The 72,089-nt window shown below is 34.4% G+C and overlaps 6 protein-coding genes across 7 annotated transcripts in view; 2 read left to right on the forward strand and 4 right to left on the reverse strand.

Annotated features, from left to right (window-relative positions):
• Positions 1 to 2,513: 2,513 nt before the first annotated feature.
• LOC138942501 (uncharacterized) lies at positions 2,514 to 21,243 on the reverse strand. The gene is made up of 6 exons (XM_070312741.1): positions 21,148 to 21,243; positions 7,550 to 7,856; positions 7,335 to 7,379; positions 4,426 to 4,721; positions 3,903 to 4,097; positions 2,514 to 3,512 (listed from the first exon to the last, which is right to left on the reverse strand). The coding sequence occupies exons 2-6, from the start codon at positions 7,851 to 7,853 to the stop codon at positions 3,474 to 3,476; spliced, it is 879 nt and encodes a 292-aa protein (XP_070168842.1). The 5' UTR covers positions 7,854 to 7,856; positions 21,148 to 21,243; the 3' UTR covers positions 2,514 to 3,473.
• Positions 21,244 to 40,806: 19,563 nt separating this feature from the next.
• On the reverse strand, positions 40,807 to 66,045 carry LOC138942506 (photoreceptor-specific nuclear receptor). 2 transcript variants are annotated; one of them, XM_070312763.1, is made up of 9 exons: positions 65,629 to 66,045; positions 64,874 to 65,037; positions 58,912 to 59,317; positions 54,507 to 54,610; positions 50,367 to 50,481; positions 44,087 to 44,205; positions 43,525 to 43,736; positions 42,446 to 42,734; positions 40,807 to 42,157 (listed from the first exon to the last, which is right to left on the reverse strand). In XM_070312763.1, the coding sequence occupies exons 2-9, from the start codon at positions 64,992 to 64,994 to the stop codon at positions 41,919 to 41,921; spliced, it is 1,605 nt and encodes a 534-aa protein (XP_070168864.1). In that variant the 5' UTR covers positions 64,995 to 65,037; positions 65,629 to 66,045; the 3' UTR covers positions 40,807 to 41,918. The 2 variants fall into 2 exon arrangements, with proteins under 2 accessions (XP_070168864.1, XP_070168855.1); XM_070312754.1 differs by having other exon boundaries at positions 50,367 to 50,496.
• LOC138942520 (centrosomal protein of 78 kDa) lies at positions 45,064 to 47,710 on the forward strand. Its single transcript, XM_070312773.1, has 2 exons — positions 45,064 to 45,269; positions 45,847 to 47,710. The coding sequence occupies exons 1-2, from the start codon at positions 45,064 to 45,066 to the stop codon at positions 47,708 to 47,710; spliced, it is 2,070 nt and encodes a 689-aa protein (XP_070168874.1).
• LOC138941361 (uncharacterized) lies at positions 65,849 to 66,368 on the reverse strand. The gene is made up of 2 exons (XM_070310947.1): positions 66,343 to 66,368; positions 65,849 to 66,215 (listed from the first exon to the last, which is right to left on the reverse strand). Exons 1-2 carry the CDS (start codon positions 66,366 to 66,368, stop codon positions 65,849 to 65,851), a joined length of 393 nt encoding a protein of 130 aa, XP_070167048.1.
• Positions 66,369 to 69,798: 3,430 nt separating this feature from the next.
• On the reverse strand, positions 69,799 to 70,857 carry LOC138941378 (adenylate kinase isoenzyme 1). The gene is made up of 2 exons (XM_070310973.1): positions 70,722 to 70,857; positions 69,799 to 70,355 (listed from the first exon to the last, which is right to left on the reverse strand). Exons 1-2 carry the CDS (start codon positions 70,855 to 70,857, stop codon positions 69,799 to 69,801), a joined length of 693 nt encoding a protein of 230 aa, XP_070167074.1.
• Positions 70,858 to 71,617: 760 nt separating this feature from the next.
• LOC138941147 (malate dehydrogenase-like) overlaps positions 71,618 to 72,089 on the forward strand; it is a 1,838-nt gene continuing 1,366 nt past the window's right edge. The window contains exon 1 of the mRNA XM_070310536.1: positions 71,618 to 72,019. Within this exon, the coding sequence (XP_070166637.1) occupies positions 71,618 to 72,019 (402 nt within the window). The remainder of the gene's footprint in view (positions 72,020 to 72,089) is intronic.

The raw sequence follows: 72,089 nt of genomic DNA on the forward strand, positions 1-72,089 counted from the left end.
TGACGAATAAGATGCCGATAGAAAAGGAGAATCAAGAATCCATATGTTTCTCAATTGAATAGTTTGTAATTTATTTAACAATTGTAAAATTATCCTCTACAGTCAAGTGAAAAATAAAGCTAAATCAATTGTTTTCGATCAAATTTTAATTTTTCATGTTGTATAAAAATTTTATTTATTATGGTTCATGTAATATAGAGAAATAAGAATTAGATTTCTAATTTTAACATTATTTTTTTAATTTTTAGTTGGAAAAATATTTCAAAGCAATTAGGGAAAATTGATATATTTAGTTTTTGACTTAACTGTATTATTTGTAATCTACTAGTATAGAATAATATATAAAATACTCCACAAAAAATATATAACAGTGAAAAGGGTTTACTCTGTAAAACAGAATCTGAAGCAAATTTTTTTACGTGAGAATATTATCTCTCTCTGATTAAAAATCTATATCTTTGAATAGTATATATCTCAATGAATATATTAAAAATTAAATTCTGAAAAAAGAAAAAATTCTTTTATACTTCATTTTATATTTCACAATTAATCAAATTTTATTTGAATATCACACATTAATAAATTATACTTTTGTCTCTCTCTCTCTCTCTCTCTCTCTCTCTCTCTATCCAAATTAATAACATTGTTAAATTTTTGGTAAGAAATAATGAAATATAAATTATACGCGAATGTATATTATAATAGATTATAAAGTCAATTACAGTCATTATAATGGATATAGTCATTAATATTTAGACATAACATTTTAATAATGTGATAGATAATAAAAATATTACTATTTTGTCGATTAATATTTATTAAAATTTATCAAAAATCTTAAGACAAGATCTGGAAATCAAACAGGAAATTATCAGATATATCTGTACACATGTGTTTGTGTTTGCGTACGTGTAAATGATAATATATTTTCATATATATAGATATGTGGTATTCAAATATATAAGTATAAAGTTTTCTCGATCAGAACGTTATTTAATATCAAATTATTATACGTATAATATACGTATATTTATACATCCAGTTTTTTTTTCATATTTATATTTTTTGTATGAACTACAAAAGCTGAGAGCTGATTATTTCTTCAGCATGAGCTACGGATAAGCCACACAAATAGTCGTTCTACGTGATTTCAATTTTTTTATAGAATTGCAAGAGAGAGAGAGAAACTTTTACATTTATTGTCATTAAAATGCACTCTTTAACCCTTAAGTGTTTGATCAGGATTTGTTATTGAAGTGCTACATTGTTACTTGAGAATGACAAAACTTTGCAAATTTAATAAATACTTTAATAGGCTTTCACAGGAATAAAATATTTAAAGATACACGATAAAATCACATTACTGATATTGCGTTTAAGATAGTGACAAGTGGTACATTTATAAGGATTTTCGTATGCATTATGTATATTACAATGAACATTTAAGGGTCAAGATGTAACATTGCTTGTACGTACAACTCTAGCAATATGATTTTCACAAAAGCTTTATTCCATCTTAATTTCGTCTTCTTTTTATAAGATATCGGAAATAATCTTCTCCTTTCTTTTCTTGTTTATTTTTTTTGTTTTTTCTGGTTTTTTTTTTTACCGCAATATAGGCGTATATTTTCATATTAAGAACACAGAAGTATTGTACGCACAAATTTTCTCTTAAGAGTAATTATTGTCTTTCATTTCTCCAATATAATACATACATTGGCACAGCGTAGTGCACTTTGATGGATTATCGAAGAATATACTAGAGTTTCCTACATTAAGTTAATGTACAATGTCAAAATTTGTTAGAGATATAAGTCTTATTAGTTTATTGTCCAAGTATTTAGTTTTTAAATATTGTGAAGGAAGCCAGGATGTGTGATATTTTCTATTTGGCATAACTGCAAACATTCACGTGCAAATATCTTCAAGAATATTTTGCTATATTTTAATCGAGTATCGAATCACACAGCGCGCAAATTTCTTTTTCAGGCAATGATGAATAATGAAACAGTAGTTTAAAGAAAAATAAAGCTACGATAAAATCAATTTCTTAAGTATCCTTTTTTTCTAGATATTTATGTAAATTATTTAACGATTCTCATTTTTTTTTTTCCAACATTTTGTAGTTTGTTATAATGGACAACATGGACACGATATTGAAAAATTAAATTAATAATTTAAACAGCAACATTGTAAAATATGTAACAGATTACTATATATTTAAACTGAATAAAGTGATTGTATCGTGTTTATAATTTTCATTTGATAATATTAAGCGCTGATATGATATTTAAGCGACGTTTTTTTTTCTCCGAAATAATATTAAAATTCTGCACGTGAAAGCTGCGATATATGACCCAAAATCCATACAACTGCATTGAATTGTATTTTTGCGAAGTATTTGACGGTATCTATAACATATTTTTGATAGAAAAATCCGATTTAATATTTTTAGAGATCTTTTTAATAAAAAAAAAGAAAGTTTTTTTTTTTTTTTTTTTTTTTTTTTTTTTAAGAGAAACAAATCCGGGAGAGAAATGTTCCATTTTTCTATGAAGTTAAATTTATTTAAATGAAATATTGTATTTTATATGACCGCGAAAAAAATGTATATTATTTTTAATTAATTTATTCGAAATTAAAAAAAATTACAGTTTTAAATATTATATCTGATTTAAAATTCGCAGTTCCTTCTTTAAATTATTACGAGACAAGAGAGAAAAGGAAGTTTGTTTTGTGTTCTTAAGTTTTTCTATAAGATCAAGCATTGTATATAAATTTAGGAAATCTGTTATCATTATTCTCTTTTTTTTTTACGTTTGATATTTTGCACAAGTTTCAAATGCAGAGAACTTTTAAAATCCATGAAAATGTGCATTATGTCAAATTATTCGTTTGAATGCCGTTGCAAAATATCGTACTGCACAATTATAGGAAGCATCGAAAAAATGCATGCATCTTTTCAATTAAAGTTCGATTCGATATGTAAATAAATTGTTTTATCTCATGCATATTTTTAATTCTATTTGCGTTAGCGATACGCGATATTCTGACACATTCAGGGAGAATAACTTTGGCGCTTTTAACCCAATAAATGCTGCTTAATCCGTATCAATATTTATTATTCTTTCCCCCAAAAAGATTGCTTGGATCGAAAATTCTTAGTATGTTGGAGAACCATGCTTTTCGCTGAAAAAGTTCCTCGATAAAGGTTGATATTGGGTTAAAATGCACTTTCGTCTTGCACTTACTTATTGTTGACACAAAGACTTAACAATTCGCGCAGATATCCAGATCTTCAGAACGTATGGGTACTTCGAAATGAGCGTTGTTTACTCTTGTAATTGCAGCTTCGCTGTGATAGCCACAATTGGCTGCAGTTGCGTCGTGTAGGTGTAGAGCAGTCACAAACATTAGTATGCATGCGGCAGTTTTCGGATTTGTACCGTTCCTTTGCAATAATTCGCAGCATACTAAGGTGACATATATTCTCGGGAGAGGGGCGCGCTCCTCTGCGAAAAAAATGTATACGATATATTGAATATATAAAATAATTTGACTGAAAATCCGTATTATTTTATATTCGCGAATTTGTGAATACACAAAGTAATTAAGTTTTGAAGGATACATAAAGAAAGTGTGTTAAAAATCATAAATATAAAGTAAAATATTGTGATATGCAATAGTTTTAGGTGTGTATATATAAGATACAAATTATTATATAAAGTATTATATAATATCAGAATTCGAAAAGGTTTGCACAATATGATCTCATAATTTGAAAATATAAATCAAAATTTTTGAAATAGCTATAATATAAGAAATTAGATTTAAGATAAGTTGAAAAGAAAATTGTGGAATCTGAAAAATTGTTATTGTTAATTTTTACGCAAGGGACTTACCGACCAAGCCCGACCAGTGTTAGGCGAGTAACGTTGCAAATTGTAATCGTCGTAATTGATCTTCGGTGTCATCATATCTAAGAATCGGTTGGGGAATTGTTTTCGTGATTGTTGTCTACTCGGTTCTTCGCTCATTCGGTCTCTTCCTTTGAAAGCGGCAACTTTTGCTTCCATCTCTTCGGTTATATGTTGTTCCTAAAGTAGGCATTATTTAAATGATTCTTGTAAAGACATTACATACTACAAAACTTAAAAAAATAGACTGCAAACACTTTTTAAGTATCAATATGATAATATAATCTCAGAAAAATGTAATATTGTTCTCTCTTTCCTCTTTTCTGATATTTTAAAAAATGAATTAACATAAACAGTCTTGTATCTAGAGTATCATACGAAATACAATAAATTAAACTAGTCAATGTTTATAAATTAACAATGCAAATTTTTATACTGTATTGTAATGATTATTCAAATTAATCTAAAAGATAAATTAATGAGTTTGCGCGAAATATGGAGAACCGACCTGTAACTCGCGTGCCCTTTCGGCCTTGATGAGATCTTTCAGCGCTTCGAAACTGCCTGTTTGAGGGACCTGTGTTTTTGCGGGCATACCGCCGCCGATGCGGAAGCTAGTGACACTCGGCGAATACGGTCCTGTATTCACGATTCCATAATTTCGCGCCAATTCCTCCATGGCTTTGCGCGAGGGTCCATGCATCCCGCTTCGCCATCTACTCCCTGCTGGGGCTTTATGCACCATCCTTCCATAAATCGGTGCGCCCCCGGCGGCTCGGCTGCGCGGTCGTCCGGAGTATCTCCCTGCGATTCATTAATTTCTTATTTAATTCATCCTTTAATCTTATTTTTTTATATTAATTTCTTTCTTGCGAATTCTTTGTAACACAAATACGAAAAAAATACTGGCCGCAAAAATATTGATCAATTTAACATCGTGAAGTAAAGGATTAATTGTCAATTAGGTGGAAAATATGTGTGGGAGGAGTGCTTCTATCTTTCTTTAATTATATGTTCTATTACATATAAATTTAATTCTATCAAAAAAAAATAGATAAGACTTATTAATAGAATGGAGAAAAATATATTTCCTAGTATCTCATAAATATTAGTTAAAAATTACCTGTGCTTTTAAATTGTGAATCTCTTTGTAATCCTCTTCTCTTTTCTATTTTTAGAAAGAAAAAGAGAGTTTAATCTCTCTAGTAATTAATGTTTATAGAATCTGTTTCTGCATAAAAAGAGAATTGATATATTTTAGAATAATTGTGCGTGATTGTATGTTATTATAATTTTATTTTAAATTAATAACTGACACAATTTTGGAATAACAATTGTGCGCGGGATAGCATATCGCGAGAGTTTGAAATAATCGGGATTACAGACTACGCTTTCTGCGTAGGCGGAAATGAGTGACATTAGGTCAAGAAGCGTGTGTATTACGCTTCAATGGTTGTAAAGGGTTTGAAAAGGGTTGCTGACATTACGCGCGGGTGAAGCTGTCGCAAATTTCGTGGCCGCGCTGTTGTGCCTAGATTAAGTCTTAACGAAATTACGATACCGAAGAAGTTCGATAATTGTTTTTGCGCTCGTATACGCATCTACGCATCATCAGTCAACGCTATTCGCTAACTATTCCCAATTATTGTACATTGTGAGATATGAGCTATATCGATATTTAAAAAACGATGATTAATTTATCTAACTACCAGAGTTGGGAAGTGTTACTTGTAATGCCGTTATCGTTATAGTTACTTTTTTTTTTGGCAATTGTAACAGTAACGGCGTTACAAATTTTGTTCGTGATGGAAAAAGTAACTTTGTTACATGTTTTGGTAACGAGTAACGAATTTAACAGTTACTTTTATCGTTAATTTTTTCGAATTTATATTTAATTTTCATACAAAGGAATGATAAGAGTGTCGGAATCCAGCATTATCAATAGCGATATCATTATCAAAATTATATTGTTTTTGTTACTTGTAATGTAAAATAATGTTTAAATATTTTTAGTGTTTAGTGTAAATTTTTAGAATTTAATTCGATCTTGTATTTAAAAAAATTGTATGTAAAGTTTGTATTATATATAAAAAAAGTAACGGAAATTGTAACGACTCATTACTTTTTGAGTAACGGTAATGGTAACGAGTTACTTTTTAGGGGGGAGGGGGGGGGAGGGGGAGGGGGAAACGATAACGAGTTACCTTTATAAAGTAACTTTCCCAACCTTTCTAGCTAGACATGCTCGATTAGATTTGAAAGTAAATGTAACGGCTACTAATACCATTGTATATTCAGCAATTCTTAAGCAATCGCGAGAAGTAAGCATTGTGAGTAACGCAAGAAGTTAAAGAGAATTAAAGAATGTTTATAAGAAAGTGAGTTTATTGCGTTAATGGCATCATGATGTGTATACAAACGCCAAGATAAATAATAAACTAATTTCATTTCAGCAATGTCAGTTAATTATAGTTTAATTAATTTTATTTTTCTTTAAAAATCATTACATCATCTATCTATTGTATATCTATAATCTATATTATATAAATTACAGACAAAAGTCTAATTAATAATTACAAATTTAGTTAACTACAATTAATCAAGAAATAGTAAATATCATCGCGTGTTGCGTCATTGCAAAATTAATAAATTAAAAAGAAAAATTTTTTATTTTGAAGAAAAAAGCTTGTCATGCAATATCGTGCCTGGAATAGAAGTTTCTCGAAAATTCGCGGGAGCAAAAGGATTAAATCGGTTTTCGTCTAATTAAGAATCGCGCGAAGGGGAAATTAAATAATTCGAATGTGCTGCCTGTTAATTGCACGTCCGCTCTGCGCGGTCGATCAAATTTAGATGCGGACAAAGTCCTTGATTCCGATTTGGAACCGCGCTTTACAAAGCGATAGATAGTCGACGTATCCCCGATAATTAGTCGGAATCATGTATACTCGTTAGCGTAAGTGCCGGCGCGTAAAGTGGTGCGTTTGACCCACATGTATCGCGTATTTGCAAGATGGTATTGCAACGTCTGCTTGTGCAGTGAACTTGTTTGTGCAGCGAACTCGTGAGCTGCGATACACTACTCGATAAAACGCATAAAATCGATAAAACGCTCATGTTCTTTCCGTTATCCCGTCTCTCCATCTACAATACGCCGAAGAAGATACATTGAGAGATAGAGAGAGAGAGAGAGAGAGAGAGAGAGAGAGAGAGAGTTCGTATATTATATTACTGTTTAAAAGAAAGACAAAATTCTTTTCCACTGAATGTCTACTATCAGACATTTAGTATTTTTGCAATAAAATTTTACAAGCGATAACTAAATTAAAAGTAAATTAAAATTTAATTTTAATTACATATTATTTTATTTTAAAATGACACGTAGTTGAAAAAAATTATATAAAATAGTTTGCTCACCTTCCAATTCTTCCCGGAATTTCAATCGTGTAGGTGCGACGACATCTGCGTAAGATCAATCAATTCTTTTTCATTTTTACGATTTTTGTAGTTTCTCGTGCGTTAAAGAAAAATTATATCTATCCATGTTGAGATGACAAAAGCGAATTTTTGAGCTTTTAGGAAGATTTCGTGAAAATACGTTGCGGTTTCGAAAGGCATAGGAAGAGTCTCACCTCGCATGTATCCGCTAGAATATATAGAGCGCTGGGGAAGCTTGGTACGCGGCCATATATTGGGATTGTACGGGTACACCGGGTATCTGTTGGTGGTTTTAGCGGCTCTGCTTTGTCTCTTCGTGTACCTCCACATGGCGCGCAGCTCGTCGCACGACGGTTCGGTTAGGTCCAGTCGTTTGTTGCCGATGTTGCCGACGTCGTCGTTATTTCCCGGTTGCGGATCGATGAATCGCATACCTGCGACAAGCGATCCGCTCGTGCACGTCAGGACGAAGGCGATGCACACGGCCGCGAAGCGCATTTTCTAAAATTATAAAAAAAATCAAAACCGATTGCAAGCCATCATGAATACTACAATATATTAAGATAGCTATATAAAGGGAGATGATATAAAAAAAAGCTTTTTCTCTATACTTTTTCAAAAGTTACTTTTGAATTTGATTTCATAAAAGAGAGAATTTTTTTTTAGCATATTGTAGAAATGACGGTTAGAATTAAATAACAAAAAGATTTGAAATCTCGACTTTAATATCTGATTTCGTATTTTCTCCGAGGGCGGAGTATAGATTTTATAGAAAATGAGTATAGATTTTATGATCACATAGAAAAGAGTCGTGAAGCAAGTTTCTAAAACCTTTATGTCTTCAGATCCAAGCGTAAATTTCAATCATAAAATATCGTGATTTTATATCAGCATGCGTGTGCATATTTCACTCTTCGAGTCTAAAAAATTGTGTAAAATCAACGTGATATTTTACAATCCGTTAGGATTAGGACCTAACCTAACGCGTTCGTAAGTAACGATATATTTACGACGTATTTACAAATAACAATAAAACCGGGCAATATGAAATTGTATAAAGTAATAATATGTTATAATATGTTGTTGGATTCTGGTGAACTATCGAAACGCTTTCTGCCGCAAGCTTGCCGAAATCAGATAGGCGTGCTCAACAAATAGAAAATCTCGAAACTTAGCAATATATCGTGCCAGATATACGATCCAATATATGTAAATATATAATATATATATATATATATATATATATATATATATATATATATATATATTAATATTTAATAGTTTCATACAATTTCTTAAAACCATTGAAATGCAGTTCTATTGATGCGCATTGCGAAGTCTCGAGCGATTATCGGCTTAGCTTTTCAATGAATTCGCATTAATCTAGTATACAAAATCTACATATAAAAATACAAAAAAGTTTACAATATATAAATTATTGTAAATAATATAGAATATATTATAATAGCTTTCCTCTATATAAATTTTTATTACATTAATATGATTCAGTTCTTTTGTGAACGATATTTTTATTAAAATAATATCTGGTTGAATTGACAAAAAATAATAAATATTGATTTTCGCTACAAAAAATACATATTATTGTTACAATAGTGTGAGAAACGTACTATTTATAGGGCCTATGAAGAATTAATTTTATATAATCTTAACACATTTTATCTCATACTCCTAACATTATTTCATATTGTTCTACTTTATATATGCGGATTGTGAATTTTACTGTGTTAAAAGAACGATTTATGTTTACGTTTCCGTAATTTTTATACAGAATTTTTGCAGTATAGTAAATTTAACCGCAAGATCGAATGAATTTATCGAGGATGCACAGGTTGATCGCGCGCGGAGCAACAAGCTGTTTGCGCCAAATCGTAATCTGCATTAATTAAGTACTAGCGCGTGTCGAGTGATAACCACCAGTTCGAGAAGGCTGAAGTATATTTTAATGATGCTTGTCGTCGAGAATTTGTACCCTATCGAATGCGATGAAATGTATTTAAATTGAATAGAGACTGCGGCGTACTGTCAATCTCCTGTTTTTTGAATGACATCGTCATTCACGATGAATCGTGTTAGAGGACCAAGTTTCCGATTCGATTGCATCTCCGGAATTTTTAGAGAACTTTTTCAGTTCTCTCGAATGTTTGTTGAACAAAGTGCTGTTAATTTTACGAATTACGGAAAATATCGAGGGCACTCGATGCAAAGAATACACGAGCAATTCTTGCAGGTTCGATCTTGAACCGATTAAATTCTTTAATCGGTACATTGCTCGAGTCTTGCTGGAACAATTCTTGCGAAAAAATATTATTTGCTCTGGGAAACTTTGACGTTGAAATGTGAATTGCCCTTTTCTTTCGCTTATTTTTCTTCAATCTGATATTATAGCACACGTATGATCGCCTGTGCGAATTCCTTAATATCGGAATGATTTTCCTCAAGTATTGGAAATTAATAATATATTTCCCTATATTTTACCTATAATTATATAATACAATTCTTATTGATTAATTAAACTGCAACAAAATAATAGCTTTTTGTTATTTGGTAAAATTGATAGAATAGTTTCGATATACGCGTGAATATTGAATGAAACATGCTTCCATTGTGTGAGTAGAAGCACGAGATCCAATTAGGAATAATTAGCTTTGCGATATGCACCTTCGTGGTATTTTAATCGCGCATCGTGTCATTGATTCGTTCGATTGGCCGGCTGATCGTAGGATGCAATTCGGAAAAGCATAGCGTGAAGCATAGAATGTGCATCGATGCGATGTAAATCATTGTTCCATTGCGAAGAGTTGGTATTTTGGATTACCGCGTCTCATAAAGCTTTCGTTATTTGCAGAGCAGAAATAATAATAACCTCCCTCTCATTTCTCGCGTTGGTATTGTGCCACTGAATAATCTGCGAATTGCAGAATAAATGATATCCTTTTGAACCTTCTCTATTGTGATTACGTAAATGTAGATTATAAAAAGAATATAAGGGATACGTAGAAATAACGTATTCTCTAGTTTTTCAGATCGAATAAACTTTTCTGAGATATTTGTTTATTTTTCTCTCTCTTCTCTTTTTTTTTTCTTTTACCCTGCGATACATATTATTTGTTAATTATTTATTAACTTTCTGTAATAAACCATTGGCGATTGTACATTTATGGGTATGTATAAATGTACGGATTATGATATACAAATATACTATATGATATATTGCAGTGAATTAGTGAGTATTTGTGTGCGAATCAGTCGATGTTGAACAAGTCTCGGAGAGAGCCATTCAAATTGGAATTCGGGTCGGTTTGTCAATTTTGTTTATACTTAGTTTGAAGTTTAATACAAAGTCGTAATAATCTCGTATTACAATGGCGCGTTTCGCACAATTAATGATCATTTTACAAGATGCTGGGAATAAACAAGATTTTTTTTTTTTTTTTTTAATATATATGTATATTTCACGTTTGAGCGCCGCATGAGCGCATACGCACATGCAGCGAGATTGAAATGCGTATTGGTCAGCGAATTACTGAATGTTATTGTACTTGTGCGGGGAGATCTTGTGTGTATGTATGCGCGTGCGTGCGCATTGTCCCGAATTTATATTCATAACATACAAAATGTATCTCTTTATTATCGATGATATTTCTCATTGATGAATGTGCAACAACGTACAATATATGTATAATGCTATGCATATTATCGGGTTTTATTAGGATTTGACGCTTTTTGTCAGAATGACACGTGCTTTCATTATCACTAAATCATATCGCGTTACCTTTATATACGGCTACACTTTTTATGACAATTGTAAAAGGTAAGATTAAAGTAATAATATCATTGCGCTTAATTATTAAAGAGTAATAATATCAAAATAATTACCGAGATAATATTAAAATAATTACATTAAAGATTTGCGGATACATGGATCTGGCAAACTACAGATATGAGCTTTTAATAATATATTATCACGAAACGGTTATATGAATGGGATGGAATATCGAATTAAATATATATAAATATATTAAATTGAGTTTTAAACATGTCCTTTTGCAAAAATATGGATGTTTTTGCGTTTTTAATATTGTATTATGCAGTGATCTCTCTCATTTATTTTATATATAAGAATAGTGGAAATTTTTAAAAATTAGAAATTTTATTTACTTTTTTTTTTTTTTTTTTTTTTAATGAATTGAAATTCCGTTATGTTAAACATGTGTTTAAGTGTTTTCGCGTTCCGCTAATATTTATAATCATTACGAGAACAATTGGTTTCTTTGATACGACATATATACATATAGTCGAGTTGTCGCGACAGAGATTTGACACTGTGATTTATTATTGAGCTGCCATAACCGACCGTGGTCGAGTCAAGCGCAACATGTGTTTTCATAAATATGTATATGTAGGATCAATATGTGTATGTGTATATCAGAGAACGGTCTATGAATGAATATTCAGGCTTTGCACCTGTATCGTTACAAATGTCGATTCATTCTACAATTTTATAGACGGTTGCTTTATCGAAGATTCATGAGAGAATCGATAAACTCGAGATCAATCGATAAAAACAATTTTTCGCGAGAGCTGCAATAAAATTGCAATAAAATAGCGAAACCGCGAAAAATTCTAGTATCTGGATTATTTTTGGAAACGCAACTGTTCGCGGAAAAAATCGATTCTTTGAGTAATAAAATGAAGTACTTCCGCAGTTTTCGATCTTGCGTGTTTCATGGAAATGGAAATCTCGCATATAAGCAAGAAATCGATATTATATTTTATAAAGTAGAATTATAAATTCATAGTATGATATCTCGCTCAATATCATTTGACATTTATTTTTATTATGAAATATTATGTATGACCTCTATAGTTCGTTTTACGTTATTAGCTTTCTTTAAATGTAATACATGGTTCTATTAAAATATAATAATTGAATGATAATATCACACGGAATTATATTAAAATAATTAAAGACGTAATTTGAAGATATTATGCTTGCTTTAAATTTTATAAAAATAAAATCTCTCTACTCGAGAGCAATTAATTTTGAATGGAAACAAGAGTTTCCGCATACGCATTCCCGTTGCGTGTAAAATTATATTTGTGCGGAAACGTACTGTTTGTGAAAAGTGATGTTGCCATGAATATAAAAATGCACTTCTCTGGAAAAATTCCGGATTTTGTACGATAAATGATATATATGTAAGCCGCTTTAATGCACTCCGCATCACTGTTCCCTCAATATGGCATGAACAAATATGCTCCGAGCCGGGTATGTACATAATTGAAGTGTAGCTGCGTAAATCCGCCCGTATGATATTCTCGATCTTATTTCTCGGTCGACAGCTGGATACAACATCTGCTCCGTTTAAATTAGGTCGCGAAAAAAGGAAAGGGCTAATTATATATAAATTTGTTCGTTCTTTGCGAGACCAAAAGTAACTAAAAGTCAGCTAAACTAACATTCTATTAATTCTTTCTAGTCTTTTGTTGATTAATTAATTTTTTAAAATTTGGAAATAGAGTTTTTCTTGTAAAAATTTCGCGATATTGTAAAGGTAGCGCCAGACTATGCGCGTATTCGCGATTCGTTTATAATTCGTGAATAGTGTGGATAGAAGATTCGTCGAATTCAACCAATCAGATTTCTATATACCGTTCATGAATCGCGAATTACGAATCACGAATCACGAATTGCGAATATATTCTGGAAATTGCGATATAGTCTGGCGCTAGCTTAAGATATATTCTTTGCTGCGGCCGAGTTAAAGCCGATCGATCGAAAAAATAGCAAAAAGATACGTTCATTTGCAATTACATAAATTTTGCGGTAGGTTTACAGGCGTCGTCTATCTCTCGATTCTCATTTCACGAGAACGGAAATTGGCTGACGTCTTGACGAAGGATAAGCGCGCGAGGGCGGGAATATTGCGGTACTTTTATCTATTCCGGAAAATCGATCCTTCATTCAGACGATTCATCCAAGATCGTCTTTGGTCAACAGACCGTGGCAATTACTGTCCAAAATGACTGTTCGAACTTTATCGGAACTCACAGTAGCCGCTTTGAAGAAAATGAAATTGCCAGTGGCAAAACTTTTACGCTCAGAATTTCTCTTAGAAAAGCACTTAAAGTTTGTGTCTACTTCTACTTACTCGTTATCAGTATTATCTTTCCTTTATTTTACAATATAAGACTTTATAATATTATAGTTATATCTTTCAGTGTAAGTAAAATTAGAATTTTTAATGTTGTATATTTCGGCAAACATGAAATTTATCGATGTGTTAAATATACTTATATTATTAATAGTTTAATTACTTTAATTTCAAAAGATTAAAAAGGAAATTAAAAGTATAATATCTTGTTTTATAATCTTGTATTCTTTTATGATCTCGAATAATGAAAAAATAATATATTGTAGAACGTATGATATAAAAGGTATTACGTAATGTTAATCGATGTTCTCGCTCTCTATAATTTACAGCGTTATTGTTTAAATCCTTGTAAATGCACAATTAAGTGCAATATTTAACGTAACACGTGGAAATGACGGACTAAATTATTTCACATAGTAATTTCTACGAGTCTAAACAGAATGCGATGCGCATCACATTGGCTATTTATTTGCAATGTATTTAATCGAGAAAACGGTGAAACATATACCATACTTGCGACATACATGAAACAATAAGAAGCTGTAATAGGTATCTCAGACGCATTGACATTCAATGCTGCTGTACAAGGCCAGACGGGATCTCTTATCTGTATATACTCGATCAAACATAAGGGAACAGAATGAATTATTCATTAATATCGTAAGCGTTTAGTATGTGAAATGGTATACAGGGATTAATAGAAAATTGACGTGTAAATGAAATATCCGTCATGCTCTATCTGTATGTTCCATATAACTTTCTATATTTATTATAATATTTTAATCATATATAGTATTGATATATGTATAATGCTTCAAGATGCGACGTGATATAAAAGGCTATTATAAATTAATTTTTAATACTCGGAGACAGATGGTTCAAACTTTTTAATTTATAACTGAGTAAATTCAATTTATTATTGGAACTATTACGGAATGTAAGAATTGTTGCGAATAAAATTATTATTATTCGAAACGTGCATTGAATAGCCGCAATTCATCTGAAATTAATCTCATTGTCAGCTACGACGATGCACGAATCTACAGCCGTATTTGCGAAAGATATTCGTCGTTCAATTGGCAAATTGTTAGCTTTAGACTTCTCCTGGGAACTCCTGACGGTATATATGTCGAAGTTGTATAAAGTAAATTATTCCCAGTGACAAATCAAAGGTGGCTATCTCCAAGCTACTCGCTGAACGTGAGAGCCTGAAGTCAAGTAGTACTTCGTAAGCCATACGCAACAAGCTCGCCGTATTTGTTCCCCTACAAGCGTTAAAGGCAATCTATCTTGTTCTACTTGTTGTTATATATACATTGGTACTCTTCGTTTAGTGCAAACGTGACACATATAGCCCTTTTAGCGATAATTCACAATACTCAGCATTTGTTAAATATGTGTTATATGTGTGCATGCGCGTGGATAAGCCGATCATTAATTATAAATCTATCGAATCAGAAACTTTTATAATCAAGAATTTAGCTTAATAACATTGACAACATTTTACAGAAAAAACAAAAATTGCTCTACTTATTAAGATCATATATATATATATATATCCGATTGATCTTTTATCAACTGGATGTATAAGAATGATGGATTTGATGGTTTATAAATTTCTATATATGTAACAAAAAATTAAAATTGGTTTAAAAATTGGTAATTTAATTTTATTAAAAAGTGGTAAAGAGAGAGAGAGAGTTTATTGAATTTTTATTTTAATAATTATTTATTAGTCTAATTATTTAAATATTAATTATATCAGAAAAATATATTTTATATATGTATAATGGATATATTTTTATATAAGATGAATATTTTAGGCGAGAAAAAATCTATAAAAGATTTTAGTTTGTCGAAATATTCCTTGCATAAAGTAATTCCGATTTTTTAAATTGTTCTCAGGGGCATTATCTCGGAAAATGAAGACGAGATAAATTCACTTTGACGCGTTATACAAAGCTGTATTCACCTGAGGAGCTCAAAGAATTTCTCTATCTCTCTGTATTTTTTTCTATTTTTGTAAGGAATCGTTGATTATAAAAGCAAATGAAAAAACCACAACCACCGTCAGCATCTGTGCATAGGCATTATAATCTTTTATTAAATCAGTAATATTTTCTGGATTAATCGGTAAAAAAAGATTTAACGCGCATTTAAAGGGTAACACCTGCGTCCACTCGACTTTGATATTTTATGTTGTATAAAGATTTATGATTATTTCTTGAAATCAATTACTCTATAGATAAATAGTAATCGTAAAGTTAGCCCGTTTAATTCCTTTTCCACATATATATAGTATATACAATACAATATGGTCTCTTTAAAGGCAAACATTTAATGTATAGATAGAGTGACGAATCATATTAACGTTTACAACTTAAATGTACAATGAAATCTTGTTGAAACACTTACGTTTAATCTAAATATTTTTAATATGTACATGTTATTTAATAAGCCAAAAATTGAAATTTGTTTAAACTTTTGGGCAGAGTTAAAATAGATCGCCTTTAACTATTTTTTCTCAATCGTGTGACCGTAAATAAACGGTGAGTTAGAGAAAATTTTAGAAGAAATTTTAGAGGAAATAAAATTTTGCACGATTAGACGAAAATTTAAAGAGGAACATCTGTTCTATGGAGCAGAAGGGTGACAACATTCTTTATAATGCCTGATTTTATCTCCGCGCGGTCTTTTCACCGTATCTGCGCGGCATTGCGCGCAATAAAAGCACTCCTGATGACCTGACGCGACGATCCTGGATGATGAATGTGTTGAACAGCGCGTCAATATATGATAAAAGAGATAACGGTAAATGCTGCGAATATACGATTTGATCGTAAATCTCCTTCGTGTGTCCCGCGCATCGATACAATCGCACACCTCTCGATATTTTGGCTCTCACATTTTTACATTTTTGCGCATCGGATTTTATTCGCATTTCTATGCAGCAAAGATGAAATCGATACAATAGAAAAACGCGCTACATTAATGTCCGTAACATATGCGAATAATAAATACGAGCAAATAACGTTTTATGTTTTTTTGATACTCTGTGTAAATTCGTAAAAATAAATTAAAGTAAAAGATAAATTCAAGCAAAAATGATGATAAAAATGTGTTTATTCTTTTACACTATAATAAATATTAACTGCTCTTTGTAAGGAAGACCATTTTAGCATATAACGATTTTAAATATACGCAACTCTCTTTGAATAATTATTTCCGTGTGATATATATAGAAAAATTAATTAATTAATATTACATCATATTTAGATTAAAAATCGTTTTTGAAATCATTTTCCCATGCCTTTGATTACTGTAGTCTGTAGTCGATTAATTGTTCTGTTGTTTTATGCATTTCATAATTTCCAATTTTTCTTTTTTCTAGAAAACGTATTATTTTTTATATATTTTTTAATTTTACTAATATTGTATGTATTTGTAAACTTTTGTATTGATAAAACCTCGATATATTTGCATATAGAAATTTTAATTGTTAGAATATATTTCTCTCTTTTGAAATACAATAGAAATAAATCTTTGTCAACAAATTTATTGGAACTTTTATATGCTATATTACGTTATATATATATATATATATATATAATAATTATATTTGTAATATGGTATTTCTTATTATACTATAAAAAGTATAAAAATATTTCGTTTCTTAGCCTATGACAAAATGATAAGGCAAACACTCTTTTATGTTTTATATATTAAAAATGTGCGAATTTTTTAGTTTACAACACAATTTTTCCCTAAACAAAATTTGGTTGTAAAACAATATCTTTTTTGTTTAAATGCTCCTCACTGCATTATTAGTTGATAATCTTTTGTTAATATTGAGTCGTTTATTTATGACAAATAAAATCAATTTCGCAGAAACTTTTCGCCGAAAAAGAAAACTATTCGATGGTTCTTATATTACATTTAAAGCATAATCGATAAATACTGTGGCAGTTGCGTTAACGATTTAATTATTAAAGAGTAAAGGGATTCTTGTTGCGCAAATAATCGCAACGATTTTTCTTCTATTTCAATACATCATGTCGATCGTGGTTCTATAGAAGTTATGACGTGGTTCACAAATCATTTGAATTTCGACAAGGAAGTAGCAAAAAAATTACAAAGCCGATTTGCGAGGTAGAAGGAGGAAGAGAAATTATATGATTCTTTTTTGAAGCCCTTTTCACGCCAGCGCGTTGAAATGGAAAGGTTGCAACAAGTGAGCTTAGTGAGCCCCGGATTATTTGTTGCATGCGAACATGTGCAGCAATGCAATATGTAGATTGCACGCGTATTCATATACAGAGGGGCAGCACTATATATACGGTCTCGCTCCAGGTTTAGATAACAATCGACCGGGGGGGGATTTGAGTATAGAAAAAAAACTTTTTTAAAGATATTGTCTAAAAAACATGCAAAAAAAGCATGCAATTCTTTACAGTGTTGATAAAGATGGATGGGACTAGACTATATTTTTTATTTCTGGATCATTTTAAGATGATGTAAAAAAAAATTTTTTTACCGATAATTTAATTCATGCAAAAAGAGATTAGATAAATAATAACCATGGTTCAAAGAAATTGAATTCTGATATCAAACGCGCGAATTTTAAAATTATTATTACCAATAAGGCAGTAAAACAACCATTTCAAAATCGATTTCAAATTTTGTTGAAATTTTAAAATTAAAGAGAAAATTATCCGTTTATGATTTTCAGGATTTCTATATCTGCTTATGAGTGAAGTCTAGATTTATCCAGACCATCGCTAGATGCGCGGTAATGCCGCCCCTGTTCGTATATTATAACACATTTATAATATAATATTTTAATTCTTGTCTTTTGTTTATATAAAATATTCTATTTTCATTTAATGTTTTATACATTTTTTTAATACTTTTTATACATTTTGTAATTTGTTTAAGAGTTTTTATTTTATCAAACATCAAATATATTAAGGAATATAAGAACCATCGAATAGTTGTAAAGCAAAATAATGTTATTGAATTTTAATTAGCTTTCTCTCTATATATAAAATAAAAAAAGTTAAAAAATTAAATCAATAGATCGTTGATTGCAAAAATAACGCATCATTACGATAATAATTTTGCTGCTAAATTATATTTATGATTGATCGCATTGAATATGTTTAATCTGTTATTGATATTTGTAGTATAAATCAAGGACTACGTCAAATGCATCAGATTTGTCCTCGATTGACATTTAGCAAATGCTGTCAGTCATATTAGGCTAACATGTATCTACGCAAGGATAGTATTATTGCGTTTACCGCGTGTTTATTCATTACATCGACGCCGTGTCAACGCAGTTTATCAAAGTTAAGCAGTGATTAATGGCTGACAGCGAAGCATGTAATTAAGATGTAAAACGCATCGTGCAAGTCGTATATCACGTAGCTTAATCGAATTTAATGTGATTCATTGTATCTTTGCAATATTTGCAAGTAAGAATAAAAAATAAGCTCCGAGTTAATTTGCAGATATATTCTTTCAATATGGTAACTGTATGGCATAGAATAGAATAACGCAAATATCAGAATTTTGTCGCTTGCGTGAAATGTCATATATATAAAAAACGCGCCAACGTTTTTCGCCGATCGGCAGCTTCCAATTTTGGAACTGACCTACTTTCGATCCATACAGAATGGGACAGTAAGGATTTTCTGGCCATTCATATACGAACGTACTAACTCTCGCGATGTTAATGATAAAAAATGTTCTATTCTCGTTCAAGGCCATTAGTTATAGAAGTGGCGTACTTGATATTAACGGAACGAGCGAGAAAACGAATTGTGAACTCTAGCAAATTCTGTCAGATTATGAAACGTAAATATGATTAAATCTATTGAGGTTCTTGAATTTTATTTATATTTTTCTACACCAAAATCGTAGCATTTTTGCAATCGTGACATTTTTTATTTAATTATATCAACGCTCCTTATATGCAACTCGTTTTATGTTTTTATGGTAAAAAATATATCTAAACGGATATATTATATATACATATCTATATACACATATATGATGTTAAAAAAGAGTTTGTAATCTATAGAGAGTACTATAGATAGTACTCACTAATGTAATATGAACAACTACTTAGGAATATAGGTTGAAAAATCAAATCTATCGGAAGCAATTTTCGTAAAGCAAATGATTTCCTTGGTTCTATTCATCGTATGCAATATGAAAAGGAAGGATTATCTTACACATTTTTATCCCGATGTTTACGGATGTGTATTCTACGTAAAACTGTATAAGATTTCAAGATCAACGAGTTCAAAATGTCTGTGAAATAATTCGAAGAAATCTAGGAATATTTGATACAAAGATATACAATAAAATGTATGATAATACGTTAATGTGAAGAGAACACTCCTCTCTCTCCCTTTTTATAAACTGACAGTGAGAATGTATAAGATAATCTTTTATTTTCACATTGCATGTAATAAATAGGAACAAGCGAAAATCACTTGTTTTATTAAAACTAAAAATTATTTTTAACTCTGATAGGATTGATTTTTCTATCTACGTTTAATGCGCATTTCTTACTCTCGACTTATTGTTATAGTGAGTACTATATATCTAATATTATTTCTAAAACAATATATTTCTCGAATAATCACTGATCGTGATAATTAATCAAGATACTGACTACATTTATACGTGATCCTTAATCGGGTTTAATAACATCTATATCTCTGAAACTGACTAATCATAGTCATCCCACTTTTCGGAGAAATAACTATGATTGGCCAATTTAAAAACTACGGATGTTATTAGACCCGATTAAGGATGACATATAAATGTAGTCACTTACTTAAAACTGTTCTCTAAAATTACTTTATGCATCTGCAATCTTTATGCGAAAACCAATAATTCAACATGTTTCGAGAAATCTTATATATTTCCTTTAAAACTCATCTATTTTCTAACGGATGATCTAATTTATCAAGAAATTATTTATATCCATCATACATCATTCGTTCTCTCGTGCGACATATTTCGCGTCTCGCGGACTACGTCTCTGTTCTAATTCTCCCGCTCTAATTCCGACAGTCTCATTAGATGCAATTACGTGCCTCCTCGTCGTTTCAGGATCCCGGTTCCCTTCCCCGGGCATCATCGCTTACGCTGCACGATGGCATAACAGGTTGTGCGTCACGGGGAGAAGCGCATACGCCTAATTCTCATCAATCGGCGACGAGCGCGCGGTGCGAAACGCGCGTCAGTTATGACATTCCGACAGTGACATTCGGATGCTCTGCTTCCGAGCTCTCTTTTCGGTCCGCACGATCTGTTCGAGAAACTATCTCTAATATTAATTCTATATAATATATATACTATTTGCCATTCGCATATGTCATTATTCTCTAAAAGTTGAGAAAAAGTCGCAGTTGTCAACAGCAGAAATGATAATGTAAAACATGAATATAACAGTGGTGTGTAGCGATTATGACAAGGATGACGTGTATTGAAGGGTGAGAAAAAGAGAAAGAGGATGTGTAAAAAGAGAGAACGGGCAAGGGTCGGAGAGACGATACGTGTGTTGGCTGGCTGGTGAATGAACGAGAATTGGATTCACTAACCTGCCTGTGCTTGTCCGCCGTGTCCGGAAACCGAGAAGCGACTGAGAGAGGTGGTAGCGTCGAGGCGACTGTCCGCGGCCCCACTGCCTTGGTCGTACGAAACCCACCCCCGCGGCGGCACTTTTCCTCCCTCCGCCATCCCCGTCATCGTCGCCGATCCTGCTACCACGTCGCCGGGGTCCCTGTTCCTTTCACGAAAACGGGGATGTTCTTGGGACTTTGCTCTCTCTCTTTCTCTTTCTCTTTCTCTCTCTCTTTCTCTCTCTCTCTCTCTCTCTCTCTCTCTCTCTCTCTCGCCCCGTTGATGCTCTCATTTGGCCCATTTCCTCTCTCTTTCTCTCTCTCTCTCTCTCTCTCTCTCTCTCTCTCTCTCTTCTCTTCTCTTCTTCCTCCTTGTACATTTCTCTCTTTGCCACCCTCATCCTCCCCTTCCCACCTGTTTCTGTCACTCGTTTCGTTTGCTCTCTCCGTCACGCTTTCTATATTTCTTCCGTTTCTTTTTCGGGAACTCCACCTTCGCGCAGGATTCCTCCAGTCATCCCCTCCGTCACATCTGCTAAATTTTCCCCCTGAAAACCATTCTATAAATGTACGTCCGGGAAACTGCACCCCTCTTGGCAGTGACGTAGTTCTCGGTCAGGGAGCCCTCGCGCCAGTAGAACGTCGGATGATTAATAATCGATCATTTAGTGATCTTGTTATTTTTAAAACATAACGGGATATTAGAAACGTTATGTATGGCATTGGATTTGCAAGACGAATCAGATGTGAATATTCGTATTCGAGTGATTTAATTCTAAATTATTCGGATCTTCAAAGCCGAGTTAATATCGAGATATATTTTTTTACATTCAAGAAGTAAATACGAAGAGATAATTTGATTTTTTCTAATTGATTTTAATTAGACCTAAATATATAAATGTGTGTGTGTGTATGCGCGCGCGTGCATTTATCTCTTATATAAAAAGTATCTTAAAGCGTAGAAATAAGAACGATTGGATTCCCGCGATCTTAATCAAGTATGTATTGAATATATAGCTACTGTCAGAAGTAAATGAATGAAAAAGGAAAAATATTCATTGTCAGTTATAAAGATGTAAAAAACGATTTTAAAGTTCTAAATTACGTCATGAGAGAAAGAGAGACTTGACAGAGTCCTTATTTCGCATAATCGGGCGATTTTCACGCACTTTTGAATTCTTTTTCAATTTCTGTCTATATTTTAGAAAAAATATAGACAGGAAAATACAATTTTTCGCGAGACATATTTTACGTATACAGTATACCATATGTCGAAAAATTGAAAGACTTACAATCAAAATATTTCAGTTCCGGACATAAACGGTTCTGGAGTAAACGAGACGTCCATTACACGAGTCCATTTCTCGGGATCTAGAAAAGCACTGCATCATGCGAAATGTCAAAGGCTATATGCCAGCTCTCGCGTGGTTACATAGAGAGGTGAACTTAATATTTTTTCGCCCACGTATGCTGGCCGACCATAAGAGAAATTGCGTGATATTGTCGTTGAAACTCATAGAACTCGTTGCCTCTTACAGGAAATAATATCTTCTTGTTAATCTAAGTAAATAGTGCCGTGGAAAATACCGGAAGAGAATCAGTCGTACGATCCCCAAAGGATCATCTGTCTCGTTATACTTTTTTCGGTTTGCTTAGGGTTCTCAATTAAGAGATATTTTATTTGTCCATTATTAGATGTTGATTAATATGAATAATATATAAAAGATATATTATTTGTTCTATTGTTCTATAATTTTAAGACATTAGATAACACATTATATAACATTTAATTTATATAACATTCGATAATTTTATATGAAATTTAATTCATAAGATTACAGATATACAAATTTCGAGATACTTTTATCTATTTATCTAATGTTGTTAAAAAGAGTTACTTATATGAAAGTGATACAGAAATTGAGGATTGCAAAAAGTATAAATTTATTCTTATCGAAATTTTTTCATTAGAATTTGTCAGATGATTCAAGTTCGATTGGAACATGAGGAGAGTTGAATCAGACTTGTACTTATGTGTTTGTTCCATTCTCGTGGCTCCTTAATTATATTAACGAACTTTGCACAGCTAAGTACTAGAAGGAAGGTGAGTTCCTAGCTCGCGAACTTTCGTGCAAAAACGAAGCGGACGGACAGCGACGGAAGCTCGAAGTGGTAAAGCGCTTAGGAACTTTTCCCATTTTTGGTCGTCGCTTCGAAAAAAGATTTCCGCCCTAATCTCACTGTGAAAAGGCGGGTAAAAAGTGAAAAAAAGACGCGACTGAATCGACGGTTATTTAATCTTGTCATCGCACCAACCGAATATGTCAAATTTAGCTGTCATTAGAGAAAGGGATAGAGAGGTCGCGCGGAAATGAAAATATGCAAAATACATATTGTTGTAAATTGAGTACATAAAATATCCGCGTCCCGGTTGGAATATATTAACGGCATCTTGTTCATTGAGTAATTGCTGTAACAGAACTTTCTCGGCGAAAGCTGCGAAATTCATTCATGGTTGTGGTTTCAGGATTAAGGGGTAAAATGCCGCGAAAACAGTCGGGGGCGAAAAGCCGCAGCGAGCGAGCGAGCTATAACGATTTTGACTCCCGGATACTTGTTGCGCAGGCGAGCTGAAACTTAGCTTCTTTAAGCCATATTGACTGCAACTATACAACGTGTCCCCGAAAAAGCGTCGTCAGGGTAGCAAAGATTCATTCTTGCACCAGTAGACGACCAGTTCTTTTTTGAACAAAAATTTTATCTATATTGCTTATATAATCACTGTTATTGAATATAATTTCTGTTATTGAATATTTACTCTGTGTTTACTTAATGTGTGATATTTTATTCATCTATTTAACATTACGAAAACAAAAATACAATTTATCGTAAATATGATAAAAACATTTTTAATTATAGCTTACAAATGGTTTCAAATAATAAGCAAGTAAATAACGATTGTGCAGGAATTGTAGCCAAGTTTTTCAAAAATTGTCTTTCTTGTATTGTATTAATCAATTTCATATTTGAAGCGAGAGTACGATATTTAGCGAGTATAACGTCCACATGTTTAGAAATTCCACAGCGCGAACGAATTAATTTTTTATCTCATTATTTTTTTGTTATTAGAAAATATTTCGAGATATTTTGAGAATTTTTAACATTTAAAACAGTTTTCAAGTAACTTTTTATGATTATCAATCTTTTACTACAATATTAATGTTGTGTTGTATAAACATAATTTACGTAATACTGTGGCACTTTGTACACATTAATTTGATTTATGATATTATTTTATTATGTAGTAAAAAGCAGTTGTAAATTTCTTTGGACAGTTAAGCTAAATAATTTTAATCATCGATTATTGCGGAAGAAAAGAGCATCGCGCAATGTCGATCGCGTGAGTAATTATAACCGGGCGGCAAATGAATCGGGAAAGTTTCTCGCATCGACAATTTCTCTGACGAGGTTTACATCGAAATACGAATCTCTCTCGTAAAATACGGTTTTATATTTTGCACCTGACGCCATTATAACAGGACAATGTAGATATGTCGTGTCAACAATGGGTGTCAACGCCGTAGTGACGCATATTGTGCTACCCTATGGAAGCCTCCTCGAAATATATGTATATATATAGTCCGATAGATCGGATTAAAGTTATATAGATCGCTGATATAGATCGAATTAAAGGGCAGGCGGCAGTTAATGGCGAATTGAAATTAATCATTTAGTTACTGATTCTTTTTTTATCGATAATTCTGTTATGAGGGTTTAATACTGTAAATATCACCGCAGTAAAACTATAAGAACTATTATCAATGTTCTATCCTCATATGAATTACGTAATACTTAAAATTAAAAAAAACTATCGTTATGTGTGTCTATGTAAAAAATCACAAGTTTTTTTTGTTTTTTTCTGAAAATGAGGTTGGTCAAAATTTATTTTGTGTGTGCATCATTTGCTTTTTCGCCAAATTTTATTATGAACATTTTTTCAGGTAAAAGCCTGTAATATATTTTGATATCTAATATATCCAATGGTAAAAAATCAATTATGATATATGGAAAATTTTAATAAAATTAATTATGTAAAAATGAGATATCTCTGACTAGCCTGATCGTGAAGGATTTGCTCAAGATTTTCGATTTTCGATAATTGCATTGTAGGTAAAAGACGCAGATATTTATTTTGAGAAAATTGCAATAGCGTCGAAAACGCAAAACAAAAAAAAAAGTCTCGGGATAATTTAAATTATAATCGAGATTGCGTGTGTGATCGTGGCATGTAAGCGGAAACTTTATAGTTCATAAAACATTTTTTGAAAAGAAAAATATGAAGCATTTTTGTATGCATATCTTTTGATATAAATTAAAAGGCATTATGCGATGTTAAAAAAAAAAAGATATTAAAAATAACATCTTTTATATATAGATGGTTATTAAATTAAAACATAAATTTCTGGAATTGTCGGAGCGATGACCTTTATTATTGGAATATTATAATGTATATAGCGCAAATAATAAATTTCTAAAAAAATTTTTTAAAAATTTGTTTTATTTTGATTTTTACAGATCTGATTTTTAATCAATTGAAAAAGGTTTCTAGCGCATCAGCAGTTTGTAAAAATCAAAAGCTGGTCAGCTTTTTTTTTTTCACAGCAACGCGGATGCAAACTGTTTGCTTCGTGATTGATCGATTCACTCCCGTATTCATCTCATCCCGTATTGCATTCTAATAAGTACAAAGAGCTTTAAAGAGATTTTTTGCGCGCGCGTGCTCTCAAGAATTATATATCATATATTAAAGATGTGATATATATTTAAGTATTGAGCGCGATTACAATTTTTTCTTGTATTATACAAAATTATTGTCAACATATCATTTTTATGCTTTTAATTTCCGTAAAAAAAAATTTGCTTTCTCGAACATATTTTTACAAGGTAAAAAATGTGTTTTTTTTAAATCTAATTTTTATGATATATTTGAATTTTTAACTATTCTGCTTTAACTATTTGTCAATCTATAATTACGAAAACAATCTATAATTTAAAATATAATTTTTCGTTTATTTTTTATTAAATAAAAGTTTAATTACTTAATTTAAAAAATGATTCTATAAATATCTCATAACCAGTTTTAGATATATGTATATATACACATTTGCTTTTCTGCGTCTTTCTTCCCATCTGTAGGTTTTTTTAATGAAATATATTTGCCTTCTCTCGATTTACAACAGTAAAATACATATACGGAGGATAAGCATTATTATATTTACAAAAATTCATGTCTATGTAATGAACTTTCGTGGCACGTGTATATTACAGACGTAATCGGAAGGGCAAACGAAGAGAGAGGAAACGATAGATAAATGGTAGCAGAACGTGAGGTAGACAGGTAGAGTAGAAACGACAAGAATATATCGGGGCAAGAACGGTCCATTCAAGAGCTTATGGTACGCGCACTTTGAACAGACATAGAGAGGATAGTTTTCGTAATGTTTGTGCGCAGACTATACATACTTTATCTTCCGTTCAATATTAATTCCGCTCTCTTATAGTCAATTTGATATTAATGATTTGAAAATCACTTTTGATATTTACCATAATACGAAAGAATTATTATATGTATAAGCAGTAATATTGAAAGGTGTGTGTTGTTGATGATGTTCATATTTCTCTCAAGAGCAACAATAAATTCAAATTATTTTGTCTGTCCTTAATAGTTGTGAATATACTTTATATTTTTACATTCCATATATTCGTTATTTATAATAATTCTTTATTTTCGTAGAAACACACAGACACATCTTACAAATTATTATATTACATTGAGCTTCATGTAATAATAAATTCTAATTTAATCTTTATTTTTTTTTATGCTAAGCTGATTCTTCAAGTCAAACAAGCAAGATAAGTGGCAAGAGTTTTAATAAATAATTAATTTAACAATTGTCACACTTCGATAAGCCTCAGCTTTATTTACATAAAGTAAGCCAATCAAACATAGAAGAATGTTGAGAGAAACGGAGAAATTATTTTGATAAATTAAATGTATATTTTTATAGAAAAATACAAACTTTTTTTAGAAATATAAAAGTCATATAATACGAATTACATCGTGATAGTACGTTAATAGAAATCATTGTTAAATTTTAATATTTTACAGTATGTATATATAAATCCTATTATATCTTTAACCAAATTTCGATTGACGTCAATTCTGTATAACGTAAAATTTAATATTTCCATTAAAATTTATCAGACATACATATATATATATATATATATACACATACATATATATATGTTGTAATTTACGAGAACATTTATTTCTCTCTCGGTATCTTACGCTTCTCTAATGGAAGATTTGAACAAATATATTAATAATAAAGCATAGAATTTTGAAACGTGAATCAAAAGCGAAAAGTCAATAATTGAGACAATGTTTTATTGAGTTGAGAAATTTTTAAACTGCGTACTCGGTATTGCATCCTTTTGCGGTTTCCCATTCTATGAACAATTTATCAATGCAAAAGCGCGCTGTTTGGACGTGGAGTTTTGCAGAGTGGAAATAAAAGAAGACAGTTTTAGAAGTGCCTTATGGCTTTAAACGGTTTTACAAGTAAAAGAAAAAGGGTTCGTGAAATTTATTATAATATATTTCCGAAGCGAATGTCCCTTTTTACGTTTTGTTTATAATTTATTTTAATTATCTTATTATTTGTAATGAATGCGCGTTCAATTGATATATGTGTCCAATTGATATTACTGATTTATTTTTTTTTATTCTCGCAATTCCCGCAAATATATCTCTTTGTTATTTATCCATTTGCATAAAATTTTCTTCTTAAAATTCGTATGTTTTTAACTTCAATTTACGCAAAACAGATTAAGTAATTAGCCAGTTTATCATAAATAGCAGGTCAATTAAGGAGATAAGCATATTTTAGTTAATATAATTTACAATTAAAATTGCGTATGAGAATTCATCAAGCACGATAAGTTATGCAACACAGTACTGCAAACGCTGATCGCTAACGGTCTCTTTAACGATGATAGAGGGATATAGTTTACCTCGATGAACGCCATATGTATCTCCAGGAATGCGCAATAACCTTAGTTAGTAATGTTAGGCATACTTGACGTACGTTACTTCACAGGAAAACTATGAGGGCGTATAATGTTATATGAGTAACGGACAACTATTTCCTTGCTTTCGAGGTGACAGCCTCAAGCGAAAATTACACTTTTTCGAAGCTAACTTCTCGTTCAGCGAAAGAACGTTGGGTGTACTTTAATAAATTCAATCTCATAATCTCTTTCGCGAAAGTATATAAATTTCTTTGTAATGCTTTAAGTTAAGATTATAATTAAATTGTTAAATTTGCGCTCTTGTGATCATTGCTTAATATTTATTATATTTTAAATTAATCAGAATCTCTTTCTCTATTTCTGGCATTTATTCAGGAAATAATTATGGACGATAGCAGCTTCTGCCTCCGGGAAATCCATGTCACCACGGCACGAAATAGATTAAAAATACTCCGCAGATGCCAAGAGAGAATTATCTTAATAAATATAATTTATTAATTCAACGCCTCCACTTTTCGCATGTGAATCAAGAAGAGATATAAATATAATTTTCGCAGGAATCTCGTGATTATTATTTTAAATGATAGCGATACGTCACATAATTAGATTTTCCATCCTGTAGAGAACGAAATATGTTCTGATCTACGCGCTGTCAGAAGCTGTGTTATTACACTGATGTTATTCAATCTAATAACGCTATGTTTTTGTAGAAAAAAACTAGGTAAACATCTAAGGTGATAATACCTTTATATATCCACACAAATATATATATATATATATAGTTATATTATTTTTTTTGCACAAGTATTTTACGAGATTATGAAAACTAGAATCACATAAAATTTATAAAACAATAAAGTGAAAAAGATGTTTAAATATATATATATATATATTTTTTTTTTTTCAATATTACTTTTGCAAGAATTATTTACAAGCATTGTTAAATTACAAAAAAGAAATTATTATTTGTTTAAAATACGAAATCTTTACAGTGCAACTTTGATGAGATTTCTATTCGTACAAATAATCCCGTTAATATATTATATTTATAAACCCTTTGTATCCCGTTTTCTCTTTTCGACAGACAGGTATTTTCTCAACTCAAATATCTCACGAGGATATAGCCTCATCCCTGCGCTTTGTCCCGCCTTAGGACATCGTATATAAATCTCTCTTCACTAAACTATAACATCTTATCAAATTCATGCGCTACGCGATATTTAGAAGTACTGAAATCCAATCTGAAGAATTAGTGTCGTGTCAATAATTTTGAACGATGAATCAATACACTGACAGAAACAATTTCGTGCGAATAGGTTTAATACGATAATGTGGTATCTCTCGAGGTATTCGCCTTCGCAAACCACATCTCGTAGACATACGATTTGTTGCATCGATCTGGAGAGTAATTTTATCGCCGCGTACATTAGTACATAGATGCAACGATTGAACTTATTAAACGGGTAATGAATTTAGAAACGTTTAGAGGGAAATTTAGGAAATATACGGTACCTTGGTTGTTATATATATATATATATATATATATTGTATATTTGGTTTATATAACTAGATATTTAAGATTAACATGGCATATATAATATTTATGAGTTATATCTATTATATTTACATTCTGTTTTATATACATATATTCTTAGTAATATATATTCAAATAATATAAACTTTCTTATCATGCGAATAAAAAAAAGCTGTTTTATTCGTAAAAAAATATATTAAAATGTATAGTTTAGTAACTATAATTAAACTCTTTTCTATTCTTAAATTTGAATATTGATTTTTTATATACTTGTTTCACTATTTACGTATATATAATATGAATGCTCCATATTTCTCGTAAATGATTGTAAATTTGGAGCGGATTAAGCGTTGATCATTTCCAAGTTTCGTATTGTGGAATTTGCTGATCTGGATTAAAGGATTAGTGTGCTGGATTATCGAGAAAGAGGTGCCGGCGGTCGATTCGTTGAAAGTATATCCTGAAAGCTCGTACTAACGTACAGTAACATTCTGTGAATGGAATTGAATGGTGAATTAAATTAAACATAAAGCTTCGTGTTGCTGAAAAAGAAATACATCGATTGAAATTACGAAAGACCAAGAGAGTTAATAAACTAGTTGAAATCAATCGAAATAAATTTGCGTTTGTAATCTAGAGAGAGAGAGGGGAGGGGAGAGGGAGATGGAGAGGGAGAGGGAGAGGGAGAGGGAGAGGGAGAGGGAGAGGGAGAGGGAGAGGGAGAGGGAGAGGGAGAGGGAGAGGGAGAGGGAGAGGGAGAGGGAGAGAGAGAGGGAGAGAGAGAGGGGGGGAGGGGGATATGTATAATCTAGAATATTTGTAATCTAGAATAATTCCACAATTCCATTCACTTGTTTTACTATATTCCTTCAACGACTACTGGCTGCCCTATAAATGCCACGATGGAATATGGGCGTTTAAATCTCGAATCATTGTAACAAGCTTGTGTGCACGATGGTAGAATCCTTCTCAGAAATATTAGTTTTTAAATTCATTGAAATTAATCGATTACATGTCTGTGCGGAAATAAAACTAGGAAAAAGTTTGTCGAATAACGCTATAAGCCTTAATTAGTTTATTAATTAATTAGCATTAATATTAGTAATTATTACTAATAATTAATTAATTTGTTCCTATAAATATTAATAATGTTAATGTAGATTGTCTTCTGTTCTATCTTTCCCAAAGACAAGAAAAGAAGAAAAAAGAAGATGCAATTGTATTACCATAAGAATTAGTTAAAGTTAAATAATATTTGACTGAGATTCAACACCTTTTTTTAGTTTGATCTGAGAAGGAAACGCAAAATGTCAGTTTGATTTTAAATAAAATTGACCAATATTAATGAGAGAAGGATATTTTTGCAGGAGAGCTAATTAAACTATGATTAAAATTGATGAATATTTAAAAATGACTTATATAGCGTTACTCATTCAATCGCCGAGTCTGCCTGAAACCAGCCCGCGGCAACATCATGAGTGAAAACTGAAAATTTATGAATGAACAGTAATACAGCTGGCCCGGTCGATAGAGCGGCACCCCGCGCGCGCCTTTGCGCCGATCCACCCCCGGCGTAGTAATCAATATATAGAGGAGTTGGTGCGATGAGGAGCGCGGCGGGCGCGCCAAGTCCATTCAGTAGAAGCGGGAGGCCTTGTTATCGATTGCGTGGGTAGCTAAAAGGGGTTCCCCCACTTTCGGCCATTCAGTGGACCGCAGTCGCAGCCGCCCGGGGGGTGGGGGGGGGATGTGAGAGCAGGAGTGAGTTATCAGGGGTGAGGTTCGTGGGGCGGTTTGCCTCTGCGTGTTTGTGTGCGCGAGAAAGCAAGTAAAAGTGGCGTAGGTGGAACACGAAGAAGGGGAAACAACATCTTTTATGACAGGCAGGGCTGGCCGTAATTTTCGGGCGCCACGATTTTCGAGGCGGAATCGCGAAACGTTTGACAGGTTGTGAATGTGAATAAATATGCATGAATATCCGTTTCGCGAAAGAGTAAAAATTTCGGTGATTTTGATAGCTCGGAATGAAGGCGGTCGATATCTTACTTCAATTTGAAAATAAATTTGGGATATATATGTAAATGTTTTGTATCTTGCCATAAAACATTTTCTGTTTTGATTATACCTACTTATAAAATAGTATTGATTATTGTGCTTTTTTGGAAATCATTTTTGCGACGCATAATCACAATTATCGAGAATATATATCTCAAACGAATATAATTAATTGTTTTTATTTTAACGTTTAATATAATGGAGAGATATCAATTTTATTACTGTTTATAATAAAATAAATCTATATTTTTTAGAGAGAGAAGATTTCTTATAAGTCATAGTGTAATATATACATATATGAGTATATATATAATTCATTCTTCTACGTTATTATGAAAGTTTATCAACTTATGCCTGTATTGAAATATATGATAATTCATAAAACGTTTTTTTAATGTATAAGAAGGATTATATATTTCTAAATTTATTTTGATATTTCAACAAGAATAGCGCATAAAAACAAAATACGAATTTACTTTTCTCTTATTTTTCTAGAACAAATCCAAGTAACAAATAAAAAGACTATAATATAAGCCGTTGTACATATATTGCTATATACGTAAATGTTAAGTATTTATAGTTTATTTTTTAAATAATATTTGTCTCTATAGCACAGTACTAGTTTTTATTTTTACTTAAATACTTTTTATTAAATCTCATGCGGATTGGTTTTATATTTGATAAGATTAGATTTATATATATTTATAGTTGAGAGAAAGAAAAAAAGTTAAAAAATTTTGAACGAGTTGTACTCGTCATCATAATTTTGATATTCAAAATTATCATGCAACTTAACAGTAAAAACTAAATTCAAATGTATGTTTGTTTACTTTGAAACTATTTATCTTTTATACTCGTAATTTTAGAATTCTTTATTATTTATTAAATTGCATAATAAATTTGTAGTAAATAAATCACTTGTAACATAATTAATTTTGGTAAATGTTCGGATTAACTTACTTCACGGATCGTTTTCATTTTTACATATATTGTAGAGGGTACATTCCTAAGTAATACACGCTTTGACTTTTATGGCGCTCTCTTCTGATTCTAGAGATATGCGATTTTGAAGTTTCACAGTTTTAATGCTTTTTCTCAGGTATTATAAAGTAATATTAGGAAAAATAAAGCTTACATTGTATTTGTTGTACATTGTATGTGTGTACATTATATTTGTTGTAGAGCAGACTAAAAATGTATGTATTGTTTACATTTACGGGATAGATATATGGTCATGGATATTTTGTCAATAATGTGTTTCACCTATTTCTCGCAGTTCGTTAACAGTTTTCAACATACGACTAAATGAATTTCTGAGTCATTAATTTCAACATTTACCTTAATTTTTAAAATTCTTTTATTATATTGTATAAATTTAACATAATTGATAAAAAGTTAAATTAATACAAATTCTAAACAACTCTACAATTCTTGCTTGGGTAACATTAGCATTAATAAAATATATAAGTTTGTATATATAAATATTGAAATAGTATTTAAATAGATTTATATATTATATTTACCTATTTTTATAACGTAATTTTAATAGCTTAATTTCTTATATAATACATTTTTGCAAGTTTTCTCGTTCTTATCGTTGGATGACAAAATAGTGTTATATCATTAGCTTTTATCGTTAATTGATCTGCGTTTGGTAATTTATCAATTATTGATATATTGTTTTTATATAAAATTTTTAAATTCTATATAATGAAAATTAAAGTGAAAAATCAACTGCTGATAGCATGCAGATTGATATATCAATCCTCGATAAAATTATCCCCTTGCATAGCATATTAAATATAACAGAGAAAACAATTTTATTTTAAATTGGTATAAAAATATTTTCTTTTTTTGCTTCTGCAAAAAGTATTAAAACTGGTTATTTTTATAGGTTGTATCTTTTTAAATGGATTTGAAAGAGCATTTGTGACAGATATCAGTAACGTAAAAATGTAGCATTTTTTAAAAACTAAAATACTTGCAGTGTGTTTAACAAAAGATTATGGACAAACTTTGCATTTTTTAATTTTACATGTATTAAAATTTTTCTTCTTTTTTACCAGTTTTCTTTTTTTACTATTTATTTAGTAAGAGAGAGAAGGAAAGGGAGAGAAAACATAAATATTCCTTTTAAGCCTTGTTTGGCATACAAATAATCATAGTGATTTAATATATCACGCCATGTCAGTTAGAGGAAAAAAATAAGGTATTTTTTTATTAAGCATACGAATATTTTTCATTTATTTTTATGGCTATCAAAAGTTTACTTGAGAGGCTTAAAAATTTGTTTACTTACGGATATATTTTCAATAAAAAAATTTGTCGATGTAATTGCAAATATGCTATTTTTGTCTATAAATCTATTATTTATTATTTTCTCTTTGTAAATAATTTATTAAAGTAAGAGATAAACTCGTTGTTTTCTGCACAGAATCCAGTAATGTAGAAAGTCCCTTTTCCAGAGAAAGCTTACTGGTTTTATATGATTTCCTTGTTATCGACTAAATATCGATTGAAGTGTATGTATACTCTTTTTGTCGTTTATTCTTTCGAAGGCGTGGAAATTATGTCATATATTAAATGTTATATCTAATTTTTTAATAAGCAAAGCATTATTCGCTACGTGTGTTATTAATTAGATAAAAATTTTGTTTCTCGTTATTTAAAGCTTTTTATCATTTTATTAATGAATAATTAATTTACTTAATTTTATTTTGCAGAAACGTGTCGGAAAAATATAAATAGATGAAATATAAAATATAAGGTTATTCCTGACGAGAATTCCTGAGAGAACATATTTTATATCTAAAATATTACGGTTTACAGAAAATTAGTTATTTTATTGATTAATTCTTTCCTGAAAATCAATTGTGACGAGACAAAAGATATCAAAGAAGCATTGATAGATAAAGTTTAGATAATTGTCAAATTATTTTTTGTATATTTAATAAGATGAAGCGAGATATATTTATGCATTTCCGAGACAACTGACAAACTAACGAATCTTTAAGGTTAAGGAAAATTTTTCTTTTTTTTTTTACTGATCTTTTTTTATCTTGTCTTTGAAGTTCAATAAGTCCGTGCGATCCTTTAAGGGCGGAATTTCCTCCCTTTGACGTTGTGTTTCATGCAACGCTAAGTTATGCGAAGATGCTCCTTGTTTAAGCATAAATTGGGCTCGCGGAGACAAGGTTTGTCTTGCAGAGAAGGTCCTCGTCCTTGAAATTAATTCGTGAAAGAGACAAAGGCTTTGTGCCCTCGGTTCACTGAACGAATCGCGCAGCTTTACGGATGACAAACCTTCGGCACGCGACGAGCACAAACGTTGTCTGAGTGGAAAGAAAATAATTGGAGAAATAATTGTTACATTGTTGTGATTGGTGAAGGAATGTTATCTTGAGAAAATTGTCACTTTCAAGCTTCAATGAACTGTGGATGTAGCGAATTTGATAAAAAGTCTTTATAAAAGAATCACACAGTGTTTCGTGAATCTGTTATATTAGATATATCATATACACGTGCATACATAAAAGCTATATATGTATATATGTAATAATAATAATAATAATAATAATAATAATAATAATAATAATAATAAATTATAAAATTATATTATGTTTTTTTATAAATGATTATTATATTGTATAAAATAAATGTTTGATAATATTTGATTATTAACTAGAGAATGAAAGTTTATAGATTTACAATATATTAATATTTATTGGCAATTACATTGATGATATACGACCGTGCACATTAATAATTACATTTCGTCATGGCTTATAACATATATTGTTTAATCGTTTAGCAATAATGTTGTACAATTTACAGCGTGACGGGCGGCGACGTAGCTATTGATTTTAGGAAAGAGGGAGGATGAGGAATGGAGGACGCGGGGATGAAGGTAGTCCGACAGTCTCTTCTGACCGCTGCAGCTTCATTCTCGACAAACCTTTCAGGAACCTTGCCGCAATCTCTTCTTTTTTTAACATAGAATGGTAACTTTTGCAAGAAAGTTATGATAGAATACTCTTTAGATGATACATTATATTGAAGTTTTAATATTTTTTATGTATTACATGATATGCATATATGAGAGGAACATAATATGGATATTTTTTTAATTTTTATATTTAATTTAATTATAAAATATAAAATTGTAGAAACATGATTTTCTTATAAAATAATAGTTTACGCACATACACACATGTAAAAGATATTTTTGTATATTTAATTCATAATTTTGGAATAAGAGACAATTTTATCGAATATTTAGCAAATAGTCATTTTGTTTGTGATATTATGTTGTTGGTTTCAGAGACACTCACATATAGGATTAACGATTTTTCAGGCCGTTTCTCGAGTCTATATCCCGTCGATTGTACAGTCCATCGCTGTTTACAAGGTAGCTACCCTAATAAGATCTCTGTAAATTTTTCATCCAAGCCCCGCGAGTCCTGGAGTTCTGTTTAAGAAATCAGACTTCCGCCTCACGTACTCCCCAGGATTACGTTTCGTCTTCGTTCTCGACCAGGAGGGCGGCTACTTCATCTCGAATATCCACAAACGGAAAGAGGATTCGTCCCTTTTCGACCCGATTGACCCTCTTTACTTTTCCCTTTGCTTTTTCTTTAGAAAAGACTGCATTGATTTTCCACCCACACATACACATACAACGATAAATATAAATGATTAAAATTTATATTTTCTTTTAATATATGCTTTTTGGAATTTTTTTACAGCATTATTTACTAATAATTATGAAATTCCTATTTTTTTTTTTTAAATTTAGATATATAATATAAATATTTATTTTAAGCGCTGGCGGCAACATTGATCTAATTAATTAATTTAATTTCCTATAGACAGGATTTCTTTTAAACATATTAATTCTATTTTATTTGTAAATAGATAATAAATCGTATTTGATATGAATAATAAATAATAATATATACCTATGCGTATTTCTTTTCTAAAAATAATTTATAATGTTTTACAGTTTTTTATTTAATATGTTCTGGCTTATCGAAAGTTGAAATATAGGATAATATTATTATAACGTAAAATAACGTAATTATATCAACCTGTCTTTATGGAGATTATATTTTATATGAAATGTTACTTTTGTGATAATAGTTTTATCTTTGTCGGAGCAAAAATTTCGGTTTGAGAGATTTATTATTTATTTATCACGGAAATATTATTGCCGAGAGGATCATCGGTGCGAAGAAGAGATATTATTCGATGGCGAATGTTTGCACGAATTAAATCGGTCGCGTGCCTAGTGAAAAGGATATGTCTAACGAGATTGTAAAATCCGCCAGGATAATTGTATTCGCGCTCAATTTAAACTCGCGTTGATAATCGATGATCGTTAAATAGCACAGTGCTCTACGTGTGTCGCTTCCTGTTTTAATTCTACTTAACGAGCGGCTGGCGTGGACCGATGCACGATTTAATGTTCAAACAAAATGCGCTGCATCAAATTCCGTTTATGATATAATTAAAGCAGCGATTTCGACTGCACGCGTTTGCGTATTGTCGCAACACACATTAGTTTGTCTCGTTGCTCGTTCGCAAATTTTCCATATCAATCCCCGTCGAAAAAGCGTGCGGTAAAAATTTCAGATTGGCCTAATTTAATTGAGTCAACGTCTCAATCCGCGCGCGCGGATTAATAATTGGCTAATCGGTTAAAGCGCGAAATGACGCTTGCATCGATATTGCGACAGAAATTTTAAATGAGGTCTATAATGATTACTAGATGAATCGATGTTATAATAGAAAAATAACTATATAATATATATAATTTACGTTTTTATATGTATAAAATTATTTTGAAAAATTTATGGAGATGCACAGATGCACTATACACTAATATATATATTTAGAACCGATTTTTCTAATGCCATGATTAATGTTTAAAATCTATTTTTTTCAAATTCGTTATTAAAGGTCAGTTTGGCTAAGCAAGCTTAGAACTTGATTTTTTTTTTTTTTCCCCCTAAAAATAAGATGTATTTCAATTTTATTAAAAACTAGTGATTTTTTAATTAATTAATTTATGTTAATTTAATTTACCAGAATTTTTTTACTATCTCGTTATACATTTTTCATACATGCAAGAAATGTTATTGTACTTGAAGTGCAGGAGAAAAATTTTTGATATATGTTTTATTAACATTAGCAATATTAAGTTACTTTAAAAAATAAAGAAGAAATAAAGTATTTGATACTTGAAGGTAACGTTGAAGCGAGCATCGCTGTCAGCAAAAGTCGCGCGGGGAAGTTTCGTGCGATACGATTTGAGAACCATCGCTTTAAAGCCCCACTTATCGAGCGCCTAGTAGTTGGTATGATAATGTAATAAAATAAATGGAGGTTGCTGCTTCCGAGCGATATAGTCTTCCAGCTTCTTTCTCTCTCTCGTTCTTCCTTCCCCCTTCATCCCTTTGAAGCTCCGGAGATCGCTATGCATCCTTTCTTCTCTTCACCGTCGCTCTCTTCTTCCTCCACTCGCTTACACGTCCGCCACCATCTCGTTTTGCTTGGCGAGATCGGAGGAGCAGGGGGAAGACAGGGATAGAATCGAGAAGGTAGAAGAGAATGGAGAGAGCTCACCTCGAAAGCGAAATACAACAAGTCCCGCCGCCATTGCTGGGTCACCCTTCAGCGGGAGTTTTGTCGTCGCGTGGGTGGGGGGTTGACAGCCCCGTGCGACGAGAATCAGTCTCACCCTTCCCGACCGACCCGATCGAGCCTGGCACGACCCCGGTTTCCTGGAGGCAGCGGGAGGACAGGGTTGCGGGGTACATTGGGGGAGACAGGTCGAAAACTCCGCCCCCGCACGTCCGCGGAAGCGAGTCAATACTATCATGTTGCCTTCCATCCCCGCATGCCGCCATGCCTATGCTCGCCTTCTCTCGTCGGATGATGGATATCGAAATTCGTTACCGGCTGCGCGACCCCCGTGGGACTTACGATTGCGAGAACGACAAGGGAAAGGGGGTTGATCGTGAAAGGATTTGAGGTTTACAGGTATCTTAGATAGGAAGTGTCGATTTGTCGACCCTACCTTCGACGATGCTCTTTCTCTTTCTTAGTTATGCGAACGGTATACATTTTTTATACGAGTCTGATCATTACAGACTTAATCTACTGAACAATTTTTGCACAAGCCGATTCCTTCTGATATGGCATAAAGCGGATAGATACAAACGATAATAACTTTAGGTAGTTTAACGTGTTCTTTCGTCTTTATCGAATATTTAAACTTAGGGGAAGTCTTCCGAAGTTGTAACAATTCAATATCGGAGAATTCATTAGGAATAAAAATTTTGTAGACGTAATATGCCATGAGTTAAAAGAATTCCTTTCGAACTATTTAGCATGAAATACATTTACAATATATATAATTTTAAATATTTTTTTAATACTTGAAAACTAATAAGATAAAATATATTGTATATCTCTCTATACTGTTTAATATCGAGTTTTAAATAAAAAATAAAGCTGAACAATCACACCCACAGAAAAGATTTCCGGATCTAATGCTATTACTCTTCAATCTATCATAAAATAGGATCGATATAGCGACAATCATATTTATTATTGAAAAAGGAATATTTTAATCTTAAATGGAAAATTCTTAAATCTAGAATAAAATGCCTAGTAACGCCACCGTATATCGGTTTCGCGCCGACTATTGTGGCGCTAACATCAAGTTATTCTAAATGCAAGAATATATAAGCTCAGATTTGTATATGTTACTCTTGTCTCAAGATAGTAAGACAATCTTACTTAATTCGAGAGAGAAGAAAAGGAATTATTGATTTAATTTAAAATTGTTTTATTTTTATACCGCATAAGGTTGTGATACGATTAAATATGTCAAGAATATTTTTTGTCTCGTTATCAGAAATCCTTTCTGAGAGAGTGCACCAACAAAACATTGAAAATACAAGCTTTACATTAAAAAAAATCATGTATAATAGAGATGTATAATATTAAAAATATACTTATTAGTCAAAGTTTGTCCGACGCTATTTTTATCTTTCAAAACTTCAGAGGAATGGAATCTACTTGCTTTCCCCAATTATTCTCCGCGGTTCGCCGCCTGACTCCGCGCGTTTCATGAATCCGCTCGAAAAGGCATTAAGGACACTCACCCCCGGCGCCAGGGCGTTTAACTCCCCGATTGCTTTGACAACTTAAGCAGGCTCTTAAACCTCGCTCGAGCCCCGATGTAATTTATAAGCGGCTGAGGGGGTAATTCCGCCGGGGACCGTCGAACTGCCGTGTGGCAAAACCCTCGTCGGCAGGGGAAGTCAGGGATTATGCGGTGATAAATAAATATGTACGTTTATGCAACAACCACCATGACGGGGATTGCAGGGATGCGGATATACATCGTTGCGTTGCGACCGAAGTCAAATTGCGTATCGAGGGGATCGCATCCTAAATCCACCCCCTTGTCAAATACATCGGCAATCTCTGAACTTTGGCTCTACTCGAAGGATTCTATACTTGGATCCCCGCAACTTCTTTTTGCGGATAATTAAAAATTAAATTTGTTAGAATATTTTGTTTTAGATTAATCTGTCTGTCGTATATATAATCTTTTGCACAATTTTATTTATAAAATATATTTTATAATCTTTTGTGTGATTTTCTACTGTGTACGATTTTTTATTTTGCTGTATATATATGTATTTGTACTTATATAATTGGCGTTTACGTTAATATTATTTTCGATATTTTTAGTTAAAATATATTTATTCAAAATTAAGATAATCTTTTTGAATAACTTAGGTTTGATTAATATTGAAAAAATTTGTATGTAGTCTAAAATAATATGTGAAAATAAATTAGAGTAACATAAGACAGTGATGGTAGGCGAATTAATCAGATTTACTTTTATTACAAGTAATCGTTACAATACATATCACCGATTGAGAATACGTAGACTTTTACAGCGAATAGTATCACAACATGAAATATACAGAGAAAGTGCGGACGAGCATCCATTTACAGCGCTGAAAAAAATTAACTCCTCACACACCTTCGTGGGTCAGATTACTTTCATTAATCATATTATGCAACATTAAATTTTATGAATTTATATTACTGCCTGAGTAATTTCCAAATGTAATTTAATTCAGATTTTATAATATATGTATATATGTATATATATATATATATATATCTCTCTCTCTCTCTCTCGCCACGATTTATTAATCATATCTCTGATACATAAATTTGTTCACGTGTAAAAAAAGAAAAGAATATTTTAATTGCGTCAATTTTTCAAACAATTTCACTGTGATTTTACGAACATATATTCCATAAAATAATTGAATCCTGCATCACATATTTTTAATAAAGTTACGAATCATAAAGTTACATGTGTTTATCGCTCCCGTCACTTTCCTCTCTAACTCGGTAATGTCACGACGAATGTAAGTCAAGGTATTAAAGAGAAGAAAAATATAGAAACAAAATATCTTTGTTTTTCGGATTTTTCGAATCGATTTCTTACGAGAAACGAAAAAAAATGCTCTGTCAACGTGCCGAGCCTAACGCCCGATATATATATATATATATATATATATATATATATATGTCTATAATAAATAAATACATATACTATATGTATGTGTCTATATGTGTATATTTACGCCGCGATTGAGTGTCCCTCGTTCGATTTTAGTTGCCGTTTTATTCGTTAGCGACGCCATTCTTTCTGTGCCTCGCGTTTGTACGGTAGGAATACTTGCCAATCGAATTTATTATCTTATGATCATCTCGAAGGGACTTAGGACTTGCTCCTTAGGCCTGATCGCATCGGAACAAAGCGCGCGCGCGCTTTTGCTCTTTGATTCTTACATTTTTAGGAGAGTCTCGTTTGCCAGTCTTTGCTGTCCATCTTCGGTGATTGATTCCGTCTTCCGTAAATCCTTGTTCTAGCGCCAAATCTTTTGGATTCTGCATTCTAATTCACGTTATCAATTTCATAGTGGCAATTTATAATTCTCGGGGAATCTTCTAATGTCCGAGATAATTTTTAGTTTTTGTACATGTCACAAAGGACTTTTTCCATTGGTGTATTGCCGATAGTCCTATGGAAATAAATCAGTTCCACTCTTGCAGCCGGAACCATTCGCAGCAACGGAAGCAGCAATAGCAACCTGCCAAAACGGGCCGGGCTATTCGGCTGTTGAGCGCGCGCGTGATGTCCCAACATTAGCTGTGCCTGATCCTGCAGATTCTCAATTTGACTAGAGTCCTTTAAGCCGCGAGTTTCTGCAACAGAATATCGCGCCAATTTGCGAAATTGAATAATTAAGCGCAGATATATTATTGGGACTATGCTTTTTTTTAAAGAAATTAAGTTTAGAAGTAAATTTTTTTAAGCAACAGAGAGAGAGAGAGAGAGAGAGAGAGAGAGAAGCAGAAATAAAGAGAAAATAGTTTGTAATTAAATTTTGAAATATATTTTATAATAAAAGTACAAATTATAACAAAGATACAAATTATATATACTTTACATTACATGTTATGCATGTATAAAACATATCCAAAGTCACTAACCTGGGCGGAAGAGAACTATAGCCTTCATGCAGGCAAATTCCGCGGGATCGACCATGACCGCTTTATATCTCTGCAGGGTGTCGTGCAAGTGCCTGACATCCGCTGCTACTTGACTAGGTTTTCCCGTAGTAGTTTGTAGGTGTAGTCCCGAGTGCGGATGCGGATGCGGCGAAAGGGTCAGAGCCGTCAATTCGGCAGCGCTGAAGAGAGGCGACGATTCGAGTGGCAGACACCATTGAACCGCATTGAGAAGGAACAGCTCCGACCAGACCTCTTCCAGCAATATTACCTAAACCACGATCGATCGAAATATTTATGATTTATTTAAAAATTAGTGTATTATTATCTCTCTATATTTTCGCCATTTTAATTACATCTGAATTTTTCTGTTATTCTTTATTATAATATTCTTAATTATTACAATATTATATTTATCGACATCTTTATTATAATCATATTTAGCATAATAATCAGACTTTTAATCTTTAGATTTTAATTGTATCTAAAAAATATTCTTGATATTTTTATTATAATTAGATTTAGTATTTATATATAGCAAAATTTAAAAAATTTTTTTTTCTTTTTATATAAATATGTATCATTTGTATTTTTTATTTATCGCGCTGCTCAATATCGTTTGCTGACATTAATTCTCGACAACTTCTTGCCACGATCACGTATCATTCATCGACATCGAAATAAATGATGAAATAAAAATGCGTTATTAACGTGATGTCCACATTGAAACTGTGTATTCTTTGTGTCATTCAAAATCAAAAAGTCTTAATATACATATGCCCTAAAATCGCTTGTTTCGAAGTCATAGCGAAAAAATGCAAAAATAGTTATTTCTCACACTAATGCGAGAAAAGCACCTTTATGACTCACCGCACTAGTGGCGCGGAAATAATAGGCATTACAAAAAATATTGTATGTACCATTTATACAATTAAGACTTTTTGACTTGAAATGACAAAAAGAATACACAGTTTCAGTTTGTGGGCATCACGTTGCGGGACACCCTGTATATATATGTTAAATTTATTGTGAGTTGTAATCGTAAATTTGATAAGCATCACCTGATCTCTGAATGGCAAACCAGCGAAAGAGGGAAGATTCTTCGCCCATTTGACGGCCATGAAGAGCAGCCTTGCGCTGGTCTCGTAGACCGTTTCGGCACTCGCGGGTGAATATAATGACGGGAGTATTGGTGGAAGCTGCGCGCATCCGCTTCGTTGAGGTGTCAATGGCTCCTCGTTCGTTACATCTATACTATCCTCGGATGCGTTACCTATTTAAACATAAAACTCTTTTCTATCTTATGTATACTTTTTGTGACAGTTGTGATAATAGCAAGCGATTAAACCGTGAATGGCGCTGATGCAAATTTCCATGGAAATTTGAATTAAGAGGATCATTAAAAAAAAGATTTACATATCTTTAATAGAATAAAACAAATATTGTGCATATTAAATTATATATTTATTTATATAATGCTTTTCTTGCTGAAATTTATAAAAATATATGCGTGTATGCATGTCACCTTTTTTATAAAAAATTATTATTACAATATATATATGTGAAAGAAAATTAATGATTTTTTTCAGCATAACAATTATTCGAAATGTACAAGATGCATACCGTCCTCGTTGTCTTGTCGAGGTGGTGTTGCTGCATTATTCGTAGAGTTTGTCGTCGGTGCGACTGTGGGCAGAGGTAGTGGCGTAGTGTATCTTGCCATAGCTAGAGAGACTGGCGGTCTGAGAAACAATTAATGTGCCGAAAGGATTAAAATATCTGAATAATAAAAAAATGATTATATGTAATTATTTAATTTCTATAGAAATATGAAAATTTAAAAAGTTTAAAAAGAGACATTTAAACATTATTTATTTTTGAATAACATTATTAATTTTTTTTTTTTTTTTTTTTTTTTTTTTGGTAAAAAAAGAATGACTTTTTTTTTATATTGTTCCTTTTTACAATACATGTCCATTTCGAAGTCAGTTTCATGCGATTATAAAGTATCACGTTAAAATTTAGCAAATGCAAACTCGATTTGGCTAAATCAGAGTGAAATAAATCAGAGCGAAATAATCGCAAGCGACGATGTTCAGTCCGCTCCCGTGTGAGTTTCGTTTGTAGGTTTCGTCGTGTTCCGCGTAGCGGAAATTTTACGTAGATCTCGGGTAGGTAGGCCCGCCGTATAGCGATTGCGATCGAGAAGGAAAGCCGTCGATGTTTTCGAAAAATAGCCCTTTCGACGAAATCTTTTCTCGCAACTCGGCAATCTCTTCCAAATCTAGTAGTGCAGATGACGTTTCGCGGTGAGATCGCGGTTAGTCCACGGGCGAAGCAACAACGCCGAAGGTAATTTCTCAAGATATATATCGTCTTTTTCAAGAATATTTTGGCCTCCGTTTAAATGTCTAAAAACAAGGCTCGTTATACCAAGCGATGAGAGAGCGGATCTGATAATGCGCCGATTTACAACAGCGGCCGAGACTGTTCATAATTCTGGAGGCGAGACCACCGGCAACATTACGACTCTCGGGGGTGAAATTCCGTCGCGACGCCGACGGAAGATGGATGCGGCCGCGCCGGCTTCGCCGCGGAAAATGACGATCCCGGCCGGCAGGAACTTCGCCAGCTGCTATATGGAACTTTGCAAGCAACAACGATTACGACCGTTGCCGGTTATATGTGTCACCCTACCGCACAGCCTCGACTTTACCACCGATCGCGTCAAGATGGACGATTGGGGCCCGATTTTGAACTCCCTTTCCCTCGATCGCTCACTCAAATCGATTAGCGTGCACAGCAGGTTGCAAAATAACCGATTGCATTGATATTTTCATTGTTATTGTCTGTTTTTTTTTTTTTTTTTTTTATGACTCTCAATTGATTCTTATACGAGCCATTTTTAAATGATATATTTAAAGACGTTAAACTAATTTTTTAAGTTACTCAAAGTTACTTTGATTATATGATATTTGATAGATATGATGTGGAATACACATGTATATTTTTAATTTATTATTTTGATATATTTTCACATTGTTTATTTATTTCTTTGATACCAATCGATTGATTTTTATATAAGGTTTTGTCATTATTTTTTACTGATAAATTTGGCAGTGTTAGATTAATTTTTAATGTTAATGAATTATACATATGATAAAATATGTAAATTTGACTGTGACTTCCGATTATGTTTACCGATTACATTATCTATGCTTCTTGAAAGAATTTCCATTTTTTTTAATTTTAATTTTTTTTAAATTTTTATTATTAAATTAAATATCTCGGGGAAAAAAATTACTCTAGAAAACAAAATATAGTTTATCCTCACTGTTTTCGAGCTTGTCAAAGATACAAGAGTCCGCATCCATGTCCATTAGGTATCAATGCCGTAAACCGTTAGAAGAGGTGAATTCCGAGGATAAGGCGCGAGCGATGGGTAAGGCCCCGGTGGTTCTCACGCGTTATTTGTTGGAATGGCTATCGCAGAGCGTCGGCCAATGCGTGAGAAATTCGTCCAGCCTCACGCATTTGGAACTCGAGGGCATCCCGTTTCCTCCGGATTGCATTGCAGTGCTCTGTGTCGGTCTGTCGGGAACAGAAACTCTATACCATCTGTCCCTACGACGTTGCTACATTGGCGACACCGGCTGCGAATTAATTTGCCGAACGATAGCGGACAATCGTAGCGTGAGGTCGTTGAATCTCAGTCACTGCGACCTCACGTCAAGTAGCGGTGGCCCGTTAGCATCCGCGCTCTCCAGACAAAAACTAGCGCTTTATCACGACACCTGGAAACAGTCGCTGAGATATCGCGAGCCCAACTTCGAGGCAATGCCAGGATTACGTCGATTGATTCTGAACGATAATCCGCATCTAGGCAATTGTGCCGTAACAGAGATGATCGAGGCTATACGCGATAGCTTATGGATGAAAGCGCTGGATCTTCAACACTGCGGTTTGACGGATCAAATCGGCGGGGATCTGCTAAACCTACTCGATCATAATAATACCTTGGCAGTGCTCGATGTGAGGAAGAACGCAAACCTGAATGATGAACTTGCGTCGGAGGTGATGAGGAGGTTGGCAGAAAACGACGTCGAGGGAAAGTCGGAATACAAGTGGATGGGATTGGCGCCAAAGGACAAAAGAACCGTATCGGCTGGTACTCGAAGATGCAACGAGAATGAAGACACCGCGAAATTCTCAAGAGCGCGAAGTGCCTTCACTACATACGCGAAAAGACCGTGCCAGGCAATTCTTCCGAGGAGGACGATTCCAAAGCCGCTTCCACCATCGAAGATAAAGATCCGACCGTCTTCGCCGCCGGTTCGCGACATTACTCAGCAACGATCCAATTTGATCCGATCGCGGACAATCGGCAGCATACAAACGGTACCCAAAGTCTCCCTTCACTTGAACCTTCAGTCCCGGATACAATCCGCGGTGAATCGTGCCGATCGCGAGGATTCAAAGACAACACCGGAATATAAAGACATCGTGCAACGCTCCGAAGAAACGAGCCTGAGAAGCTTCGATTCGACCAAAGTGGACGTCGGCACGCAAAGCGTGGACGATCCAGAAGAAATTCAGAGTATCCTCAGGCAACTGGCGGAAGCTCAAGCGGAACACAATCGTCTCCTGGATGAGACCAAGCGGGTCGACCTTCTGCTCGTCGAAGAACGCGTGTGTCGCGAGACCGCTGAGGCGAACCTACGATCGGCGCAAAATGACATAGCTATGCTGAAAGACGTTCTGAAGAAAAAGGAGATCGAGACCAACGGCTGCCTACTGATCAGTCAGCAATCCTTGGACGAGATATGCCTATCCTTTGACCGGCTCTTAGATTTGCTAGAGAATGTCGCCAAACATCCGTTCGATCAGACGCAGCTAAATACGCAGCAAATCGCGAGCACGGACATCAAGCGACGGCTAGTATCCATCATCAGGCAGACGAAATCGGAGAACCTGAAGAGAGGTTACAAGATGGTTATCGAATCGCCGCGTGTATCGCACGTCGTAGACAGCGCGCGGAAGCTCGTCAAGTCCGAGAGCGATGTGAGATCTATTATGCCGATTCCGGCGACGCACCTCGAGAAGAAGATTGGCGAGTGTCCGGAGAATAACGTGCTGCGCGATCGGCGTCGTCGCGACGTCGATACGAAGCCGATATCGCCCGGCGAAAGGGCCCGTGCAATTTTCGCGAGTATCGTTAGCGGCGAGGCCGTGCTTGACTTTTGCTAGTCATCGATCGATCGGTCGAATTCGATAGTTTGCGCGCGAAAGGCGCGGTGTAGAGTCTTTATACGGGGAGAGACTTTACATAAAATATATGGATATGTATTTTATACATATATTATACACTACGTGCACACAGAGAATGCACGCGCGCATACATGCCATATTTCTACATATCTACATTATCGCAAAAAGTATCTCCATTGTAGCACTGTAGCACGATCTTTTCTTTATATAAATATTTATTTAATATTCGAATGTCATAAACCTAAGTGACACATCGTAAAAACATCGTAGAAGCTCCTTTTTAAATATTTATTAATAGATGTCTTTTATACTTTTATGTAGTTCGATTCGAATGTCATAAATCTAAGTGACGCCATAAAAACGCCGTAAGAGATGTTTTTTAAATATTTATTAATAGATATCTTTTATACTTTTTATATCGTTTGACAAGTAAATAATTACTACCATCTTTCGATAAGACTGCATCGCGAAATTGGAGAAAGAATGGTGAGAAAAATTAATCCAGAAATGGCTCGTTTTTATCTGTTAGAAAATCTACTTAATCGTGCGGTTATTTTATAATCTGTCATTACGAGACGCTGACCTGAATCTCGTAGAAAATGCATTCATAATTCTATCGAATTGCATTGAATCGCCGAATATTTTCGGAGCAAAATGGAAGTGACGAATGGACGTGACGTGATGCAAGAAATTGCTTATTGAAATAGGGAATCGAGATAATTACTGGGTTAAGAATAGCGCAAACGGTTAGCGCTTCTGGGTAATCGACGAAGTGCATAATCTCGAAGACGACGCGAGATCGATCGCTCGCCCGATGAGGAACGTATGACGTTCCGATCCGTTTATAGCCACATTTTTCTTAGCGCGCTATTGTGTATACATGGAATAAATATCATTTATCATTTCCGTAGAACCACTCATCGTTCAAATTTCTTGCAGCGAATAACGAATAAAATAATTTTTTTTTTTTTTTTTGGTGATGTGTTTAATTCTCATCATTTTCGGATTTTACATTGAATTATAATTTGTTAAAATTTATAATTTTATGGCAAGTATAATCACACATGTACAAATGAATATTGAATCAATATTCATTTGTACAATATATAATTGTAACTTCTAATATCTTTGATGATTTTTATACACGTTTTTCTCCTAATGCGATTCTCCAAATTTCATGTTCATATAATCGAATTGCTGATTTTATTAGAAACGATCGTGATTCATATCAAAATTGTTGCGCTGAACCAAATAGTTAAAGCAATAAGTTGTTTTATTATATATTCTCTCTCAATTACGTAAATACGAAGCTGCGAGCTGTCGCACAGATACGCATTTATTTCTTAATGACATACTCTTCTAACTTTACCATTCTTTGTACTCACCAAACTATTTTAAATTAATCGTATTGTATATCAATTACGCGAATATAAAAAGAGAGAACATAAAATCCTGAGCTAAAGTATAATTTTTCCACAAAATTAACATATTTAATATATTAACTGATATATTGTATATCAACGAGAATCTTTTGTTTTCGATTCTGTTGCGTTTTTTATTCCGAATCCTTAAGATTCCTAAATATTTTAGAATACGACGAGAGGGATGGATTCTCCCCGTTGAATTAATCTGTGACTATCGCTTGTGTATCGCGAAGGGATTGATCGCGTTTGTGTAACGAGCGCGGTGTAATAACTCGCCGAAGACGACGCGCTGTGCCGGCGTCGGGACGCCGGCGCCGGCCTGTCGCTTTTAACGTTCACCCCTTGGTACTCTATGGATTTTCTATTAGTTCCAATCTGGGCAGCCGGTTACCTGAAAAACGCTACGCATACTCGGGCTGCTAGTCAAAGGTAATTTTTCATGATAGATCACGCTCGGCGTGTCGCTCACAACGGCGAAAGGTAAGCCTGGTGTGCAGCACAAGATCAAACGTGCCAACAACGTCGTCGGCCCTTGTTGCTCCTGTCGCTGCACCCGTCGACAGGTGACTATCGATCGTCGCCTCCGTCGCCTGCCGCTCTAATCGACCGTGTCTAAGGGCCACTTGGACCAAACTCCCATTAATTCAATCGTCGATTAACAGAAAAAAATTTTTCTTTTTTTTTTGCAAAAAAAAATTACAGCAAAATTTTCAGCCGCATAATTTATTGTTTCTAATTTAATCTTTTTCCCCCCAATATATTAACAAAAAATAATAAATTTCATCCATATTAACAAAATATTGCACTTATTAGTCATAAATTAATTAGCGATCAAGATAATTGAAGTTTGGTCAGAGTAGCCCCAAGCCCCAAGTGTTGAAATTTAATAGAATTCTCTCGACGTGAATACATCCTCAACATCCTTGCCCTTTCCATCGATAATCGCATTTAAAAGCTTCGGACTTATTTCTTGAGATATTAATTCGCGCGATTGCGTCTCAATTGCCGGTATATTAATTAATGGTTTTCGGTCTGTTAATTATTATTCCTTGATAAAATTTTACTTTATTCTGTTCTTCTTTTATTTGGTTTGTAATGCTAATAATTTATATCTTTTTTCCAAAAAGAATTATAGATACAATGATGAGGAATAAAAATCGGAGATAATAAAAAATCGCAAAAAGAGAAGCGAGAAATTAGTTATCACTTACCCGAAGACGCCTACGGCGACGGCGGCTTCGCGCAGCGCCCTTTCTTGGTCCATCTCGACGAGTGCTTCCGGTCTAATGGTGGCAGTATTCCTCGGCTGACGTTCATTTTGGACAGCTGCAATATCACGATCTTGTCGTGTTTATAAATATATATGACCATTTATGATGTCGAAGAATATATGGACAAGTACGTCTTAACTTTCACAATTGCTAAAAATTGCGATATCTTTTGTAACATTATAAAATTAATATTTTCTTTAAATTAATAATCCAAAGAAGATACATTTCGATGTACAATATTTTGATTATTGATTTTCGCATAGAATCGCGGATCATTTATAATTAATGAATTTATAGCGAGGAGTTACAGCAGGTTCGGTGTTTTTGATCGACGATCGGCGCGGCGAGTGTTTTCGCAAGTGCAACGATCATAATATCTTCCTCTTAAGTTCATTGAATCATTGAATCGTCATCGGTTATCGCAAATTGCGATAAGTCACAATACGAACTTGCCCATATATCAATTATATCTACAAATAACATAGTCGCGCGATATATATTCTGTGTCATTCGCGCAAATTACTTTGATAAATAACGTATTTCTTTAATATGTTTTCCGCGAGATCGCATAGGTCGCGTATCGTAAATATATTTCTTTCCTGCTTACGCAATTTGTTGACGCAATAAGTTTTTCACAGATAAGAGTGCCGTTATGCGAAACGCTTGCTGCAATACTGCGGTATAAAGCTAGAGCTGTATTTTTTATTGTATATCGTTTATTATGTAACAATAGGATGAATAGAACGAGCGTGATACCGGCAAAGCTCGTATTTCGTTAAAAACCGAATAGCTTTTCATCCGTCTGATCGAGAAAAATCAGAGAACAATATAGTAAAGCTTTTACAATGCATATTCATCATTTCGTTCAATCGCTCTTTTTTTTCTTTCTTTGTTTCGGGAAACGGCAATGTCTCTCTCTCTCTCTCTCTCTCTCTCTCTCTCTCTCTCTCTCTCGAACGGGAAAGGGATATTGAAAACGGCGATGCAATCGGCGAACAATAACAGCATTGTGTCATTCGTCGAGACTGTCGAATTCGCGGATGATTGAAATATTATTGAAATATTAGTCGATTTTCCCATCTTCACTCCCCGGTACCGCCGGATTTACGGGGGAACGACAGAGCGAGCGAGCGGTTGTCTGCCGCCCTCTCGTCAAACTCACGTAACGCCACGTTACGTCACGCCGGCAGTCTGCGTCTGACACGCGTGAATTTAACGGGCACGCAGTAGCCACGTTACGCTTATTGTTTGCAATAGACAACGCGGCCACCCGAAAGTTTCATTCACCGATCATCAATGCGGTATAGTTTTTATTACGGTATTGCTCTAGAATTATCTATCGTGTAAAGTAAAGTCCGTTTTTCCGCAAAGATAGATCTGCCTAAAAAATCACTCGATATATACTAATCCGGAACAAAAAAGAGTCGCGAGGACATCCTCTGTGTATCGCATTTTTTCTATAAATATCCCGTAACTGTATCTTGTGTAGAAATAAACGATCGGGGGAAGGGAAAAGGGGAGAGGGGAGAGGGGGCGCGCAAGGGTTAGTTAATTTTTATTCATTCGAGCCAATCAAGCGCATTTGCGTGCTCACGCTCGTGCGATTCGCCGCGACGCAACGATGACGACGACGGCGCTCGTTCTCTTCGTCGTCGCCGTCGTTGTCATCGTCGTAAACACTGCGGTCGTTAGCGACGGTCGCGTGGCCCTCGACGAATCTCGAAGGGTTAATTGGAGGAAATAAACGTATGCAACGTGCGGCCGACCGCCCGATGTGCAAGCGGAGATTCGTTTCATGACCCTCGATCACCTATTGCTTTCCCCGTTTGCGACTTTGCCGGCGGAGACGCGGTGCCAGAAAGAACGAAGGAGACGAGCGAATGACGCGCGAAAAGGGTGCGTCTCTCCCGCGGAGCGGCCACCATGCAAATGAGAGAAACAATCTGCACGGGAACATTTGCATGCCTTGGTGCGAGAATTCGCGCTAGAAACGTTACACGAGGGTGGATATTGCGGGATAACAATGAAACTATATTTATGGATATGAGCGAAAGTATTAAGGACCATTAACGCGTAAATCGTCGATTACTATAGTCGAAGAGATCTTTAAATTGCACCTCTTGACATTGCAATTAAAAATTTATAATGCATTGAAAAAGGCTAACTTCTAAACTTATTTATTTACTTTTTTATTATGATATTTGCACCGTGATTTATTTTTTCAAAGAATATGAAATTGTTAAGATCTATTCAAGTTAAGGATCAAGTAAAAATAACAGGACCCTACATGCATCAGTGAACAAACGGGCACGCTCGTCAGTTAAACGAGCGAAGAAGAAGTCGAGGAAAGAGGGGACAAAAAGCAGGACGGCCTCTCGCAGCGAGGTGCATGCAAATTAAACAGAAACAGAATGCACGGGGCGTTTATCTCTTCTGGTGCAAGAAAGAGACACGCCGCGAGAACAACGGGAACGACGAGGAGAGAGAGAGAGAGAGAGAGAGAGAGAGAGAGAGAGAGAGAGAGAGAGAGAGTGAGAGAGAGAGAGAGAGGGAGAGAAGAAACGGAGGCTCGACGAAGCAAGAGGACCCCATTAAGCCGCCCAGCAGGCTGCACGCCGGAGGTAAAGCGAGCCGACACGCTTTTTATTATTACGAAATTACTGCGCGTGCCCGTGGTAAAAGGGAAGCCGGGAAAAATTGTGTTCGCGTTACACGTCGGCGACAATGAGTGCCCTAATCGCGCATCTATTAAAGCACGGCGGACGACACAAATCTCTCTTCTTTTGGCGCTTGTGACACGAGAACGTGTCTTCCACGTGCGGTAATGTGTTCTTGTAATTATTTCAGTCATCTTCTCCGTGTAAAAGTCCGAAGAGCAACAACTTCCGAAGAACTGTGAGAATTTAACTACGTGTTGATTTATGTGTTTTCTGTGTGATTTCAGAGCTTCCGATTATATTGGTATCTCTGTGATTGAGATTTATATTTACATTTCGTATTCTTTAATTATTATTATGCCTTTCTACATCTAGGTTGTTTCAATGTTTCGTCAATTGAATTGAATTGTAAAATCAGATAAAATCTAATTTCATAATTTTTTTCACCAAATACACATCAAAGATTTTCCTCAGTCGATCGATCGATCAGAACGACGTGTAAGTATCATTCCGTCGATCACTGTCGCGAAATATTGAGATCCCATATCGCAAGTTTCGAAGACATTGTCGCCGAATGGGAGTTATGGATCCGGCGGATTATCCATTTTCGTGAGTACGAGCCGTAATGCCGGAATCAATCAGCGGCGGGGTGGCGGAATTCGGGCGGAGGGCCCTTTATGTTCGCAACATAAATAACTGGATAAAGGCGGGACGAACGGAAGTCTGGCTGTGTGCTCCGAACAGCCTCCGATTCAACTCTTAATGCCTCCCGGCGAGACACGGGCGTGCACCTGTCCCTCTCCGTCTTGTTCTCTCGTTCTTCCTTCCTCGCGCCCTCCCCTCGGCTCTCGGCGTCGTTCCGCTGATAAGTTTCTTATTGCCGAACTCGATGTCGCAGGGGATGATCCTCCCGATTGAATCGAATCGCGCACAACAACGCGACGACCGGCGATTTTTATCCGGTGAAAACGACACTTGCATCCGTCGATATGCGAAATTTATTGCATGACACGAATTTTTATGGTGGAATTTTAATTCCCATTTCTCACAACAATGCACACAATTATATATTGCACAAGGATCGAATTGAAAAAAATGAAATTTTGTTTTATAAATTATATCTTAGCGTTTAATAATCGAAAAAACTTTAATTATTTTAATCATTATATTTTTTCGCAGCCGTTATGATTCTTTATAAAAGTTATGTTATTGTATAGTGAAATTTTTTATATCGAAACTTTCAATTTATAAATGCTAAAAACTGTAATTTTACAAGTTATAAAAAATCTTTCTTGTATGCTCTTATACATCATATTGATTCTCTTTAGCCGATGAGGAGTGTAATCATTTTTGAATCTAGTCTCTATATGCGAACTATTTACGCTCAAATTAGTTGGAGATATATATATATATTATCACTCACCATCTTTATTCATTCCCATTTGCATACATTTCTTCAGGCGGCAAGCTTGACACTGATTTCGATGCGCCTTGTCCACGACGCATCTTCCGGTACCAGCTTGACATCTGCACAAAAACATGTATCGCTCACATACGTGTTTAATATGATATTTTATTATATATTAAAAAATTCTCCCATTTTTTTATGGGAAGATATTTAACGCATAATCTTTCTCTTTCAATACTTAGAATTTTCTACGATATTTCTTACACTTGAAGCTTGTTTTAATGATTTATTTTATTTAAGAAAAAAATAGACTTTTAAAATACACTTCTATATTTGTATTATATTAACTTGTTAGAAAAAAAATCATTAATATATATTTTTAATCCTGCTTGGCAAGACACTTGGCAACGTGCAAAAATTTTCCGGTCTCGTTCGGACCATAGTGATTTTTATATCTTGTGCTATGCGATAAAAAAAGGAAAATAGGACACCTTTAAGGCCGAGGAATGAAGTTGCGGGGACGCTGTCGCTGGATTGGACGAGATTAAGAGGGATAAGAAGAAGGTACGTGACCCCGGACGGTTCGCCTCTTTACGTTAGCCAGCTCGGAGGGATAACCGGGTTAGCCCAACAATGAAAGTAATCGAATTTAACACCATCTCCCGAAGAGTGCGCACCCCGGATTTCCGACAAGTGCGACTGAATTTCGTCAACTTTCCGCGAGGGACAAGAGCTACGGAGTTACGATTGATCATTGATGAAATGTCATCGTCAAGGATCGATTGATCGCCGCAAAGAATGAGTTGACGAACTCGCCAGATCTCTGTCGTATATCGTTGAAAAAATTTTCAACTGGTTAAAACTAGAATTTAATATAATGTAAGAAGCGGATTACTTTCAAAAGATTATAAACTTTCACTTTTATGTTCTGTATTAGTATAATAGATAACATAATAATGAAGCTCTATTTTTGCACTAATTATTTATAATTCTTTCCGATGAATTACATGGCTTAGTACATGTCGTTTATCTTAGCATTCATAACATCACATTACATGAAAAAGATCGTTTAACAGAGGCCTATCGGCTAAAGGGTTACAGCGAGCCTGCCGCTTCGCCGACGACACCGTCAATAAACAACACACATTTATCGCATCCAGCCTGCATCCGACAACGCGAAGTAGGGCGATCCGACGGGCGTGATAACCGGCAGCACATGCTTCCGGTAATTCAATGAGGCGAACAATGCCGCGGAGCCGCTCGTAGAACAGAGAGATGCGTAAATAAATGTACGATGTGGTTCTGAAGGGTGAATGCAGGAGGGGGCCCGCGCGGGAGGGGGGCGGGGGGATTGGTCTCGCGCCCTGCGGATCCGCTGGGGTGTGAACGCAAATCAATTTGCACGACGGACCCCCCGCTGGCAGGGCGACACCGTACCGGGGGACCAGTTCGGTTTTCGGGCCCTTCGTGTTACATCGCCTCAGGACAAGATAGCGCTCGGTTCCTTGTGACTGACATTTGTTAAAATCGCGCTAACAGCGCAGCGGTCCAACGGGCAGCCACCGCCAGAAAAGATCTCGGAAGCGTCTGCTATTAATCCGCGCGTGAGAAGTGTATTTTGCGGGAAGGATAATGAGTGATGACGGATGTGATTAAATCGACAAAATTTGCGTTTTATTATGCACTATCATTTCATAACAATCATAAAATGCAAAGTTAATAAATGGAGAAAAAATATATATATATATATATATATATATCTATGTAAGATATTTTTAAACAATGTATTATATAATCATAGTTTCTGCATTTTTTTTTTTTTTTAATATTCTGGGAGTTTTATGATGCGTGTTGTGAAATAAGAGATTTTTTATCAAAATTCTAAGACATTCAGAGATAATAAAAAAATTCATTTTATCGCTTCTGATATTACTTGCAAAAAATATAATATTATTTTTCGCTCTATAAAATTAATTATAAATTTTGTCGAATATTTGTTGTGATGAGATAAATTGCACGAATATTGGCAATCTGTATTGGCGGGCGATATTTAATTTCATCGTTTGTGAAAATAGGAGGAGAACGAGAGAGAGATAGAAGGCCGTTTTCGCTCCCGTCGAACGGCTATAACGCGGTAAAAGATTGAAGAGCCTTCGCACAGATAACCAATTACCCGCGGAGGGGAACGAGATGCGACAGATGCGTCCCGACGCGAAGCGCTACGACGGCGTGGCGCGCCGTCCACAATCGCCGGATTAGCGCAAATCCTCACGGATCGGTTAGATGCAATTAAGTGCATCGTGCGTGGATAAGAGCGACCGAAATGTTCGCACGGGCTCCCGCGGGGCTCGCACTTGAACTCTGCACGCAAATGTCGCTACTCGAATGACAATGGCCGCATCTTCCTTCCTTCTGTTTCGTCGCATTCAACGCACGAAAATTTTAAGAGAGATAATATCTTTTGCTAAACATCCTTTTTAAACTTCTTATTTTTGCGTGTATTAATTTTGTTCGCTTGTTCACGGTAATTCGATTATTATTTTTATTACTCTGATGAATATATGTATATTAAGTCGAAATGTTAAATACATCGACGTCTCTGAAGTCGAATCATTGAATTACTTTATACGTCTTCTATTATGTAGAAAGTGTTTCTTTTCTTTCAAAAGATTTTTTCAGCCTTTCAATCGTAATATGTGACGTATTCTTTTCCGGCATAGTTATTAAAGGATAATAAACACGAGAATTGCAATGTAGATTATACATTATGTTGCGCGTATAAGACTTGAGATTCGACGCTTCCGTTAACAAACATTTGATAAGGAGAGAACATTCCGCATAAATATAAATACAGATCCGGTCGGGTCGAGCAAATAAACATCCATTCTCTCTCTTCTTTCAAAGAAAATTAAGAATATTCGAATCTGTATGAAATGCTACAGAAAATATACCGCAACGTCGTAAAGCGAAAACAATTTTTGTTACGAATTTTTGTAATGATAAAATAGCCGGGCACTTTACACGACAAAAAACCAGATATTACATTAAACTATTAAAATAAGTATTTGTACTTGCGCAATGATTTATGTCTGTTTAGAAAAACTTATAGTAACAATAATAATACACATGAAGAGGGAAAAATATATAATACATCGAAATAAATATACAAATAATAGATCCAATTATATTTTAACTTTAAAATTTCATCAGTTGCGAATTTATCGTAGAATTTATAACTGCAAGATTTTTAGCAACAACTTTTAATTTTGTATTTATTAGCAATATATTTAAAAAATAAATGATATATGTATATGTGCAACAACCTATGGTAAAGCTTCTGATTTACAGTGGCCCCTTCTTGTAATAATACTTTTACATTGTGGAATATCTCGACATTGAAGGGAGATGCTATTGATTGCCGCTAGTATCATTTGGGATTAATATCGAGTTAAGCATCGAGCGGAGCCATGTGTGGGCCAAGTCGAGCGGGCTCATCCTAATACCGGGGCCGCAACGCGGGGAACGGCATAATGTCGAACCCGCCGGGGGCCCATCGAGAGCCCACCGTCGCCGCGCCGATGGCGAATTATACCCGGGTATCCGAGCCGGTGGCAAAGCCGGTAGCGAGCAACTATTATCGTCCCCCGGGAGCGGCCATCCATCTCCATCGGATCCCGCTCGCGCGCGAAGCCGGAATCGTCCCGTGCCGCTCGATCCGCGCGCGCACAGAGCACTCGATACGCAAACTATTAACCCTCGCACGTTTGAAAAATGAACACGAGCGCGGGCGAGCGTGATCGAAATGCAAAGCGTGCCGTCGAATCCGACGATTCACGAAAGAGCCAACCGACTCGATACGCGATGTTACAATTCTTTCGCCGTCGCGGATCGAGTTGCCGGACTGTTAACGAGTGCGTCGATGAACTATCGTCACGTTTGACCGTGACGATAGTTAATATCGTTATCCAATCGCGTGCCTTGCGATATTGTTCTTGTAATCTCTTGTGTCGTAAAATCGTATCTCACAATTTGATCGATTAAAGTTGTATTCGTTGTAGTAACGCGATTACATGTCCATGTATCACCTGCATAAACTACAGAATTACGTTAAGGAGTCGATACATCGTTGGATAAATAATAATTTTAATCCTAGTCACATTCTCTCATTCTCTGTGTGATGTGCGATAATAACAATAGACGCGCGGCAGACGAGTCGCTCTTTTGCCTGAATTAAGTCAACTCGCGCTCATCTAGGGCATCTACAGCGGAAGCATACAGTTGCGTATGTTCGTGCATGCGTACAATTCAAGAGATATTTTATTTAAAGTTGAAAAAGATCATTAGGAATCCCTCTTTTTCTTAATATGACGTTTCAACGGTATATCTTACAATCTAGTCATCAAAGTCATTTTTAACTCACCTATAAATCAGCTTTCGTCTGACGCTCCTCTTGAAGAAGCCACTGCAACCGTTGCAGGCGAGTATTCCATAATGTTTGCCCGAGCTGGTATCACCGCAGACCACGCATATTAGTCCGAGGCTTCGCGGCGGTTTGCTACCGTGTTGCGACTGCTGCGATTGTTGCTGTTGCTGCTGTTGCTGATGCTGCACCTGGCCGAGTAAGTGCGGGTGGCCGTTCCCGAGCGCGGTTAGATACGGTGATCTGGCCAGAGGGAAGTCCGTTGGTATTCCTCGGCAGAGCGGCACCGGGCATTCCTGGACCGATCGGGAGGCGTAAGGATCGTGACTGGATGTGGATCCGGTCGCTCCCAGAGGACTATAACGTTCAGGCAGGCCCGGCGAAATGACACTGCTCTCGCCGGAATCTGTAATATGTGGATGAGCCCATTTCGTAATTTTCATCATGAAGTCTTTGATAAGAAAAAGAATAGATATAAATTATGATATTTTATCAAAATATTGTGTGATTAAAATAATATATATATATATATATATATATATATTATCATAGATACAAAACTTTATATAATAAGATCTTGAAGTCTTACAACAAGTTACAGCTCGGAATGAAATTAACGAGCCAAGTGTCAGAAAGATGTTGCACTTAAAGAATAAGTTAAGTAAACACGCGTTTTATCGGTAAATGACCTGCTTTGATAACGAAAAAATTAAAAATAAACAGGGAGTCATAAGTTAATATATGCGATTTCGATACAGGTGTCAAAATTTTCTAGGTGAGTGAACTTCCGAAAGGAAAAAAAATCACATCGAGATCATTTGCAATTTGCGCTGAATTATTGTCGCATTCTTCCGGTTGACGTGTCAGCATGCGTTGTCAACATTCACGAATTATTTTCCTCGTAACGTTGTTCCAGACTTTGCACAATTGCGGCAACCGCAATTCAATGAATGTTTTGACGGAGCGTCTGGTTTCTTCAATTTTTTTTCAATAGATCGCGATCGTTGAAAGTGGGAAAATCATTATAATCTGACGCTTAATTCAAATTTTTTCATGCCAGACTAAAACATCGAACGAGATTTAGTATACTATTATTAAACGTATTTATAGAAATATATTTGCAAATGTAAAATGCAAATGTAAAATGAGCATATCGTTAATAATATTAGTTTGACCCTTGTGTAACTTAATTGAAAATATTGCTCGATTGTTAAATTACTACCTCGCGCTTATCTGCGATTATTAATTATAATTTTAATTATAACGAGCTTGAATTTAGCTGAATTACACTTATGACATATTTACATATTTCTATTAATTTAATTATATTACATTTATATTCTATACATTTCTATGAGAGAAAGAGGCATGACAATTTGAACATCACAAACTTTTACAAAATTCTATACAAGTGTGTAAATTGATGTGTGATTTATTTATTATATCATATAATTATTTTATTTTAAACGAAAAACAAAATAAATTTTCGCGAAATGGAGAATCACGATCAAGAAGAAAACATAAAATCGAATGCTTCAACTGAAATGTAATATCTAACAAGGTTATTCCTTTTTTTTTCAGTCGCAGAACGGCTCTTTTTGACAATCAAGCAGTACGATGAAAGGCCCGAGATTTACGATCGAAATATCATTTTTTCGCGATCAGCCCAGCAGCGTTTTCGTCCGATCAGTTGGCCGTTATTTTCGACTTAATCCCAGAAATCTCTTTCGCGCGTCCGAACATTCGACCCTAAGCAGGACAGATCGAAGGACCCTCGCCATTCTTGATTGATTTCGGAATGGAAATGGTCGAAGAACACGATCGCATATAAAATAATTCTGCACGCTCACTTAACGCCCGATCGTTATGGACCGCCACGAAAATCACGCGATCTACTTTATTGTCATTCCTATTCAATTTCCGATCGATATCATCACGAATTGGCAATCAAAATCCTCTCATAACCCTCGACACGGAGACGATTCTAAAGGATTCTCTTACCCTTTGCGTCATAATAACAAGTCACCCTCATGTTATATGATAGTAATCGAATTTAATAACAATACCTATCTCGAGATCTTTTTTTGAATGAATATAATTTTTGAGATTTATTTTAACATGTAATATCTGTTGGCGTAGTATATATAGCTCTATGTATAATTATATTGTATCGTATTATTTTGACGAAATACACATAATTTAACTTTAATCGAATTTAGCTTTATCCAAGAAATGTTAATATAAATAATTTTTGGTAAATAAAATTAAAAAAAAATTATAAGAAATATATTTTTATCTATTGACTATATGAAAGCGTGATTTGTGATGGTTTATAGCAATTATATTTATACAACCATGCGCAGCGGAATTGTTTCGCGCGGAATCGTCTCTATTTTGACATTGTTCTGTTTTATGGTAATTTTCGAGCGGATCCTATTTGACCCCGCGGTATTAACGAGGCTAGAACGAGTTTTCGATCGAATTCGGGGACGACCGACAAATACACACGATTCGAGCGAAATCTCGTGCCTTACTGAGAATACCGGCGTGACTAATAAAGTCGAGCCAAGCAGAGAAGCGAAATCGCATTTTGTTAATAACACAGATGCTCATCGCCATAGCGCACGCGATTTTTTTGTGAAACGCGAAATCTATTCATTTCGTTGACAATATTCTTCAACATTTTGAGTATTCGAAAAATTCATCTTCTATCTCAACTTTTAATATCATAATTTTCTCATTGTCAGATGCAATAGCAATTTTTGTGAAAAATAAAATTTAATTGGTATAAATATGCTCGCGTATACACGGATAAAATTAGAACAAGACATGATTATATAAAAAATAAAATTTCATTATGGTATTTAAATGTGAAAATACACGCTAAATAACAATATTTAAGATGAGAATTTTATAATTATATGTTAATTGATTTTAAGATTTATATTCGATTATATAAAAAGCTCTAGAAGGACAGGAACGCAACAGATTTTGAAAATTCCAACTAAAACATGATTTTTTTGCAGCAGATTGACGACCCGTTACTGCGTTACTGCGGAATCGTCGCGATTTCCTCTATTCATTCGGTATAAATATTTATATTAGAGCGTTACTTCCTGAGCTTTTCCCAAACTCATTTTCCGATGTAAATACTGTTTGTCCCCGCGATCCAGTTGGTAAGCCTTCAGGGACGGGAAAAAGGAACAGGAGAATCTCTTGTGGGGTGCCCAGAAGCTATCGAGTAGTAACTTCGTCATCAGAAAAAGAAGACACCCTACTATTGCCAAAATTTCTTTTCACATTTTTCCTCCTGAGCTCTCTTACTATTTCTCAATACGTTTGTTACTTGGACAATACGATTGAATCGCATCTCCCGATCGTTATCAAATCACGTCGAGGACATACAGAATGCGGTGTCAATCTTATTAATTCAACTCACGTGACTTTGTATAAGCGTACCGGCTTTTCAATCTCGTTAACATACACCCCATAATCCTGTCGATTACTAGTGAAGTATATCTTGACGCGCTGATTCAATCTTGGAAACGATGAAGGATTTATTTCACGATAACGTCGCGAGATCGGCTTATGACGATCTTTTCTTTCTAGTCATTTTGTTAATAATTAATATTTCCCTGATCTACTTGATAGTAAAATTTTCCATTGCTTTTCTTAATTAAAGTGTAATAATAATAAATCCATTGTATCCCATTTTTATATCAGTTTCATTGCTTATATGTTAAAGACGATGTTTAAGAACGCGCATGCACGCACACGCATTCGCAAATTACGGCATTAGGATAATCAAATCTTGTCGCGGTACAATCTGTCGTCCGCGCGGGGTTAAACGAGAGGAGAAAAATGACGGTCCAATACAGAATACACACCCGCTATAAGCCACCCGCACCGAGAGTAACGCGCGCAAAAGCAGGGGCGTCAAATTTCATTAGCATATCAATGCTGGCGGATGGCAAGGCGCCACCTGCGCCCTCGCATTATGGGATCATCGGGAAAAGTGAGGGGAATCGTTGCGAGTGGGGCCAGGGGTTGAGCTAGTTGAAAAGATAAAAAAAAAAAGAAGAAAAAAATTTTTTTTTTCCTCTTCGCTAATTTCGGCTAATCGTTAGCGCATCGGATGCGACGACGAAGAGATAGGGAGAGTGTTTCTTGCTTTTCTTGCATTTCTATCCAAAGGAGAATGTTCCAAATTAAATACAATAAAATATGAGAGTTATCGAACGCAATCGAAGATTTATTATGAAAAATTTCTTTGCTACAAAAATAATACAAATTAAAAAGATAGTTAACATTTTTTAAATTTATATTTGTTTTGTAAAAACTAGGAAGAAAAAACAGATCTCATTATTATTAAGACTTATTGAAATAATGTATTGTTGGAGCATAACAACGTTTAACGTTGACGAGAGAATGAAATTAAACAGCTGTTTCTTTCAGATATTTGTTTTAAGTAGGTGCAGGTTGATGCCACAGCCGAATGAGATGCAATGCGCTAATCGTACGAGAGAAGAAAACAGCAGAAACTCGATATACTTCCCGTTTATTTAAGTTCAAACTGTACGGCCAAAGTTTTAAGTCACAATATGGAAATTGATAAACAAAAATTTACCGATGACTGTGAAAGCATGTGTCGTCGAGCAAAATTAGACGTATCCGTCGGTGCATACGAAATAAACAAGACTGGATAAACATTAACGATTCTATATTATATTTGTAATTTAAAAAAATTTTTAAACAATGAAATCAAGATTATTGTCAAATATATCATTCAATTATATATTTCACGAAATTACAAATATTTCGCACGAAATGTCACCGAGTTACTCGATTAAAATTTAGAGATATTTTTTTAAAATCAATTTCAATTTAATAAACTTTTAGTTATATATAAGCAACTGATAAGAAAATTTTTCTCGCAAATTAATTATTTATTATTTATTATTATTTATACAAATTAATTTGATTATTTAATTAAATAACAAGATATTATTGTTTATTTTATTGTAAATAGAACTTTCAGAAGATTTTAATGTAACTTTGAAAAGATATTTAATGTTACCAATAAGTTTTTTAAATTGATAAAAAAACATATCTGTGAGTTTGAGCCATATTAATGACAATTTATACTATAGTAAACTAGACAATTTATATAATAAACTAGAAAGTATAATAATTACATGCTAAGTTCTTGAGGAAAATATTATATGTACATATATTAGAAGGGTTAATCAAATGGGCAAAGAATCTCCTCATCTTGCGTTCCGTCGTTAAGGGTAGACGATGCGACACGACGGGCAAAACGCACGCAGATTCACCCTCGAGACGGACTTTTATACGAGTCACAGTCATTGTGGGGTGGGATAAGTGGAAAAAGAGGGTGGTACGTAGGCAACGACATTATGCCATTAGAATAATCAAATCTCGGCTGACCCGGCGCGAACGGGGAAAGAGGAATCGCGCGTTGATGCAAGTTTAAGCATTACATTACGCATTACGACGCGAGAAAAATGTCGTAACGACATTGAATGTAAGAAGGTTAATCTCTCACACTATTAATCTATAATAGATCCTATATAATGAAAGGTAAGGTTTAAAAATATCCTTTATTTGCGCATATTCTATCCAACCGATATAATCTTTTTCTTATATAGTTTTTCAAATTGTTGTTAATATGAAATATTCAATATGTGCATAGTTTCATAATTAGCTATTAAAAATATAAACCTTGAGCATAATAAAATTGAACTTTCCTTTTTTAATTTTTTTCCTAGATTTTTAAGATTTGCGTACCACATAAATCTCAAAAATATATTTAAGGTTTTTAAAAATAGTCTGATGAATTCAAAGTTTTATGTATGTATCTCTCTCTCTCTCTCTCTCTCTCTCTCTGTGTAGTTCAAGTTATTTTTTTCCGCATTTTTATATTTTCTTCGTATTAACTCACCGTGTCTAACACTTAGCGGACTGGCAGGACTCCGTGGATGATCCGACGTTGTTTCATTCTGCGCTTGTTGGTGCTGATGCTGATGATCTTCGGAGGCCGTGACTGTTGCTGCCCCATTCATCGTGCCTCCTCGATCATTCGTTATCAGGCCAATATCAAACGCGCTAAAATCGATACACTTCTTTTTCATATATAGTTAAACGTTTTCAATGTAAAATGTAAAGCATATGTATGCAAAAATTTTATCATTATTGTTTGCAGCTTATCGAATTTGTTGCAGTTATTCCTCTAAAAAGATACGTAATCCACTTCAGTTTATTTACTGAAGATTTATTTCTCAAATAAAACAGCAAATAATTTCACTATATAAGATACCACATATTTATTTTTTTGATCCAGAAAATTTATCCCAATTATTTGATTTTTATTTATATAAAAAAATATCATCAATTGGATTTAACTAATAATATTGAGAGACGCAAATAATTTTTCCAAAATAATTATTGTAACAATTAAAAAGTAATCTTTATCATATCCATGTATTTACAGCAAAAATTTGTTAATTTTTTTTTTTTTTTTTTTTTTTGTAATTTCTTAAGTCTTAAAAAATTTTGCATAGTTTTGACATATCATTATCACAGATAGATCATCACCTCTTTCAAAGTAATTTTTAATATATTCTATGTTTATATACACACGCGCACATTCTCTCTCTTTTTCTATCTTCCTCATTAAAGATCATTGGAAACTCTTACCTAAGATAATTCCAGGTTTTAGCGTACCCGCACTGTGGTACGTAAGTCACTTCCCAAGCAATCACTGACTTCTCCACCCTCTCTACGATCACCAAATTTCTTGTCTCGAACCGCTTGTCTCGATTCGATCTATGATCGTTTAATTCTTCAATTCAGTGATCACCACCGATATTAGCGACGCGAAAAGCACCTTGGCGACTTCGAAGAAGCCTGAAAAGGTTCACGATGCGTGATTTAGACCGACACGATTACGACCGACACTAAGTACAAGGTAAGAAGATACTTGATAAGAGAAATCGAGCTGATACTGCGTTCGCGCGCTATCAAGATTGACGTTGCTCAGCTTCGATATTGACGCGTAAGCGGAACGATCGTTCGTCGATGTCAGATTGGCGTATGACGTCTGCGGCGTCCCGATCCGGGATCTCGGCGGCGAATCGCCGTTACTCGCGGATGACGTCGGCGTCGTCGTCGTCGTCGTCGTTGTCGTCGTCACCGCCGCCGACGCCGCCGCCGTTGTCGTGGTGCTTGCCGTGCCGTCGGAGGCAGCGGGCGAGCAACGCCCGGCGCCGATTGGTCCAGCGGCACTTTTGAAGGCGGGATCAGGAGCCAACGCCGGAAAAACGACAAAAACGAGGAGCGGGAGGATTTAACCTATAGTCTCCACGTTTGATGCGGCGCCTCGTCGCGACGACGGGCGTCGCGATGACGCGCCTGCGCCGACCCCTGCCAGGCGTCATCTCCCACCTCGCAGCAATCTGGACCAAACTACCCCTACAGAAGGGAGACACTTTTGCGGGGAACGACGACTATCTGAGCATCGTTGCAATTGTTGATCGTTGGCTATACGACGGCGAAGCTCTCTTTGCCGAGTCGCTTCGGCGTCGGTTCGTCTGGATAAAAAATGACGATACGCTAAATAGCAGGAGGATCCTTTGATCTCCATCGTGAATTAATCGAATCTAAATGGGATTGAGATTGAATGGAGATGCAAAGATTTTAAAGTACAACTTGATGATTATAATTAATTTTTTTACAGCATTTTTTAAATAGTTTTTAAACTTTTAAATATTTTGTTAAAAAATATAATCTATTTTTTATGTAATATATAACGATAGAGAGAGAGAGAGAGAGAGAGAGAGAGAGAGAGAGAGAGAGAGAGAGAGAGAGAGAGAGAGAGAGAGAGAGAGAGAAAGAGAATCCCATTTGATAATTTACTGAAGTAAAAAAATTGAGTTATTAAAACATCATATATTTACACATTTTATTTGTAAAATATATCTATATTTTAACATTGAAAAAATATAAACTAATTAATATTTCTTAACATGATATTATATTTGTCAAAAAAATCCGACTTTATATTGTCTAACAATGGACAGCTTCCTCTTTCCCCGAACAATCCAGCGAAGAGAAAATCTCAGGTGATACAATGTTCGTCGTTATCGCCAAAGAATCAACATTCAAAAGGAGTCGTTAACGGAGCGATTAATCGACCGCGATCAAACTTTCGATTCCTGAAGTGATCCCCCGAACAAATCGAGCGAGATCCAGGAAAGTGGGTGCGGGTAATCGGTAACGACCGACGCTGGACGTCGTTGTGGTGGTTGGCAGTGGGTGAGAGCTCGGCGGCGCCTAAGGGGTTGTTGCCGGGTCGCCGCCATGCTGGATTTCTGCCGTACCCCGATTGCCTTCTGGTAATCGTTGCCAGGGATGCAACAACCCCTTCCACCCCTACTAAACCGGCGTCGCCACGCCCCGTGGATCGCAGATGGACCAATGATGTCGGGACGTCGCGATGCCGGCGTCCACCAATAGGATTACCCTCTGATACGCTCTTTCGCTTGTCAGTGACTGCTGCGCGTCCCCCCTTCCCCCCAGGCCACCCGGCCACAATCCCCACGCGCCCCCTTTCCCCCGCGCGAGACTGGATGCCTTTCAATTTCGGGCTCGCGGCCTCATAAACGCAGCCAACCACCCATCCACCCGCGCTGGAGGGACGGCTTGGGGCGACAGGGGATGCAAACACACAACCATCGAGTTACTTGTCGTCGACGCGATGGTGTGCGCGGATACGCAGACAATCGCAATGCGGGGTACAAAGCCGCGTGGAAAGTCGGGGATGAGTAGCGGGGGTGTGCGCGCGCCCGCGCCCGCGCTCCTTCTGGTACATGGGAATGCGCGTTATGGGACGGTAAGGCGGGTAAGGTGGATTGGGGTTGGGATGTTACAGCGGTAGAAACGGTACAGTGACATCGATCAATCATTTGAATATGTTGTAAGAGAAATGTTTATATTGGTATATAAAGATATGTGTTTACCAAAAACTTAAAATCTTATATTCCTTGCATCTCTTTTTGTGATATAGGCTTAAATATAGTAATACATATATGATACAAACACACAATTAAAAACATGATAAAAATTATTAAATTTTAATTTAATTTTCTAAAATACTTATAAAATACTATCGCTTTTTAATTTTAGATATCTCGTCATAAAATATTTGATTTTGAGTTGGATGCAAAATTAATTTTCAATATTATATTCACGTATCATGAGAAAAATATTTAAGCTTTATTCGGTTTATTGTTTCCTTGTCTTAACAATTTATGTATAATTTTTTTGTTCCATTTATTACGATAAATATCCAAGAAATGAAAAATGTAAAAATTGGACGTTGTTTCTTAATTTCTTAAAACAAAATATGTCACTTACTTTGTGTGAATTTAATTTGATTTTATATTGGAATTTATGTTAAACAAATTTTACCATTTTATCAGTAAAATTGAAATGTTTACTGATGTAAAATTAAAATATTTACAGATTTTTGCGACATTTTAAAAATAAATTTAAATAGTATAATTCTTATCAAATGTTTAAAGTTTTTGAAAATACGATCATTTCAATATGTATACGATCAATTTCTTATCATAGAAACGAAGTATTTGCGCGATATCCATCAAACTCGCGTTCGTCTCGTTTAATGCTACGCTAGAAAGTAGAACGAGCAGCGAAGAGGAAGTTGCTCTTCCTCCCTCGATGAATATCTCAAAGGGGTGATGCTCCGATCGGTGCGCACATCTCAAGCATCACCCCGCAAATTTACACACCTATGGTTTCTTAGCGCGTCTTTGTGCAATGTTCCTTGGATGAACGTTATTTTCATGCATGTTTGATAAAGACGGATGTGTATCGCTCTACATGAGTTCTCAGAAAAAGAACCTTTTTTAGCACAGATACCTACGTAACGCGAGATTATACGCTAAGATTCTGCTGAATAAAAAGATTATGACCTTCGATATAATAACGATATTTAATAGTAAAAGGGCTTCTTTTGCATAGGAAACGATAAAGATGCAATGATTTTTATAAAAATGTTATATTGGTTTATGTTATATCATATTAGAAGGCCATTCAGAATATAAATTCGATATAACCGGCATTATTTTTAAACAAATTGGATAGTAAAATCAAATTATAAAAAAATAATGGGATACAAAAATTTTCTGTGACAATAATAATTTGATACAGCAATGTATGTAGACGTAAAAATGTATATATTTAGATATAAATATTACATACAGCTTTTGCAAAAATTTTGATAATTTGATTATATTTATGGGTATCTTATATGAGAGATATAATTTGTCTCAACGCGTTGATCATTTCAAATAATTCACACTCTCTTATACATATCATATAATGATAATTTATCGGTGGTGAATAAAAACGAACGCGGTCTTCATTGCTTAGTGTTTAGTGCATTGTTACCGTTGTTCGCCCTTAGCGTATCCACCATTGCCCACATTCCAAGCGTTGATATATCGAAACATGTAAATCAGGCTCGACGTTTAAAAGTAAATAGATTTTTAGAAATAAATTTTGTGATATCTGACCAATTGATTACGTAGATGATATTAAAGTTATTTTTTTTTTATACCCTGCCTGTTTGTTGTAATATATTTATTATAATGGGGTAATTATATTTTCTGTACGTACACGTATAATGATTATTTTAATATTTATGTAGCATGTGCAAAGCACAGTTTTTATAATCCAAGAGTGTAAAACTCCATCAATTATATTATATTGTTATATAATTTTACATGATAATTGACACTGATCAAGTATTGCTAGTTCAACACAACACGTGTCAATGAATAAACTCTAATTGACCGCTTTCACTGTAGACGTGCTCGGAAAATTCTTCAGGACGTTATCGATCGCGTTGCAAATATCTTCGAAAACTTCTGTTTCGTCGTTCTCGCCGTTGATGATTACCAGTTGTTTTTTGTAATACCTAAGGACGGGTTTGATCATTTTGTCGTAATCTTTGATTCGCTGGAAATTTTCATCGAAGCTACGGCTCTGTCGCTGAGTGGCGGTGATGGCTCTGGCTAAGATCCTGTCCATCAGCAGCGATTCCCTGACGTACAGGTACAGGACGAGATCCGGCGGCCGGATATGCACGTTGAAATGCTTACACTGTGCTTTCTCCCGGGGAAATCCACTCAGCAAGAAACCCCGCGACGTATTCAAGCTGCTCAGCATCCTTGCTTTGATGAGCTCCACCATGACATCTGCGGGAACTAATTTAGCGTCAGACATCAGATATGCCAGGATAGCGCCTCTCTGTGAACCGGTAGCGACTTCGTTGCGCAGCAATTCTCTGGTTATAATAGTGCAAAAATTGTAATGCTCTGCTACTCGTATACACTGTGTTGCTGCAGGGGAAGAGAAAGAAATTGTTCCTAAATTATATTATTTTTAAATCTAATCAAGCAATAAAAATGCATTATTATTTTGTTAATATTTATTTTATGCTAATAAATAAATATATATATATATATATATATATATATATATATATGAAAATATTATAATACACAATTATCATTAATATACAATGGTTTACTTAAAATTACAATACGGTATATTCTATAAATTTGGCAAAATTTTTTTTTCTGTTGTATAATATCTTTAATAACTAGAAGAATTTATCAATGACCGAGAAAAACAGATTGATTTTACTAATTGATAATTTTTAAGTATCTATTTTTTAATATCGTAAATGTGAAAAGTCAACGAACATTTTCCTGCTCCTGGACCTCCAATCAAGAAAATAATCGGCAATTTTGATTCCTTAATCGTTGAAACATCAAGCTCGTCGCTTCTTGGAATCAAAGCACTCAAAGGATCGACGGGCCTTACACAATTGAGACCCATTTTTACAAATATTATTGTAATAATAATTAAAATATAATATTATTAAAAATAATATTACGTTCTATTTTATAATAGAAAGCGAAATTATAGAAATAGCAAAGTTTGTACTTCCAATACGACATATTAAGAATCTTGAAGTTGAAGCTCTCTAAATATGTAATATGTAATGCTAGAAAAGTATCGATTTCTCTCTCTGAATAATCGTGAACATAGGAGCAGTATGATATTACGGAAAGGTCTATAATAGGTAAATTCATAGTTTTTGACGGCTTTTATAATTATGCTTATTCAAAATTTTCTTATCATTTAGAGTATAATTTTATATTTACTATACAATGATTACGCATTTACTATACGGCGACTTGTATTGCGGTTAAAGTAATCATCCACATTTTCGATCGTTGGTAATTTGCTTCATTCTCAAGAAGATAATATGTGGTAGTAATTATTTAGTTTTATTATAATAGTCTTATTATATTTTTTATTTTACTTTAATATTATTTATTTTTATTCTACGAAAATTTTGTATAAAATGCAATTAATTCTTTTTCCTAATTTATTTTATATGAAAAAAATATTAACTTATTTTAATTTCATTTTTGATACTTCACAATTATGTCTTTTACTTGATATATACTAATAATATTAAAAACAATAATTTATTAAGAAAATAAATATTCTTTGCGCGATATACGTATATACGTATGTGTTATACATTTTACAGTAGAAATTTTCGTCGATCTTTTCATCAAGTCGCAAAATGTACAATGCCATCAGACTGATTAGCAAATCTCTTCAGAAAATCGAACAGCGGAGATGTATGACTTTTAATCGTACGAAGAACGAGCATCCCATGAAAGAACGCGAGGAATTGAAGTACATTCGAAGATGTCGAGTCGCTATCGTCGGTCTTGGCGGAGTCGGCAAGTCCTTGGCACACTTGTTAAAGACATATCCAGGTGGTCTTACCGAGCTTCGACTTTGCAATCGAAGTGATCCAGAGGGAATCGTAGAAGAGCTAAATCATATACCTACAAGATTGCCCGTTCGAGGATTTAAGGGTATAGATAGGCTGCCCTTGGGCTTACAAAACGCCGATTTAGTCATCGTGACTGCAGGAGTGGCCAGAAGACCTGGCATGCAGAGAAGACAATTGTTCACGGTAATTATAACGATATTTTAATCTATTATATTTTATATACATATTTTTTTGTTATAATAAAATATTTTGA

This window comes from Polyergus mexicanus, unplaced genomic scaffold, assembly GCF_030449975.1.
Source record: "Polyergus mexicanus isolate NDT 795.1 unplaced genomic scaffold, iyPolMexi1.0 SCAF_2, whole genome shotgun sequence".
NCBI classification, from domain to species: Eukaryota; Metazoa; Arthropoda; class Insecta; order Hymenoptera; family Formicidae; genus Polyergus; species Polyergus mexicanus.

What these genes read in the sequence shown, in the direction of transcription:
- LOC138942501 (XM_070312741.1), bottom strand. Translation starts at nt 7,853, where the DNA reads ATGCGCTTCGCGGCCGTGTGCATCGCCTTCGTCCTGACGTGCACGAGC. An exon ending in TTCTAGCGGATACATGCGAG is followed by an intron (nt 7,380 to 7,549) that starts GTGAGACTCTTC and finishes GATCTTACGCAG; the next exon opens with ATGTCGTCGCACCTACACGA. An exon ending in AAAGGGCACGCGAGTTACAG is followed by an intron (nt 4,098 to 4,425) that starts GTCGGTTCTCCA and finishes TGCCTACTTTAG; the next exon opens with GAACAACATATAACCGAAGA.
- LOC138942520 (XM_070312773.1), top strand. Translation starts at nt 45,064, where the DNA reads ATGACGATCCCGGCCGGCAGGAACTTCGCCAGCTGCTATATGGAACTT. An exon ending in TCGATTAGCGTGCACAGCAG is followed by an intron (nt 45,270 to 45,846) that starts GTTGCAAAATAA and finishes CATGTCCATTAG; the next exon opens with GTATCAATGCCGTAAACCGT.
- LOC138942506 (XM_070312754.1), bottom strand. Translation starts at nt 64,994, where the DNA reads ATGAATGGGGCAGCAACAGTCACGGCCTCCGAAGATCATCAGCATCAG. An exon ending in TCCGCTAAGTGTTAGACACG is followed by an intron (nt 59,318 to 64,873) that starts GTGAGTTAATAC and finishes CACATATTACAG; the next exon opens with ATTCCGGCGAGAGCAGTGTC. An exon ending in AGACGAAAGCTGATTTATAG is followed by an intron (nt 54,611 to 58,911) that starts GTGAGTTAAAAA and finishes GTTTTTGTGCAG; the next exon opens with ATGTCAAGCTGGTACCGGAA.
- LOC138941361 (XM_070310947.1), bottom strand. Translation starts at nt 66,368, where the DNA reads ATGACGCCTGGCAGGGGTCGGCGCAG. An exon ending in CCTGGCAGGGGTCGGCGCAG is followed by an intron (nt 66,216 to 66,342) that starts GCGCGTCATCGC and finishes CGCCTTCAAAAG; the next exon opens with TGCCGCTGGACCAATCGGCG.
- LOC138941378 (XM_070310973.1), bottom strand. Translation starts at nt 70,857, where the DNA reads ATGGGTCTCAATTGTGTAAGGCCCGTCGATCCTTTGAGTGCTTTGATT. An exon ending in AGGTCCAGGAGCAGGAAAAT is followed by an intron (nt 70,356 to 70,721) that starts GTTCGTTGACTT and finishes CTTCCCCTGCAG; the next exon opens with CAACACAGTGTATACGAGTA.